Source organism: Dromiciops gliroides, chromosome 4, assembly GCF_019393635.1.
Source record: "Dromiciops gliroides isolate mDroGli1 chromosome 4, mDroGli1.pri, whole genome shotgun sequence".
Lineage (NCBI taxonomy): Eukaryota > Metazoa > Chordata > Mammalia > Microbiotheria > Microbiotheriidae > Dromiciops > Dromiciops gliroides.
This window is the reverse complement of record NC_057864.1, coordinates 454,326,950-454,399,038: the sequence shown is the minus strand read 5'-3', so window position 1 is coordinate 454,399,038 and position 72,089 is coordinate 454,326,950. Positions and strand designations below refer to the sequence as shown.

At 41.9% G+C, this 72,089-nt stretch overlaps 3 protein-coding genes and 1 pseudogene across 3 annotated transcripts; 3 read left to right on the top strand and 1 right to left on the bottom strand.

The window, feature by feature from the left end:
* Positions 1-17,462: 17,462 nt before the first annotated feature.
* On the top strand, positions 17,463-18,116 carry LOC122725976 (annotated as a pseudogene).
* Positions 18,117-29,190: 11,074 nt separating this feature from the next.
* LOC122753183 (late cornified envelope protein 3D-like) lies at positions 29,191-29,484 on the top strand. Its single transcript, XM_044000365.1, has one exon. It carries the CDS (start codon positions 29,191-29,193, stop codon positions 29,482-29,484), a length of 294 nt encoding a protein of 97 aa, XP_043856300.1.
* Positions 29,485-43,356: 13,872 nt separating this feature from the next.
* On the bottom strand, positions 43,357-43,650 carry LOC122753184 (late cornified envelope protein 3D-like). The gene has a single exon (XM_044000366.1). It carries the CDS (start codon positions 43,648-43,650, stop codon positions 43,357-43,359), a length of 294 nt encoding a protein of 97 aa, XP_043856301.1.
* A 16,463-nt stretch (positions 43,651-60,113) lies between these two features.
* LOC122753301 (late cornified envelope protein 3D-like) lies at positions 60,114-60,395 on the top strand. Its single transcript, XM_044000655.1, has one exon. The coding sequence runs from the start codon at positions 60,114-60,116 to the stop codon at positions 60,393-60,395; it is 282 nt and encodes a 93-aa protein (XP_043856590.1).
* Positions 60,396-72,089: the final 11,694 nt, after the last annotated feature.

The following is a 72,089-nucleotide window of genomic DNA, read 5'->3' as shown; positions in this document are numbered from 1 at the left end:
GCAGTGGATAAAGCACCAGCCCTGGATTAAGGAGGACCTGAGTTCAAATCTGACCTCAGACACTTGACACGTACTAGCTGTGTGACCCTGGGCAAGTTACTTAACCTCCATTGCCCCGCCCCCCCCCCCAAAAAAAAAGAAGTTCCTTATGATGTCCAGGCTTCCATGGATTTAACTATACTCAGGATTCTCTAATTTACCTATCCTGCCCTAACCGCTCTGCTGACCTCCAATCTTGCATTCCCAATTGCCTTTCAGACATCTTGAACAGAATGTCCATTAGAAATCTTAAACTCAGCTGAATTCACTATGTTTCCCTCTAAACCCTCCACTCTTCCAAACTTTTCTATTACTGTTTACAATTAGTGTAGCCCTATTACCTATTACAATTTAGAGGGCAACACCACCTTCTCAGTTTCCCAGATTTGTCACTTAAGTGCAATTCACAAATCCCCACTATTTCTCACCTGCCATTTCCAATCTCTTAGCAAGACTTGTTGACTTCATCTTTGCAATATCCCTTGAATATGTCCCTTCTCTCTTCCTCTGACACTGCTATCACCCTTTGGTGTACAAGCCTTCATCACCTCATGCTTGGACTATTGCAATAGCTGCTGGTGGGTCTGCCTGTCTCAAGTCTCTCCCCACTCCAATCTACCTCCCATTAAGTCACCAAACTGTTTTTCCTAAAACACAGGTCTGACTACATCACTCCCTATATCCATCCTACCCAATAACCTCCAAGTGGTTCCCTATTGCTTCTAGGATCAAATACCAAATTCCCTACTTTTTGTTCAAAGTTTTTCATTAACCAGTTCCCCCCTCACCTTTCCAGTCTTCTTTCACCATACTCCCCAACATACTCTACCCAGTGACTGGACTCTTTGCTGCTTCTCAAAGAAGACATCCATTTCTCAATTTGGGGTATTTCTTCTAGCTATCCCCCACACCTGTAGTACCTTCCCTCCTCTTCTCTGCCTTCTGGCTCCCCTGACTTCCTTCAAGAATCAATTAACACCACATCTACACAAATCTACAGCTCCTCTTAATTTTAGTACCTTCCCTATGTTGATTGTTTCCTATTAATCCTGCATATAGCTTATTTGTACATATCGGTTTGTATATTGCCCCCCCCCAATTAGATTGTAAGCTCCTTGAAGGCAGGGACTGTCTTTTGTTTTCTTTTCTTTTTGTATCCCCAGTGATTAGCACAGTGCCTGAAATATGATGTGCATTTAATGCTGATTGACTCACTTTTCTCATCCTGATATGGAGCCTCCAAGGTAAATGTGTTCTCCCAATGTTGTGCTTGATCTTCCCCTTCAAGATTAGCTTCCATTTACTCCATATGTATCTGGAATATGACTATTTTTTTGTATGTTCTCTCAGTAGACTGTAAGCTCCTTGAGGGCAGGGATTCTTTGTGACGTTCTTTGTACTTCAGAGCTCAGCACAGAAACTGACATATAACACAAGCTTAGTAAATATTTGCATGTTGACTGACTGATGTTGAGTTTTTCCAGTGGGTCACGTACAAAGCCAACTCTGCAACTCTCTGTTTCCTTTGCTCTACTCTCAAGTCTTGGGGCCTTTTCTCCCTTCAGGAAGGTTGGTTGTTAATAATTTACAATTTCCAGTTTAGCTTAACACACATAGACTCTTGATATCCCTTAAGTCTGAATAGACAGAACCTCCTCACCTGAGCTTCCCAGTTTAATCATCAACAATTACTGTCCAGGAAATCCCAGAAGACATTAATTGGGTAAGTTGGGGCTGTCAATGACAAGAGAAAAGCTTTTGATCACAAAGGGAGAATAAAGATTAAGAGGCAGATATAACCAAACAGAACTTTATTGCTGACGGAGACAAATAAGGCAGAGAAGGTTGGGTTCAACTTTGAAATCAGATCAAATAAAATAAGAATTCAGTACTCTGTAATTCCCAAAGGACATTTCAGTGGCTCAAGTCCACTAAAAGAGGAAAGAATCTAAGGAGAGAGGAGGAAGGGGAGCAGGGTCAGTAACTTCTTTTGACTCCTCCAATTCTGCTCCTCTTAGCTAAGGACATCAGGTCAGCAGCATCCCCCAGACTGTTGGCTGTGCCCACTGCCACTGTCACAGCAGTCAGACCTCTGGTGCTTTCACCTGCGGTATCTTCTGTGATGGGAAAAGAGGTGGCAGCCACCCCCTGAGCCAGAACTTCAGCATCCTCCAGAGCTAGAGCCACAGCAGGAAGAGACAGGAGGAGGGCAAGGAGCCTGGGGAGGGCACTCATGAGGACTAGGAGTCTGGCATTTGGCAGGAGGCTGGAACTGCTGCTAATTTTGCTGACAGGACACCTCTTGGTAAATTCAATTAATTCTGAAAGGTAATAGAGATGCTTATCATGTGTATGAGACCCAAGCTAAGAAGCTTGCTTCACTTGAAGGAATCCATACTCTGATAATGAACTATATTAATCTCCAGAAACAAAAACAACCCACAAAAACTGAAAGAAAAACTCAGGATAGTAATTGTTCCCACTAGCTGCATTTAGGTTGGAACTTTTGGAACAGAAAATGTCTTTATTAAGCCAATTAATGGGATTATCAAGACATTGTCATTATATATTAAATTGAGAAGAAATTGAGAACTAAGTAAATTACAGAGAATCTCCAGGTAAGTAGAAGGCCCAGAGGGGTCAGGCTCTCCAGACAGCTTGGGCACATGCATTCATGATATAGTTTCTAGGAATTCAACCGCTGCTGCTCCTTTGCCTTCTAAATCCTGTGCCCTTGCTCAGTTATATTCTGGGGAAACTCAGACAGGTTCTCCAGATGCTTGAAACAATTCCATAGTCCTCACTTCTGTTCTTCTCAAGTTGCTTCACTTCTCACTTAATTGTTACAGTCTTCTAGAACCTCCTTCCTTCATCCCTACTTTTGCCTCCTTCCCATTCCTCTCTCTGATTTGTGCTCTCTCCTTCCCTCCCCTCTAATGCCCTGCTCCAACCCTCCTCTGGGCTCTCACACAGATACTCCCCCTGATCACACACAAGGACAGGAACTCTCTGCTGAAGAACCAGAGTGAGTGAGGAGCCAGAAGCAGGGACACCTTTTATAGGGCATCCCAGGCTTAGCCATTGGCAGGACACCCAGCTCTCTAGAAGGAAGAATGTCATTCCCAACCCACGGCATGTGTCAGACAATTCCTGACATTCTGCAACCCTGTGTACACTGATAAGAGGAAAGATATGCATCACTGATTCGGAAGAGAACTGAAAATATAATTTATTTCAGTCTTCCTTAATAGAAAGGTGAAGAAGAAGGAGCCCAGAACAGTTAAATAATTGCCCAATGACATTCAGGTAGTTAATGGGAGAAGCAAGCTCTATAAAATCCAATACCTCAACACCTAATCCAGTGATACTTCTATAACTGTTTTCTCTGAGTTTTCTCTTCTGGGAAGGAAGATATCTAGATGCTACTTTTCAAGAGTCATGACTCTTCTGGGGGTTAGGACTTTCCCACTCACAGGGAAGCCTGAGAATCCAGCTCCCAGGCCTAGTCTTCTGTCACTGAAGTTCTAAACACTTCTAGGAATCTAAAGGTAATGTTTCATGTTCCTGTGCTGCAGAAAATGTGGTCCTGGCCTGACCTCAGTTATAGATTGCAGCTTTGCCAAGACTTAGTCCTTTGGAGTACCTATCTCTTAGCCATACCCTCCTCTACCCCCAAGACCTAGGACAAATTTACTCTCTCCAGCTCTTCCTCATTGAACAACATAGCAGTTATCCCAAGTCTACAATCCTTTCTATCTGAATTTAACGGCCTTTCAAGTTGGGAAAAACTTTCAATAAATATTTATTGTGTATTTCTTTCTTTCTTTCTTTCTTTTTTTTTTTTTTGGTGAGGCAATTGGGGTTAAGTGACTTGCCCAGGGTCACACAGCTAGTAAGTGTTAAGTGTCTGAGGCTAGATTTGAACTCAGGTCCTTCTGAATCCAGGGCCAGTGCTCTATCCACTGCACCACCTAGCTGCCCCTATTGTGTATTTCTATGCATAAAAGGAGTATAGTTAGGAATAACATTACTAGGCCATATATTTGCCCTTGAGGAGACTGTGATCTGGTTGTTGTTGTTTGATCCTTTCAGTTGTGTCCAACACTTTATGACCCCATTTGGGGTTTTCTAGACAAAGAGACTTGAGTGGTCTGCCCTTTCCTTCTCCAGCTCATGAGGAACGTGAGGCAAATAGGGTTAAGTGACTTTCCCAGGGTCACACAGCTAATAAGTGTCTGAGGTCAAATTTGAACTTAGGAACATGAGTCTTCCTGATTTCAAGCCCAGTGCTCTATCCAGTGCACCACCTAGCTGCCCTGTGATCTGGTAGCGGGGACAAATATATGAATAACTCTAATGTAACATAGGATTTAAAACGTGCTACAAGAGATATAAATAATATACTCCAGGAGGACAGAGTCATGGGAGTGGGAGGAGCAGGGACTTGTTTCTGCATGGCTGAGGGACTGTTTGAACAGTTGTAAGGAATGGACAAGATTTTTCTTTTAGGGTGGTATGTTGAACCTTATTGTTGCCATCAATGTCTCCTCCATGCTATGTCCACACAGTGTCCTCTAAAGATTCTCATTCTTTTCTCACAGTGAGACCATGAGACTTTTTTAAAAGAGTTATGAATCTTAGAGTCACCAAAGGGGACAAGTTCATGAAGTCCCCCCCCCCCGCCCCGTCTATCTTTAGCTCAGTTTTTTTTTTTTTTGGCAGTGTGCTGGACTCAATTCATTTATTTAACACTTGCTCTCTGCCAAAGTATTATGCTAGATGTTAGGAAATCAACATCAGAAATTAACATAGTGCCTATCCTCAATGACCTGACATATAATTGGAGATGGGGGAGACCTGAGACCAAGTCTATAGTTTTAATACAATCATAGGATATGAAAATTGGGAAGTATGCTTTTTAGCACCGTACATAAAACACTCTTCTTACATTAAAAGAAGATAAGGTTCTAAGATATGTGTCTTTCCTGAAGACCCACAGATCATGAATTGCAAGGACGCAGACCCTTGTCTCCTTCTTAATTCAATGCTTCCTCCAGCATACGATAGTGTATTGGTAGGCATTTCCAAGCACTTTCTAGGTTGGGATACACTTGTGACCACCCTCCCAGGACAGAAGAGAGCACCTTGGGAAAAGCATATCTTCTTCCCCACTCAGCATTCAGTCATCCTCCAAACCTGTCACTTATCCACCCACACTCCCAAACTCACTTCACTACATTATATACATAGTGTCTCTTTTGCCCACACACAAAGACATGCTTACTGTCCTCCCTCCTCTTCACACAACTGAGGAAGGAAATGAGAAGCCCAATGTGTGATGCAGCATTTCAGTGCTGAGACATAAAAACACAGCCCATTTGTCCCCACAGCAGAGGAGCTGATCCAGGCTCAGACACTTCACTGACCCTTCTTTTAGAGCTTGTGGTTGAGTCGTTTCAGTCATATCTGTCTCTTTGTGACCCCATTTGGGGTATTCTTAGCAAAAGTACTGGAATGGTTTGTCATTTCCTTCTCCAACTCACTTTACAGATGAGGAAACTGAGGCAAATAGGGTTAAGTGACTTCCCCAAAGTCACACAGCTAGTGAGTGTCTAAGGCCAGATCTGAACTCAAGAATATGATTCTTTCTGACTTCAGGCCCAGTATTCTATCCACTGTGCCACCTAGCTGCTCATTATCTAATACCATTATCTCCCAATACATGGAATTTCCCAGATTACATCATAGATAGATAGATAGATAAATAGAAAAATAGATGGATAGATAGATAGGTAGGTAGGTAGATATAGATATGTGTATGTATATATGTAAGTACATGTGTACATGTATGTGTATGCACACATATATGTACATGTATATTTATACAATGCATATACAATATGTGTGTATGTGTGTACATATACATATACACATATACAACACACATGTACACACACATACATATACACCAATCCTATTGCCTCCTCTCTTTCCCATTCCCTCCTCTCTTCATCATGGACAAAACCCCCTCCAACAAAGGGGAGTGAAGAAATCCAGGAGGCCTTATCTGTCTGTCAACGATGTCCTGGAATGAATCAAACTTTTTCTAATCTTCATAGGAAGCAGACATTAAGTGGGTTGTTTTTTTCCCCATATAAATATTTTAGTATTTTCCAGTTCCATTTAGAGAGAGTTTTCAAAATTTGTTTTTATAAGATTTCTAGTTTTAAATTTTTCTCCCTCTGTCCCCTCCCTCCCCCCTCCTCAAGACAGCAAGTAATCTTATATGGATTATATATGTACAATCACATTAAACATATTTCTGCTTTAGTCATGTTATGAGAGAAGAATCAGAGCAAAAAGGAAAAACCTCAAAAAAGAACAATAACAAGAACAGAAAACAATAGAAATAGTATGGTTTGATCTACATTTAGATTCCACAGTTCTTTTTTTTTCTGGATTTGGAGAGTATTTTCCATCATGAGTCCTTTGGAACTGTCTTGGACCATTGTCTTGCTGAGAAGAATCAACACATTATGTTGTCGATACTGTGACGAGAGTGGGTTGTTTTTTATTTTGGGGGGGGCAAGGGGGGTTAAGTGACTTGCCCAGGATCACACAGCTAGTAAGTGTCAAGTGTCTGAGGCTGCATTTGAACTTAGGTCCTCCTGAATCCAGGGCCAGTGCTTTATACATTGCACCACCTAGCTGCCCGGAGTGAGTTGGCTTTAATGAATTCTGATGATGGTCCCCTGAAAACCTCAAGACTAACTAACTTGTTATATTCCTTTATCCTGTAAGCTCTTACAAGACAATCCTAGATCAAGGTACCATGAGGATCCATATTTGGTCACAGTCATAGCTCATGACTTGCCATGGATGTGTTTGCTTTTAATAATCAGTCAGATGACAAAATTAGATAAAAAAATACATTTCATGGAATTGTGTACCAATGAAAGTAGCAAACATTTCCCCCATAAGCCTGAAGTACATTTTCCTACAAGTTCACATGCTGGGCGGCTAGGTGGCGCAGTGGATAAAGCACCGGCCCTGGATTCAGGAGTACCTGAGTTCAAATCCGGCCTCAGACATTTGACACTTGCTGGCTGTGTGACCCTGGGCAAGTCACTTAACCCCCATTGCCCCGTCAAAAAAAAAAAAAAAACAAAAAACAAGTTCACATGCTGTCAGTGGGAAGACAGGACACACAGGGGGAAGATACGAGGAGAGATATACAGGTAAGAAACAAGTGTGGAAGGGACATTCACTGATGGGCAGAGCCCCCGATGTCTCCCAGTGGTGGGCATTAGCTCTCCCAGATGAGCTGCTGGCCTGACCAACAGGATTTCTGTGGATGTAGAAGGATGGAATGCATGCAATGATTTAAGATTTATAAAGATATATAAGGGGGCATCTGGGTGACACAGTAGATAAAGCACCAGCCCTGGATTCAGAAGGACTTGAGTTCAAATGGGACCTCAAGACAATTGACACTTACTAGCTATGTGACCCTTGGCAAGTCACTTAACCCTCATTGCCCCACCAAGAAAAGAAAAAAAAATTTTAAATATATATTTTTATATATGTATAAATATACACACAGATACATACTTACATATGTATGTATGTTTATGTAGATATGTAAGTATTCTCATACATTCCCATACCTTCCCATTTATTACCTATATTCTCAACAACAACCTATATTTCCATCTATTTATTATATATTTTATTTATTATATATATTTCCACATATTTATTATAGATATATTCCCATTTGATTATTATTATTATTTTTACCAATGGCAGCAGCAGCAGCAGCAGCATTGTAAGCAGAAGTTTACTGAGCCTTATACCAAGAGAATGAATGGGTGAACAAATGGACAAAAAAATCAGTCTAAACCCATGATTAAAGAAGGACTATGTTCAAAGCCCTATGCTAAGCATGAGGAATGCAAATAGAAAAGCCAGACCATTCCTCCTTTCGGGGAGCTCACATCCTAACTAGGAGAGAGGGATCCAATGCATAGATGAGATTTTAGCTCTAAGTCAAATGGAAAGATCAATAGTCTTTAGGGGACACTGGCAAAGCAGATGGTAATGTATATTCTTTCCTATTATTTCCACTGATAAAATCATATCCATTTCTGACATCGAACCATTTGCTGGTGACAAAGACTTTAGTGGCAAGAGCTTTCTCTTTTCCTGGTCTTCAGTATCTGTGACTTCTGAGGAGGAAGGGCCTATATACAGGAACAGTTGCTAGACGTCATCCCGACAAGGGTAGATGCCCAGCATGACGGCTTCAGGGACTGAGCTGGAAGCTGTGCCAGTGGTCTGGAAGTACTGGCATTTTCAGGGGTCCCCTTGGGCTTACCTGGCCATTGAAGACAGTTGGACAGCAGCTGGTATTGGTGGTGGTGACTACCAGAGTAGCAAGACCATTCTCCACAGGAGTTGTTGCATCCCCTAGATGAAGGCTGAAGGGCTCGGGTTGTCAGCAGCTAGTGAGCACCTATTCCTAGTGCTCAGGGTCTTGGGCTGTCTCTCTTGGGTTGTTTCCATGATGACACCAGTCCATCACATGCTACTTGACATCTTTCCCCTAGGATACCTTGCTGCATCAGCTAGCACGGCCTGCCCAGAAAATCCCAGTGGATATTCAGACATATCTCACTGTATGCAAGAAGACTAATGGAGTATAAATATAGAACCAGAAGAGACTTCAAAATTCATCTAAACCAATCCTCTCATTTTACAAATGAGGAAAATAAGGTCCCAACTTGTCCATGGTCTCACAGGAGGTAAGAAGGAGAATGGGGACACAAACACAGATCTGATGATGGTTCCATTATTTTTCTCTGCATCATGAAGCATGAACACAAATCACAATTCCCCCAACAAATGCTGATTTTGTTGCAGAAGGGAAGAATTCTAATTCAGGTTAAGAAGTCTTTCAAGGGAGACCTCAAAATGGGTCATGAAGAGTTGGGTACAACTGGAAAAGACTGAACAACAACAAAAAGCATCAGATAGTGGTTCTACAGAGGGTCAAGGGGACTAAAAAGTTAAAAATTATATTCCCAGTGTACACTGATAGGGTTACAGGCACAAAACCATCTCATGGAGTGAATGATGCTTTATCCTAGGATGCCAACACTAGGGGGTGCACTTGTTCTGATAATGACTGTTGATAAAGAATGCCTTACCTCACAGTCCTCCCCTAGCTTGCACTACTATGTGACCCAACCCGCCCCAGCTGACAATGCCATGGTGGCCCTCTCTTGACCTGATTTCTCTCAATTCTCAAAGGACAAGTTTCAAACTTGCCCCACCCCCAGATGCTAATTCCACAACTGTTTCTCCACCCTTACCTCACCCCTTGATGAAATAATTTTTAAGTACAGCTCTCTATAGATATGTCATGAATTAGAAAGGATTGAGAAACATAGGTCTGCTGCACTGAAAACATTTAAGTTATTCCCACCTCCATGCCCTTTGACAACAACATATCATTTGCAGCACATCTGATGTCATTCTCAACATAATCCATATGGGGTCCTTCTCTCCTGAAAAGTCTTTGAGCCCCAATCTTGTAGCTTCAGTTTGTCAATTAAATCATTCCACTTATTATAGCATTTTATTATCACAGATCTAGTGATCACAAGGACCCCAAAGACCATTTCATCCAAACTACTTTTAAAAAAATATTTATTTTTAAATTTATGGAATAAAACAAGTATTTTTATAACATAGGACAATAAGAAAGATGATTGTACATGAAACTGCAAATCTACTATGCACAACTTGCTATTCCTTTCAAATATGCAACAGAATTATCATGTGAATTTATTTTTTTTCTTCCCTCCCCCTTCCCATCCTAGAGATGGCTACTACTAGACACAAATAGGCATATATACATATAAAATTATTCTATAAATAGTTCTATTTATCAGTCCTTTCTCTGTATGCAGACAGCATCTTTCTCCATAAGTCCTTTATAGTTAATTTAGATATTTATAATAGACAAAATATCTTATTTTCTCAAAGCCATTCTTAAAGCAAACTACTCTTTACAGTTGAAGAAACTGACCATATTCTCTAGGTCCCATAGCCAGTAAGCATCAAGAGCAGGATTGCTCTCAGTCATGTCCAGTTCAATAAACTCTAAACTGAACTCATCATTTAGCTCAAAAACATCTTTCCTTTCCAACCATCTTGTCCCTGTGAATGGCAGTAACTTGCTTCCAAACTTGAAACCAAGAAGACATTTTTGAGTAGATGTTTCTTTTCTTATCTGGGCAGCTAGGTGGCCCCATAGGAGATATTTTTGAGTAGATGTCTCTTTTCTTAACTGGGCTGCTAGGTGGTGCCATAGAGTGCTGAGCCTTGAGTCAGGAAGACTCCTTTCTGAGTTCAGATCTGTCCTCAGACACTTACTGGCTGTGTGACCTTGGGAAAATCACTTAGCCCTGTTTGCCTCCATTTCCTTATCTGTAAAATGAGTTAGAGAATGAAATGGCAAATTACTCCAACATCTTTTCCAAGAGACCACAAAATGGGATCAAGAAGAGTCTGATGTGACTGAAATGGCCTAACAACAATAATTCTTTTCTCCAGACATCCTATGCTGTCTAGGAACCACCAAGGCTGGTAGATTCACCCTTTGGAATCTGTTATGCCTGTTTCTTCTTTTCTTCTTGATTCTCACTATCAGCATGTAGTTAAGACCCTCCATCCCCAAGGATCAAGGACCTGCAGTTGTTCCAGAGAGGAACACACAATGTCCCAGGGTGTGTAGGCATTCTCTAAGTTTATTTATGAGGGGAATTTTGTGTTTTAAAGTTGAGGAATGCCTAGAATTTTCTGAAAGTTCCATCCAGCTCATCCCTTCACCTCCTTATGTGGAATATATAGGTTCCATGTTCTTCCTGGATGGGATGGACAAGGTGGCTCAGAAATGTCAAGGATCATCTTACACAAGCATGCACTGACTTGTGAAATATTCTCATCTACCTAGGAAGTTGTATCTCATTCCAGGAGCCCCACTTTGAGGAATGCCTATAAAAGGTAACCCTACCATTAGTTTATCATTCAGTCTAACTCACAGAACCAGAGACTTTCAGAATTGGAAGGAACCTCAAAGGTAAAATACAAACTTCTTCAGGAAAGGGATTATTTCATGTTTGTCTTCACTTCCTCAATCCATCAGCAAGCACTTAGCAAGTGCTTATTATGTGTTAGGCACTTTGCCAAGCACTGGGAATATAAAGGCAAAAATTCTTACTAGAACAATGTCTGGAATGCTAACAGATGCCTTAAAAATGATTATTGTTTGTTTTAGAGAGCCAGGGTGTATAGCAGAGGGATAGCAGGTCAGGAAGTCCTAGATTCAGGTCCTATACCTCTGACACATATTAGCTTTATTCTGGTTTCATTCATAGGGAAAATATAAATGTTATTACAATTAAGTTCCTCTAGTAATATACCCAGAATCTCACATGTAGAATACCAAAAGCCAAGATAACATTTATAAAGATATTGTAAAATCAGTAATTTTTAGTAACCTAGGTCCCGTTTTCTGACATTTTCCCACAAGACTGTGAAAGTAGAAGGGAGTTATAGGTAGGTGGCACAGTGGCTAAAGGGCTAGGCTTAGAGTTTGAAAGGCCCGAGTTCCAGCCAAATGGAAAGATGTTTCATACGGTCTCCAACTCCTTGGTGGAGTTTGTTTCTTTGGATACCTGAAGGCAACAGGACAGATATCTGCTTATTTCATTGATCATCATAATTATTTGAAAAAGACCAGCAGACACATTGTTCTCTTGTGCTCTAGTTCCTAGGGGCCTGTGGGTTGAGGAGACGTAATGTAAATATTGTTAGATATGGCATCATGGAATGGGGGGAGGTTCCTAATTTTAGTTCTGATCTTTATGAGATGGCTGACCAAGTAACAAGTGACTTAAATTGACAGGGTTTCAGCTTCTTCAAATACAAAATGAGCATTAAATATACCTGTAGTCCTATATAGCTATAGGTTTAAGATAATAATAAACAATAATATAGCCAGTCATTTTTTCAGTCATGTACAACTTTCTGTGATTTCATTTGGGGTTTTCTTGGTAAAGATACTGAAGTGATTTTCTATTTCCTTCTCCAGCTCATTTTACAGATGAGGAAACTAAAGTAAACAGGGGGAAGTGACTTGCCCAAGTTCATGCAGCTGGCAAGTGTCTGAGAACAGATGTGCACTCAGAAAGAGGAATCTTCCAGACTCTATCCATTGTACCACCTAGCAGCCCACTTCCAAGTCTAACACTATCTATAATGACACTTCTCTGTCTCACTGTTAGTATGATGATTATCTATAACATGTTTGCTTTCCTCTCAACTAAATTATACTTTGATGGCGCCAAACTAACCAGTCACCTCAATTAATCACGCTTTCTCTGCAATCCATTTTCAGGGCAAAAAGTAAGATAATGAGAAAACAGGTTGATTCTAAGGATTTTTATTTTGAAAAAATAATTTCAGGAGTTTGAGGAGAGTATCTGACTCTTTGCTCAGCTACAGAAACAGTTCTGGGCAATCATTATTCATGCTCAGCAGCATGAGCACCATAGCCTTCCAGACCCCAAATCATGATTGGCTCCATTTCATAGACTGTACTGTGGCAGGGAACTGAATGAATACACTGAAGAAAGGTTTACAGTCATGGATATTAAGGGCTGACCCTTTGGCTATCATATAACCACTAAATACAATGAGGCAAGAATTAGTAAAGAATAAACTATGGTTTTGGTAAAAACAAAAACAAAAATAAAAATATGTGAATTAGTGTTAAATGTACTAGATTGAGAATCATGAATCCCTAGTTAGCTCCACCATTGCCTTGTTGGGCTGCTTTGGATAATTATCTTACCTCTCTTGATCTCAATTTTCTCATTTGTCACATGAGGGGGTTGAACTAGAGATGTGTTATCAGACTCAACTGGAAATCCATAGTGACTTAGAAAAACCCATTAATAAACATTACATTGTATTATAGTTTTATTTATTTTGCTAAACATTTCTCAATTACATTTTAAGCTGGTTAGGGCCTCACTATGGAGTTTTGAGGCTCATTGTACCAATGAGTTTGACCCCTTTGGACCAGAGGACCTCAAAGCTCTCATCCATCACAGTGATCATAACAATTCACACTCATGTAAAACCCTAAAGTTTTATGTTTAAAGCCCTTCCCCTATCAAAGCTCTTGTGAAGTTGGTAGTTCGAGTATCATTGTCCACAGTTTACAGAGTGGAATAATTTAAATTGTCCCTCTTTAATAGTAGAAGGAACTTAGCTTTTTTCCCATATAAATATTTTATTATTTTCCAGTTACATTTAGAGAGAGTTTTCAACATTTATTTTTGTAAGATTTCTAGTTAAAATTTTTTCTCCCTCCCTACCCTCCATCCCCCCTCCCCAAGACAGAAAGTAATCTTATATAGGTTAAATATGTACAATCACATTAAACATATTTCTGCATTAGTCATGTTATGAGAGAAGAATCAGAGCAAAAAAAGGAAAAACCTCAAAAAAGAAAAACAACAAAAAACAATAGAAATGGTATGGTTTGATCTGAATCTAGACTCCATGGTTCTTTTTTTTTTTTCTGGATTTGGAGAGCATTTTCCATCATGAGTCTTTTGGAACTATCTTGGACCATTATATTGCTGAGAAGAATCAAGTCTATCACAATTAATCAACACATGATGTTCTTGATACTGTGTACAATGTTCTCCTGGATCTGCTCCTCTCACTCATCATCAGTTCATGTAAGTCCTTCCAGGTTTCTCTGAAATCGGCCTGCTCATCATTTCTTACAGCACAATAGTATTCCATTACATTTCTATACCACAACTTGTTCAGCCATTTCCCAATTGATGTGCAACCCCTCAATTTCCTATTCTTTGCCACCATAAAAAAAAGTAGCTGTGGGGACCAATTTTTAATTGGGGAGTGTTAGCTAAGCGGCTCGCCACAATATTGGGGCAAGGAAGGAGACCGGCAGCCTCCCTCAAAACAAAGCAGGATTTATTTAACAAGAATGAACTTAAAAAAAAAAAACCCACAAATAGGATTAGTAGGATTAAGGGAAAGGAAATAAAATGGGGAAAAGGGAAATTATACAACCTGAATAACACCACTGCCCAGGAATCAGCTGAGAATACACAACAGCGCTCTTGTCGCCTTCTAGCTTCAAGCTAGAATGGCAAATCTCCTCCCTTCTTCCTAGCAGACCCCAGACAGCCCCAGCCAATTGCGGGGCTGCTCTGACAGTCACATGACATCCTCACTAGGCTTCCAATCATTATAATTTTGCCAGACCCATATAGGCATCGGTGAGTGGTGATGACGTGAGGTGCCAGCGCCATGGCAATGGCTACAACCAGTGGGTAGAGCACTGTGCCGTTTGCAAAGCACCAGAGGCCAGTGCGCGTGTTGAGGTTTTTTAAAAAAATTCTAGCCAAAAGATGGGGTCATAAAAACCTCAAATAACAATTAATTCTTTACATAGCTATAAATATGTTGGTACATGTGGGTCCTTTTCCCTTTTTATGATCTCTATGGGAAAAAGACCTAATAGTGGTATTTCTGGGTCAAAGGATATGCACAGCTTTATAGCCCTTTGGGCATAGTTCCAAACTGCTCTCCAAAATGGTTGGATCAGTTCACAGCTCCACCAACAATGCATTAGTGTCCCAATTTTTCCACAGCTTCTCCAACATTTATTATTTTCATTTTTTGTCATATTAGCCAATCTGATAGGTGTCAGGTGTTACCTCAGAGTTGTTTTAATTTGCATTTCTCTAATTAATAGTGATTTAGAGCATTTTTTCATATGGCAATATATAGCTTTGATTTCTTCATCAGAAAACTGCCTGTTGGGTGCAGCTAAGTGGCACAGTGGATAGAGCACTGGCCCTGGAGTCGGGAGTACCTGAGTTCAAATCCGGCCTCAGACACTTAACACTTACTAGCTGTGAGACCCTGGGCAAGTCACTTAACCCCAATTGCCTCACTAAAGAAAACCAAAAGAACAAAAAACAAAAAAACCCCTGCCTGTTCATATCCTTTGACCATTTCTCCATTGGGGAATGACTTGGATTCTTATAAATTTGATTTAGTTCCCTATATATTTTAGAAATGAGGCCTTTATCATACTGGCTATAAAAATTGTTTCCCAGCTTTCTATCTCCCTTCTAATTTTGGATGTATTGCTTCTGTTTGTACAAAAACCTTTTAATTTAATGTAATCAAAATCATCCATTTTGCATTTCATACTATTCTCTATCTCTTGTTTGGTCATAAACTGTTCTCCTTTCCAAAGATCGAAGAGGTAAACTATTCCTTTCTCTCCTAATTTACCTATGGTATAACCTTTTATGTCTAAATCATGTACCCATTTTGACCTTATTTTAGTATAAGGCATAAAATATTGGTCTATGCCTAGTTTCTGCATACTATCTTCCAGTTTTCCCAGCAGTTTTTTGTCAAATACTGAGTTCCTCTCCCAGAAGCTGGAGTCTTTGGGGTTTATCAAACAGTAGATTACTAAAATCATTTACTACTGTGTCTCCTGTGCCTAACCTATTCCATTGATCCTCCCCTCTATTTCTTAGCCGGTACCAAATAGTTTTGATGACTGCTGCTTTATCGAAGGAACTTAGCTTTAAAGAAGTTTACTTGATTTGTCAGTGCTAACACAGATAGCTAGGGGTAGCTAAGTGACACAGTGGATAGAGTGCCAGGCCTGGAGTCAGGAACACTCATCTTTGTGAGTTCAAATCTGGTTTAAGATGATTACTAGCTGTGTTACCCTGGGTAAATCACTCAATCCTCTTTGCTTCAGTTTCCTCATCTGTAAAATGAGCTGGAGAAGGAAATGGTAAACCACTCCAGTATCCTTGCCAAGAAAACCCCAAATGGGATTGCAAAGAGCACACAACTGAAATGATACCATCACCACCACTACCACAACAACATAATACATCTAGTAGAAAGCAGGACTAGAAATCCCATCCAAGGATAATGTTCTTTCTACTATATACACTGGCTCACTCAATTGATCAATAAGTATCAATCAAGTGCTTATTCAATTTCAGTCACTGTCCCAGTCACTGGGGCCAATCCCTGCCTTCAAGGGGCTTACATTATATAAGTATAATAAGTATATAAGAAATAAAGAGAATAAAATATAAAGAAGTATAAAGAAGCTAAATACACATGAGTATGGAGAGCTAACTAATAATTGGAAAGATCTGGAAAAGTTTTATGTAGGAAGCCATTCTGGAGTTGTGTCTTGAAGGAAGAAAAGTGAAAGTAAGGGCCTGCATTCCAAGCATGAGCTATGGCCTGCTCAAAGGCAGGGTGGCCAGACACATCCTGAGGACCTTCAAGGGTAATTTAATTACCCCCAAAGCACAAAGCCTCAAATTCCCCTTTTGTTGTTTTTTTTTGTACATGTTGTTAAATGTTTCCTTTTGCTTTAAGTTTTTTCTAATCTTTCTTTCCTTATTTTTATGTCTTCTCTGCAGGCCTGACACATAAGTGTTGAAGTTTGTCGATAACCTCTACTTTTAGGTACATCCCCTTCCCAGGTTTCTATTCTCTGAATCAGAGGTTTTCCTCCGCTGCCCAACCCTCACCTGCTGACTGTGGTTTCCATTAATTGAATACTAATTCATTAAATTGAACAATTAAATTAAACACTAGATTGGTGTTCAGGGAGGACTAGCTCCTTTGGTGCAAGGGCTCGTCGAGTCCTTTTCTGGACTACTCAACCACTTTTGGTGTCCACCTTCACCCAACTCTCACCTGTGGCTCCAAGACACTATAGCATGAGAAGAGGCCACACCCTGGCAAACTGTCTTGTCAGACAGGCTAAACCAGGTTGCAGTTAGTCAACAGGCCTCAAACACATTGGTGAGGGAGAGGGATGTCTACTTGAAGTGTGTGAAGACTTTCTCTGACTGAATGAGGAGATAAGAACAATTTGTTTCAATAATTATGAAGGCAGCTGAAGTCGACACTGTGGAGTGCTTAGAGCTCGGTCTGACATCATAGACACCTAGGATATCCACTGCATCCTGGGCCAACACCAGTTTCTTTTTTCTTTTTTTTTTTTTTTGACATTTCAAACTTTTTAATTTTAATTTTTTTTTTTTTGGTGAGGCAATTGGGGTTAAGTGACTTGCCCAGGGTCACACAGCTAGTAAGTGTTAAGTGTCTGAGGCTAGATTTGAACTCAGGTCCTCCTGAATCCAGGGCCGGTGCTCTATCCACTGCGCCATCTAGCTGCCCCAAACATTTTTATTTTTAAAAAAAGTTTCGCCCTTTCCCTGTGGGGAGACCCAGTCCCTGCTGGTGCCAGCGCCATGGGCCCTCATCCTTCCCGCTGATATAGGTACTGTAAAAATAATCCGTACCCAAAGTCCTGTTTCTGCAGGGGAGTTCCTGAAGCCAAGATCTGAATCTTCGAGCTTGGTAGAAAGAAAGCCAAAGTGGATGAATTTCCACTGTGTGGCCATGTGGTATCAAATGAATATGAGCAGCTGTCATCAGAAGCCTTGGAGGCTGCTCAGATCTGTGCCAACAAGTACATGGTAAAGACTTGTGGCAAGGATAGGTTTCATATCCATGTGCGCCTGCATTCTTTTCATGTCATCCACATCAATAAGATGTTATCCTGTACAGGGGCCGATAGGCTCCAGACTGGCATGCAGGGCACTTTCGGGAAGCTCTAGGGCACCCTAGCCTCATGTACACATTGGCCAAGTTATCATGTCAATTCGAATAAAGGTCCAGAATAAAGAACATGTGATTGAAGTTTTGTGGGGAGCCAAGTTCGAGCGTCCTGACAGTCAGAAGATCCACATCTCCAAGAAGTGGGGTTTCATCAAGTTCAGTGCTGATGATATGATAGCTTTGAGGATATAATAGCTGAGAAGTGTCTCATTCCTGATGACTGTGGGGTTAAGTACATTCCCAGCCCGGGCCCCTTGGACAAGTGGCGGGCACTCCACTCATGAGAGGTGTGTGCTGTGGCATTGATTTTTCGCAGGCTTATGCCTAAATAAACTAGAAAACTGTTTTTTTTTAAAGTTTCAAAATAAATTTCATTTTTATTATCCTTTTCTTTGACTTTCAGTCTGAAAAATTCCCTCTTTTAAAAAATAAAAAAAAATTTAATTTAGTTTTTAGTTCCAAATTTTATCCCTTCTTCCCTCTCTCCTTCCCCCTCCCTGAGGTGGTAAGTAATCATATATGTATATGTATGTATATATATATATATATATATATATATATATATATATGTGTGTGTGTGTTATACATGTGCAATTATGTAAAGCATTGCCATATTAATCATTTTGTGTAAGACAATTTGGATAAAAGAAAAAATGAAAGAAAGTAAAAAAGAGCATGCTCAATCTATGCTCAGTCAATATCAGTTCTTTCTTTGGACGTGGATAGTATGCTTCATCATGAGTCCTTTGAGATTATCTTGGATCATTATATTGCTGAGAAGAGTTAAGTCATTCACAGTTCTTCATCAAACAATATTGTTCTCTGTGCACAACCTTCTCTTGTTCTGCTCATTTCACTATACATCAGTTCATACAAGTCTTTCCAGGACTTTCTGAAATCATCCTGCTTGTCATTTCTTATAGCACAATAATATTCCATTGCCATCATATACCACAGCTTGTTTAGCCATTCCCCAATTGATGGGCATCCCTTTGATTTTCAATTTTTAACTACCACAAAAAGAACTGCTTTAAATGTTTTTGTACAAATAGATCTTTTTCTCTTTTTGGGAATGGCTTTGGGATATAAACCTAGTAGCAGTATTTCTGGATCAAAGGGTATGCACAGTTCTATAGCCCTTTGGGCATAGTTCCAAATTGCTCTTCAGAAGGGTTGGATTTTTTCACAACTCCATTAGGTTTCCAGCTCTTCCACATCCCCTCCAACATCCAATATTTTCCTTTTTTGTTATATTTTCCACTCTGATAGGCCATCACCAGTTTCCTGACTTCTTTCTAGCCATTGGACTTCAATGACTAGAAGAGAGTAAGGTGGGTGACTTTGTGCGACTCTGCCTCATTTAAATCCAGTTCATGCACAAATCAAGATATCATGGGTGATATCATTGTGCCCCGGGGGAGAGGGAGGAATTTACAAGTGTTCTAATGATTGATTGATTGCTTGATTTAGGGAGGCTGTGGGGTTAAGTGCCTTTTCCAGAGTCTGAGGCCAAATTTGAACTCAGGTCCTCCTGACTTCAGGGCTGTTGCTCTATCCATTGTGTAACCTAACTGCCCCTCTTTAACTATATCTCTACTTATCAGAAGTATAATACTCTGTATTAGATATATTTTGGGTGTCTTTGCCAGTCCAAAGATTTCAAGAGAATTTGTCAGGGAAAGATTGCTTGTCAGAGAAAATTGAAGACAAATAAATGAATGACTCAATTCTGTTTTCATTCTAGACTTGGAACTTGGAAAACCTGGGTTCAAATTCTGCCTTTGCCATTGAAACTAAGTGACACAATTTATGTAGAGTGGTCATTGGCTAAAGGGGAGCCATTGATTATAAAGGAAGAAAAATAGAGAGCTGCAGATATATCTGTAATGACTGAGAGCTTTATTGTTGCATGAGACAAATGAAGCAAATAAAGTTGGGCCCAACTCTGAAATCAGAGGATTTTGAGATCAGATCAAATAATAGCCCTGGCCTCTCTTGCTTCCCAGAGGAAATCTCAGCAGCTCGGAGACCACAGGGGTGGGCAGGGAACGGACATGACCTGGGAGGAGGGAGGGGAAAGGGAGAAGTGGTCAGTGGCTTCTTCTGATTTCTTCATTTCTGTTCCTCTTAGCCAAGGGCACCACATTAGCAACAGCCCCCAGAGCTGCCTCCACAGTCCCCAGACTGCTGGCTGTGCCCACTGCCACTGTCACAGCAGCCAGAGCTTCTATGGGATCTCCTGCGATGATGGGAAAAGAGGTGGCAGCCGCCCTCAGAGCCAGAGCTGCCGCATCCCCCAGAGCTGGATCCACAGCCAGAGGACACAGGGAGAGAGCATGACGCCTGGGGAGGGCACTTAGGAGGGCACTTGGGGGTTTGGCATTTGGGAGGGGGCTGGCACTGCTGCTGGTTTTGCTGGCAAGACATCTCTGGGTGAGTTCAGTAAACCTGAAAGACAATAATGGAGTTGTTCAGACCCTGGAAACCTAGGGAATCTTTTTACTTTTTCCATTTTGAATCAGTCCACACTGTGAAGCTGAATCATGTCTATGACACATTAGTAGCTAGTAGCAAAAGATCTGATTTTTTCCCTAAAGACAAATACATTTCAGGTGAATATTTGGGGAGCAAGGAATGAACATCTAGCTCTAATACTGAGGGTTAGGAGAATTTTGTGAAAATATCTATGCTGTCTGAGAGGCAGCACTGTGTCCTGGTTAGGAAGCCAGCCTCAAAACCAAGAAGACTTTGGTATACTCCTTAATCTGACACAGAGTGGCTGTGTGACCCTGGACAAGTCACTGCCACTCCCTGCCCTAGCCAACTTTCTAAGACTATGGGAGTAGCAGAGAAGATGCCAACATGCACTGGTAGAAGGAGTTTCACCACCTTAGATATTCCTTATGTTGGGGGCAGCTAGGTGGCACTGTAGATAGAGCACCAGCCCTGGATTCAAAAGGATCTGAGTTCAAATCCGGATTCAGATGCTTGATACTTACTAGTTGTGTGACCCTGGGCAAGTCACTTAACCCTCATTGCCCTGACCAAAAACAAACAAACAAACAAACAAAAAGTTCCTTATGCCAAAGAAATCAGATATCCAGTCCTAATCCCGATTTAATGGGTGTCACCACTCAATAAATTCTGTTTAATCTTTCTTTAAACTCATACACACATATGTCCTAGATGAGAAGAAATGACAACCTCCCCAGAATGTCCAGGCCATCACGAGGATTCTAGGACATTTTAGAGTTTCCAGGAACTCAGATGTCTGCTGCCCCCTCCCTCTCTAAAATATAGACCCCTGGTTTTTCTTCTTGGGCTATCTGGAATGATTCCCCATCAGTCTAGAACAATAATAATCATAATGATGGTAGCATCTTTATAGCACTTTAAGGTTCTCAAAGAACCTTACAAATCTGCTCCCATGGAGCTCTCACAATGATCCTGGATTGTGGGTGCTATTATTATCCCCATTTTACAGATGAGGGTACTGAAGCAGATAGAGGTTAAGTGACCTTTCCAAGGTCACACAGCTAGTGAGTTTGTGGGGCAGGATTTACCTCAGGTCTTTCTGCCTCCAGTTTCAACACTCTATCCAATAGGCCCCAAATCCAAAGTGCAAGTTTCTATTCTTCACCCGCTGCTGTACTGCTTATTCAGCTTCCCCCTATTTTATCTGAAGGAACAGCTAGGTGGCCCAATCAGTCCCAAAAGGACCTGAGTTCAAATCTCACCTCAGACACTTATTAGCTCTGTGACTCTGGACAAGCCACTTAACCCCAGTTAACTTAAAAAACATCTGGGGTCATTTCCAGTTGTCTGGGTATATATCTTGCCACTGGAGCCAGATAACTATGGATGAGAGAGCGAGGCTGGTGACCTTGAACCGTCCTCCCTCACTTAAATCCAATTCACTGCAAGTCATGACGTCACCCTGACGTCATGGTCCTCTTCAAAAACGCAGGACAAACAATAATAACAAGTACATTTTGTCTCAGACCCTCTCTTCTTTTTCAATCAATCCATAAACATTAAGTGCCTGCTATGTGCCAAGCACTGTGCTAAGTGCCTGGTTTTCTCCTTTTTCTCCCTTCCTACTCCTCCCTCCTCCTGCTTTGTTCTCTCTCCTTCCCTCCCCTCCAACACCTGCTCCAACCCTCCCATGGGCTCTCATGCAGAAACTCACCCTGATCACAGACACAGACAGGAACTCTCTGATGAAGAACCAGAGTGGGTGAGGAGCCAGGGCCAGGGACGCCTTTTATAGGACATCCCAGGCATGACACCCAGCTCTCTAGAAGGAAGAGTGTCCTTCCCAAGCCGTGGCATGTGTCATACAATTCCTGGCATTCTCCAGCCTCTCTTACATAGACATGAGTCACTACATGGATCTCTGAGTTGGAAAGCACCTTAAATATCATCTGCTCCCACCCCCCATTATACAGATGAAGACACTGATACCTAAAGGAGTTAGATGAGTTGCTTATAGCCATGCAGGTACTATGAACAAGAGCTAGGATTTGAACCCAAGTCCTCCATTACCAAAGTCAATGTTTTTTCATTACATCAGGTCATGGTAGAATTGAGGTATCTCTTCCAAGAAGGAGGTATAAAGATGGAGTTTTCAGAAAGCTGTGTCCTTTCTGGACATTAGTGGTCCCCTCCTCATAGAGAAGTTTTTGAGGAATCCCGATAAAGTCAAAGGCTCTTCTTTCCATTCCAATTCTCTCTGCCCCTGAATCATTGAGGACTTGGGGTTTGGGAGGTAAATGGCTCTTCATTCATTCATTCACTCATTCAATAGTCAACAAAAATTTAGTGAGCCAGTATTATATACAAAGTTCCAAGCCTCAAGGCTTCTGGGAACATGAAAGGAAACAAAAGTGTCCCATGCCCCCAAAGAGCTTGTAACATTGTAGATGGCAGGCAAATACACAAATAACTACTGTGCATATAGGGGTAGGGACTCAGTTTGTGATTCCACTGACATTTGGAAGTTCCTAGAGCAAGAGGCTTAATCTCCTTTGTGTCATGGACCCCTTTGGCAATTTGCTGCCATCTTAGTAATTTTTGAGGTAATATTTAGTAATAATGTTTTTAGTTTATTTAGTATAATCTATTTATCATGTGTTAGATTCATAAAATGCATAAAGTTATTAAGAAACTATATTAAAATAATTATATATATATTTAAAAGTTCAATCAATATTTATTAGGCACCTACTGTGTTCTAGGCACAGTGGCAAGCCCAGGATGTGATACATTACATTAGGAATAAACCCCTCTCTTAGAAGGTAAATCTCCTTCTACCAGTGCTGGTCAGCAGCTTCTGTATAACTGACAAGTCTTTGAAAGTTGCCTGAGCAATGAGGGGCTAAGTGATTGGTCAGGGTCACACAACCAACCCGAGCGAGGGGCTGGATTTGCAAACTGGCCTTCCTGGTTCCAAGGTTAGCTCTCTACTCTCTCCTGTACATGGCTTCTCTACTCTGACAGATAGGATGGGGAAATAATTTCAGAAAGGCATTGACAACTTACCATGGGATGGGGTTGTTAACTTTGTGTGTGCCATGGACCCTTTTGTGGCGACCATGGTGGACCTCATGCATGGTCTGTAGGGAGGCCAACAGACCTCCTTTCAGAATAATGGCTTTAAATGCATAAAATCAAATATACATCATTACAAATCAAATAAATCATATTGAAACATAAATGCTTATTGACTGACTAACTGAAATGCAACTATTACATTTCTTAAACACAGTTCACAGATACTGTTATAGGAAGTTAGTTCAGGCTGAAATCCTATTTAGCTGAAGTGATCAGGGGCAACAGCAGAATGAGGGACTGTATGAGTGGGGTCCTTGAAGGATGAGAAAGGGTTAACTTTCTTCTTAAGCATGTTGTCCCTTATTTCCCCCTCCAAGTTTTGCTTCATATCATATAAAATATCCCCTAAATGTTTTGGCATTCTTTTCCTACAGTGATCTCATGAGATAGCTTTTTAAATGTTATAAATCCTCCAGTCACTAAAGGGGACACGGTCAAGAAGACACTCAAGGCCACTCTTTAGGTAGGAATTTCTTTAGACAATGTGCTGAGTTCAATTTTTTTCACCAAGCTTACATTTAGCACCTACTGTATGCAAAGCAAGTATGAGGTGCTGAGGGTGCAACGACAAAAAAGAAAACTATCCTTGACCTCAAACAAGGCATCCTGATGGAGGGGAAGATGTGAAACTCAGCATCCAACAGTGTTCACAGTAAGTTTGTTTATCACCTCATCCAAAACATTCCTTTTAGATGTTAGGAAATCAATGACAAATTACATGAATCTCCTGGTCTTCAAGTCCTAAATGACAGCACAGAGATATGAGGGCAGCTCCTCTACCTCCAAACTCCATGTCTCTGTAGACAAGGGTTTCCTAACAATTTCCAGGTTATGACACTGCTCTGACACAGCTGTGACTCTGCTAGGGCACCATAGAACACCTTGGGATAGACGTCTTTCTTTTTCTCCTCCCAGCATCCAGTCATAGTCCAGGTCAATCCCTTGTCCACCCACACTCCCAAGTCCATTTCTTCCTATTGCATCTATGCCCTCTCTCTTTCACACCCACAGACCTAAGTACCCAAACATAATCTGATCCAGAGCAGCCATTCTCTCTTCTCTGTAATTGTCACCTGCACAAAAGAGAGGGGGAAAAACAGGAAAACCAGGATATAAGGCATTGTATCAGTCCTGGAACACACCAACATTTCTCACCTCCCCCCACAGCAGGACGGGCCAGTCCAGATCCAAACACTTTATTAATGGCTTTTGCACTCAAATAATATTTCTGAGAAAAACAAAAGATCTGGCTGCCTACTTATGACACACTTGTAGATGTTGTTGTTGACTCATTTTCCGGTGTGTCTGACTCTCCATGACCCCATTTTCTTGGAAAATATACTGAAGTAGTTTGCCATTTCCTTCTCCAGCTCATTTTACGGATGAGGAAACTGAGGCAAACAGGGTTAAGTTACTTGCCCAGGGTCACACAGTTAGAAAGTATCTGAGGCCACATTTGAACTCAGGAAGAGGAGTCTTCCTGATTAGTGATCTGACATTCTATTCAATGCTCCTCGTTGCTGCTCATATAGACACTTATCGATCCTTCACAGGACAAAAGTGTTGCTCTTGTTGAACTGGGAAAGGGAGTGCATTTTTAGGAAACAAAATACACAGATCCTCAAAATAGCCAGAAAACAAGGGAGAACATTTGTCATTACAGTCATGCCTTGGTGATATTGCAAGCTCAGTTCCAGACTACTACAAAAAAGTGAATATTTCAATAAAGAAGTCACACAGGGGCAGCTAGGTGGTGCAGTGGATAGAGCACCGGCCTTGGAGTCAGGAGTACCTGAGTTCAAATCTGGCCTCAGACACTTAACACGTACTAGCTGTGTGACCCTGGGCAAGTCACTTTACCCCAATTGCCTCACTTAAAAAAAAAAGTCACACAAAATTTTTTTGTTTTTTTTCAGTGGATATAAAAGTTATGTTTACACTATACTATGGTGTATTTAGAGGGTGCTTTTATCATGCCTAAAAAAACCAATGTACACAGCTTAATTAAAAATACCTTGTTGCTAAAAAATGCTAACCATCACCTGAGACTTCACTCTTTTTTGCTGGTGGAGGGTCTTGCCTCGGTATTGATGGCTGCTGACGGATCAGGGAGGGGGCTACTAAAGGTTGGGGAGGCTGTGGCAATTTCTTAATCTAAAACAAAAATGAAGTTTGCCCTATCTGTTGACTCTTCCTTTTACAAAAAGATTTCTCTGTAGCAGGCAATGCTGATTGATAGTGTTTTACCCATAGTAGAACTTTCAAAATTGAAGTCAGTCCTCTCAAATCCTGCTTTATTGACTAGTTTATGTACTATTCTTCAATATTGCTGTGTCTCAGGGAATAGGGAGGACCAAGGAGAGGGAGAGAGTTGGGGGAACAGTGGGTAGGTGGAGCAGTCAGAACGCACACACATTTATTAAGTTTGTTGTCTTGTACGGACCTGGTTTGTGGTTTCTCAAAACAATTACAATATAGCATCAAAGATTACTGGTCACAGATCACCAAAACAGATATAATAATAATGAAAATATTTGAAATATTGTGAGAATTTCCAAAATGTGACACAGAAACACGATGTGAGCACATACTGTTAGGAAAATGGTTCTGATAGACTCGCTTGAGGCAAGGTTGCCCCAAATTTTCGATTTGTAAAAATAAATAAAGAAATAAATGAATTAATAAATAAATAGACAAATTTAAAAATGTAAATATCTGCACAGCCCAATGAATCAAAGTGCAAGGAAATGAGATACACCTGTATAAAACAGGCCTTTCCTTTAGAGATGAAGTCACAGCCTAAATCCTTTCAATAATTTTCCTCAAGCAGCCAAAGTAGTGTCCATTTGAAAACATTTTATTTTATACTCAATGTTGCTGGGAATGGTGGGGAAAGCAATGGATCTGCTGCCAGAGGGTATGGGTTCAAATCCTGGCTTTCTTATTTTCTGTCTCTGTTAACAACCTTTGAGAAATGACTTCAGCTCTCAAGGCTTCTGTGTCCTCACCTGTAAAATGAGGGGATCAGATTAGATGACATCTGAACATCTGTCTCTTGATCCTGTTATGCATAGTGAGATAGATGTGTAATGCTCTTGTTACAGAGCTCAGAGAATTCCAATCTACTTTGTTAATCATTATAATGGTGATAGTTTTTGTTGATGGCCTGATGGGATAAGTTCCGTAAAGTTTAAAGCACTACCTGAATGCCAGGTTAGTCTAAGTGCCTTTCCATGATGAATAAGACAGCAATGACACTGATGACAGTAGGAAAGGATCCAGTCCTACTTGTCACCTGGTCCCCACCCCACTAGTCAATTACTGTTTTAGCCACTCAATACAAAGTCTAGGAAACCTTAGGAAAATTTTAAGAATTAATCCATTCCACCCATGTGGTAGAGTAGAATAGGAGGAAAGTTCAGTAGGTAGGTCAAGTTTAATATATTCTGTGGTCTTGGAAGTTGGAAGTAAGAGAATGGTTCAGGTTTGCTTCCCTGGGTCCCTCTGATATGACTTCAGGTGTCTTCTTGAATGTGGTGAAGCCCTTAGAAAATTTCATGGGGCCACTGTGAGAAGAGATGATAACAGTTGTTGGGGGCATTGTGTCGACAACATAGAACACACAATGATGGGGACAATAAAGCACTACATGTTACTCTAAGAGAAAAGAAAAAACATATCCTAGCCTTCAAGACAGCTCCCCTCTCAAATTTGAATCCAACATAATGATGTCTTTTTGGTCCTCTTCGAACAGGAAGTACAACCACCACCACCACCAAGTAAGCCTCTCATTCATGTAGATGCTCCTAGTTATCCCAGCCAGAAAGGACTTCTCCTTCTCTGACCCCCTACAGCATGTCTGTATCTCTCTTATCCACTTTTCTCATCCCCATTGTCTATTTGTTTTTTCCCCTTACAAGTTGACATGCTCCTTGAGGACTGATCATTTTTACTTATCTTTTCTATTCCCAGAAGCCCTCACAGCACAGCGGCTTACACCTATGAGATGCTCAATAAATATTTATTGAGTGGTCAATAAAAGAATCTATACATAGCAAGTCGCTTCTAACCTACAACAAGACAAAATTGAGAAGGAAGGGGTCTTTGCCCTGCAGTAACTAGTTGTTCAGTGATTCAGTGATTCAGGGACCATGAGAATGGAAAGTAGACCTTCACAAAATCTATGCTGAGGAGTAAGACTTGGATAAATGTGGGTGATCTATAGAAATAAATCCTGGAGAAGCTACAGATCAAAGATTTGTAGTGACCAGAGTGGAAGATCTCAGGGGGGGCAGTCCTTTTGGAGGAAGGGGGAGGGACCATCTAAAGATTCTGAGAAATGGAAACATTAAGCTCAGTGACTGAAACTCGCCTGCCTTAGCCCAGTGAAATAACATGGAAATACCTGTGTGACCATGGGCCAATCGTTGAACCTATTGAGCCTCAGTTTTTGCTTCTGTAAAATGAGATGCCTAAAATAATAATAGTGACAATGACGATGATGATGAATATAGCATTTATATAGTGCTTTAGGGTTTGCGAAGCACATTGTTTCATTTTATCCTCACAACAACCCTGGGAGGTAGTTACTGTTACTATCCCCATTTTACAAATGAAGAAATTAAGACAAACAGAGGTTAAATGATTTGCCCAGGATCACACAATAAGCAGTGTAGCAAGCCAGATTTGAGTTTTTCTTTCTGACCCCAGGCCTACTATTCCATATTCTTTGCCACCTAGTTACCTCCTAGATAATGTTTAAAATCCCTCACAAATGAGATCAAATGAGACAATATTTATGCAGTGTTCAGCACAGTGCCTGGAATATAGTAGATACTGAAAAATTCTTTTTCCCTTCCCCTTCCCTTACAAGTTAGTAATCTCTTTATTGACTCATGTCCTTAGATGTGACTTTGGGGAATGTCAAGATTGTCTGATTCATGTCATGTGTTAGGAAAGACACTCTTCCTCCTGGAGACTTGGGGCTGGTGCCAACAGCTCAGCCTGGGATACCCTATAAAAGGTGTCCTTGCCACTGGATTGTCATCCACTCTAGTTCTTCAAGGACATTTGTGACTGTGATCAGGGTGAGTATTTCTAGGAATAGGGATGGGCAGGGCCTTTAACAGGGGATTGGAGAAAGAGGGAGAGCGCAATTCAGGCGAAAGAGCCATGGATAGGGAGAAAGGATAAAAAAACCAGGAAAAATGCAACAGGGTCCAACTGATTCAGAATCATGGAAGCTTGAGAAAAATACAGGTTGTGCTTTGGTTTTGTTCTAGGCTCATAAGAACCTGTCTGGATCTCCCCCGTAGCACAAGAAAGTAAGAACCTCGAATCGAGCAGAAAGGAGCTGTAATGGTCAGAATTGATAAAATTGGTGCCATGGAATGGTCCCTTAAGGATGTTCCCAGGATGTGTGGGGAGCCAGTCCTCTCCCTCCATCTTGACACCATGTTCTGCATGATTTACTTAATTCTAAATCACATATCAAATTGACATGTTGATAAACTATTAATGATCTATGAATTACCTCAAAGCCTATTGTCTGCTTGATAAATAAGAATCTACAGAGAGTTAGCCAATGGAATGAATTTCTCAAGTCTTCTCTATGGGGATGTTAATGTGTTTTTGATGTAGTTTCCAGTGTCCATTGATTCCAAGTGAAGGAAGCTTCGTAACCTGAGTTTCATGCACTTGAAGTGTCTCTCCATTATCTTTCAGGATTCCTGAGCTCCCCCAGAGATGTCCTGCCAGCAAAGCCAGCAGCAGTGCCAGCCCCCTCCCAAATGCCAGACCCCCAAGTGCCCACCCAAGTCCCCTCCCCAGGCTCCATGCTCTCTTCCTGTCTCCTCTGGCTGCGGGTCCAGCTCTGGGGGATGTGGCAGCTCTGGCTCTGAGCATGGCTGCCACCTCTTTTCCCACCATCACAGGAGATCCCATGGATGTAGGCGCCAGAGCTCTGAGTCCTGTGACAGTGGCACTGGGAACAACCAGCAGTCTGGAGGCTGCAGTGGGAGCTCTGGGGGCTGCTGCTGACCTGGTGTCCTTGGCTAGGAGCTGACCTGGAAGAATCAAGAGAGGCCACTCTCCCATCTTCCCTTTGCCCCTTGCTCCTTCTTGGTTTTGATTTCCCTCTGGGCTCTGAGCTCATGGGATATCTTGAGAGGCCTAAGAAAGTCTAGGAGGACCATTTCATCTCCTCTCAAAATCCTAGACATCGAACTTGAACCAAGAGGTTCATTCAACAATAAAGCTGTATATGATCACAATTGTCTTCTATTCTCTGTTCTTCCCTTTTTGCAGCCAACATCTCCCTTCCTGTGATGTACCCCTACACCCAAAGCCCCTGCTTTGTGTCTGCCTGAAAGGCTGCTAGGGCAGTGCCTGCCTCAGGCTCTCTTTCCATTCAGACCCAAGAGAACATGGAATGTGGGTGTATGATTTGGCAAATTGAAAATAAGTTGATTGTGAGCACCAGCCTTCTCCCAAATGGAAGAAGCTAGCAGGTCAAATCCCAAAGAGCAGAGGACAAAGAGGGTGTAAGAAGGTTCTAGGTTTGGAGGAGCACTCATTTTTTGGAGCAAAAGACCTATTGGGAAAAGTCAAAGGCTGTGAAGAATATTAGGAAAACCTGCAGATCATGGAGGTGGAGAGGCTGGAGAATTGACAAGATGAGGCCTCCCAGTCTTCTGACCTGGAGTAGCCAGTTTGGAGGAACAGGGCTTGGTTTGACTATTTGGGAAGCCTCTCTCATTGTATCTATTGAATAGAGGTAAAGAAGCTTCTTAGAATGAGTGTCATGCACCTGAAAAGTCTCTCTACCTCATAATTACTGACCTCACCCAGAAATATCCTGCCAGCAAGCCCAGCAGTAGTGCCAGCCTTTGCTATGGGGGGAATTCAATATATAGTGGATGTGGGATTTGTGAGCTTCCCCTCTTCTCTCCCTCTCTGCCCAGGTCCTTGTTTCCAAATCACCTCACTCCTGCCACAGAAGGGCACAGCCATATCCCCAGCTGCCCCCTTCTCCACTCATGCCTCTTCCTGCCCCCAGGCAATGCCTCTTTTCATCAGATGCAGACTTTTAGCCTAGAAAAATTAGCTCCCTCTTTCACCTTCCATATCTGTCTGTCCAAAGCCCTCTTCTTCCACCCTATCCCCATGTACAACATGTCTCCCTGTCCCACCATGTTTCTGGGCATTGCCCATGCTCTGGACCTCCCTCTATAGTTTAACTTTCTCCAAATTGTCTCATCAAAAAGGCCCCAGCTCTCAGTTACTTGTTAAGTAAAAAGCAATGCTATGTTTCTTAGTTAATACATGCTAAGATAATCAATGTTCTCCAAAATATGCTCTTCATGCATTTGCATTTGTTCTTAACAAGTAATACGTAAAGTTCCCTAAAGGTAGTTACCAGAATCAGAAAGCTAGGAAGCTAGAAAGTAGACAAAATAACAATACTGAAGAAACCAAACACCAACGCTGAATTCAAGATGGTTAGTTTTGTTAGATGGAGGATAGCAATAAGACCAGATGGAGGAAAGAGAAAAGGAACTATAGGGAAATATTCATAGAAAAGGGAAGAACTAGGGTTTATGAGCCATTACTTGACACATTGGACCATCCGTGTGTATGTGTGTGTGTGTGTGTGTGTGTGTGTGTGTGTGTGTTTCAGGGAGGGGGCCTCAGAGTAGAGACTATAAGGTTCACACTCATCTGTTTCTCCCAAGTCTGGTCAAAGATAGTGTGGCTGCCCAGCTCCCATGCTTTTATAGAGTACTGACCAAATATAGAACCAGGCGCTAAAGGGAAAAAATGACAGGCTGAGCCTGGCTCAGGTTCTATTTATGATGGGGTCAACCCCACTCCTTCCATCTAAGGGAGGAAATGCTGAATTTAAATGGAGAGACATTCGTAGTTATCCAGATGACAGAGTCAAACACCTTCAACAGTTTCCCAATTCCTCCCATTATTGACATTCATTGTTATCATTGATAGACATCCCTATTTCTAGCCAGGGTCTCCTTGACTATTTGAGCCCATTAGACATCATACCATCGGAGGAGAACATGAGGAACTCCACCTCTCACAACACCAAGAGACCTGAAGAAAATATCATTTCTGCTTCTCTTACTCAAGGACACCAGATCAGCAACAGCCCCCAGAGCTGCTCCCATAGTCCCCAGACTGCTGGCTGTGCCCACTGACACTGTCACAGCAGCCAGAGCTTCTATGGGATCTCCTGCTATGGTGGGAAAAGAGGTGGCAGCCGCCCTCGGAGCCAGAGCCGCCACATCCCCCAGAGCTGGACCCTCCCAAATATCTAGTAGGACATGACTTGGTGAGCAGATTTCTTTAACAGAAGCTCACTATCTTTCATGGAACTACACATAGCAAATACTCATACAAGAAATATAGATGGTAGCAGTTAGGTGGCATAGTGGATAAAGCGCCAGCCCTGGATTCAGGAGGACCTGAGTTCAAATCTGATCTCAGACACTTGACACTTACTAGCTGTGTGACCCTGAGCAAATCAGTTAACCCTCATTGCCCAACAAAACAAACAAACAAACAAATGGATGGATAGATAGATAGATTAGATAGATAGATAGATAGATAGATAGATAGATAGATAGATAGATAGATAGATAGATAGATAGATAGAGACCTTAAAATGTCCTGGAGAACTCAACCAGTAAACTGTACTAGGATTGGACCATTATACAAACAGAACTATTACCTGCAATTATTTGGAATTAACATTGATTCATAAGAAATTACAAATAATATTTGTACTAGATCCCTCTTTACCAAATATTCACAATCTCCCAGCTACGAGCAAAGGAAAATTTCAAAGCAGAGAGGACTAGCTTACGAATTCAAAAGCATGTCTTCCACGTGGTCCTCTGGGCTGTTGTACTTGCACCACACTGCAGCTATGAAACCTAGAATCCAGCCCTAGAATTCACACCTTGGAAGTCCCCTTACCCCTGTATCCTCTCCTTCTGAATAGATGGCTCCTCCCAGAACCTCCATGTAGGGAGGGCTCACAGATCAGCCATATCTTCTTCAAATTGCATTTTTTACTTCTGTCATTGTTGTTACTCCTGTCCATTTGTTGTAGAAGAGGACCATGGCATCAGGTTGATGTCATGACTCGCACTGAATTGGATTTAAGGGAGGGAGGGCTGTGCAAAGTCACCAGCCTCACTCTCTTCCAGAGCCATCTGGGCCCAGTGGCAAGATATATATCAGGATGACTGGAGATGGCCCCGGATATTTAAGGCAATTGGGGTTAATTGACTTGTCCAGGGTCAATTAGCCAGGGTCATATAGCTAAGAAGTGTCTGTAGTGAGATTTGAACTCAGGTCCTCCCAACTTCAGGGAAAGTGCTCTATTTGCTGTGCCACCTAGCTGCCCTTTGATTTCCTTTATGGTGCCCCCTAAACTGGATCCCTTTGTTCACCCCTCCACCCCATATTTTTCAGCTTCATTTATGTGTTGTCTTCCCCCATTGGAATATAAACTCTTAAAAATAAGTTAAATTAAATTTAAAAAAAAAGAATATAAACTCCTTGAAGGCAGGGACTGTCTTTCTACTTTTATTTCCAGTGTTTACCATGGTGCCTGGCCCATAACAAGTTCTTCATAAATGTTAGTTGATTGACTGATGGACTGACTGTGCTGAAGATACTTTCAGTGATCCTAAAGACTATGAACTTATTCATAAAACTTGGATTTATTCAATTGCAAAAACTATTATTTTATCCACTTTGCCGTAGTCAACAGAACATTGAATTTTAGGGATAGTGGCCGGATCATTACTTGTGATGGGACAATTTCTCTCTGAACCAACCCCATAGGGGGAAAAAAAAAACTTGAGAAGAATGAGATAAAAATGACAAAACCACAATAACAACAGTAATGATGATGATGTTATAGGTTATAAAAATTTAGCATCTGCCAAATACCTAGTAAATATGACCTGGTAGCCAAAATTATACATCAGAAACTGCCTTTCATGAACTAATGTATGACACATCTGCATATTTCCAATAATTCACAATAGCCTGGAAAACTTGTCCAACAAAACTACACTAGGGCCAGAGAATTATCAAAGAACAATCTGTTATTTACAATCATCAGGAGAGTACATCGATCCATTAATTTTTTGGGGGGCAGGGTAATGAGGGTTAAGTGACTTGCCCAGAGTCACACAGCTATTAAGTGTCAAGTGTCCAAGGCCAGATTTGAATTTAGGTCCTCCTGAATGCAGGACTGGTGCTTTATCTACTGTATCGCCTAGCTGCCCCCAGATCCATTAAAATTTAAGAATAATGCCTTCAAAAAAAAGAAGAAGAAGAATACTTTCAATAGGTGTCAAAGAGGACAAAAGATAAGAATAATCAATGTTCGAAGGGCTATGAAAAGAGCTATGTGGATGCATTGTTGGGGGGGGGGCGGTTGCAAAGTATTATAGACACTTTGGGAAGCAAATTGGAATTATACAAATAAAATAGCAAGGAAAAGGACCATCTCCTCTGAGAGAAGTGGAAAAAAGCAGAGGATGAATTAAGACAGAGAAATTGTTAGAAGTCGGGTCAGGATGTGGGGGTGGAGAGCACTCATTAGATAATCCTGATATTCTGAGTCGAATAAGAGGATTCACCATCTACTAGCTTACATGTATTTATGTGGTTAATGTGTACTTAGTAAGTATGAATCTGAGTCTCTGACCCACATACACCAAGTACAGTGCATTAATGTGGTGAGTGCCTAATAAACAAGTGAATGAGTGAATGGATGAATGAATAAATGAATGAACAAGTGAGTGATGAACAGTGTGGTGTAGTAATCCATAAGTGGGAGTCAGAGAACTGACTTCAAATTCCAACTCTCCTATTTGCTGTGTCATCCTGAACAAATCACTTCCCCATTCTGGGCCTCAATTTTCTCATTTGTAAAGTGAACCAATTAACCTTGATGATTTCTTCCAGCTGAAACATTCTGGAATTCTATGTGTCACAGGCTCAATTCTGAAGAGAGGGCAGGTGCTTCCTCCAAAGCTTTGGGTGAGGGTGAGGCTGTGGTGGAGGTGGCACCTCAGCTCATAGGAGCTAATCCCATTCCCTTCTTCCCCCTGGAACAGAGGGCTGATGGCTTCAGGTGAGTGGACATTCTGCCTCAGTGACTTTGCCAAGCTGCCCTGACAGAGATTCCAAACTTACTTCTTACCTTCATTAGTTGTGTGACCAGGGAAAATTTGCTTTATTTTACTGAAGCTTGGTTTCCTTGTCTTTAAAATAAGTGTAGCAGGTCTGGGCTGCTCCAGATATTGCCTGATTTCAGATCCTAGGAACACGTGTAGAGATATCCCCGTGCCCCCCCCCCCACCTGGTTTCAGTCCAAGAAACATTGTGGACATTTTGGAGAACTGATTTCAGGCCATGATAATTCAAGGGTTGGAACAGGATGGTAATGAAAAATCTAACAGGTCGTAGAGCCAAAAGCACCGAGCCCTCAGGAGATACTCCGTTGGACATAAATAGGAGTGCAAATAATGCAGCCTGTTATGTCTCAGTCCATTTTTCTTGGTGGCAGTATTTATATGCAGAAATGTGCTGGCACTGACTTGTACTTGCTCAGAGACCCAGCGGTGAGCATTTACACTGAGGAAATTGGCAAATGTTACAAATCGGAGCTGGATTTAGTGTTTGGTTCATTGTCTAGGCTTAAGAAAATGAGGAAGAAAAATGTGAATAGTGAAGATTAAATTTAAAAGTGTGTTATGACTATATATATTATATGTAATGTAAATATGATCTATATGATATGATATATAGTTTAATTTTCTATTTATACATGCACATGGCCAAATTATATACATAAACACACAGGCCCTCATTATCTCTCACTTAGACTATTGCAATAGCCTGCTTATGAGTCTGTCGGCCTCAAGTCTCTCCCCACTCATATCTGTCTTCCTTTCAGACACTAAGGTGATTTTCCAAAATCACAGGTCCTATTCAATAAACTCCAGTGGATTCCTATTGCCTCCAGAATCAAATAGGAGGAGGGCAGCTAGGTGGTGCAGTGGATAAAGGACCGGCCCTGCAGTCAGGAGTACCTGACTTCAAATCCAGCCTCAGACACTCGACACTTACTAGCTGTGTGACCCTGGGCAAGTCACTTAACCCCTATTGCCCCACAAAAAAAAAAAAAAGAAAGAAAGAAAAAACAAATAGGAAATGCTCTGTTAAGTATTCAAAGCCCTTCATAACCGTCCCCTCCTAACTCTCTAGTCTTTCCCACTTTACTCCCCAAAGGATAGTCTTCAATCCAGTAACCCTGGCCTCCTGGCTGTTCTGTGAACAAGACTCTGCACCTCCCAGATCTGAGCATTTCCCCTGGCTGTTCTTCATGCCTGGAATGCTCTTATGCTCTGATTTCTGACCTCTCTGGTGTGAGATTTAAAATTGGATACTAGAGCATTAACCTCTCCTTTTAACTGTTTCCCTTATTTATCTCCCAGACTAGTAAATGGAAGAAGCCTCTGGTCTCTAGTTTGAGCTTTTATTGTTTGGAAATTACAAGGTGATGTTGATTAGAGGGATAGGAAAGTAGAAATACAAAACAAATAGTCTTAAGTCTAAGCTTAGTCTATATTCCGTATAAAACTCACCAAAAGCCCAAGGCCACCTTTGTGGGGGAGAGCCACATCAAGCACGTGCTGTTACTGTGAGCTGAGCCAAGTCGAGCCTCAGTCAGCCTCTGTGTGTGCAGCGCAGCCAGTGAACAAGGAGAGCCGAAAAGAGAGATCCCACTTCCGTTCTCTCCTTGCCTTTTAAGCTCGCACCCCAGAAGTGGAGTGCTTAGCAGCTGGACTGGCGTGTGTAGCCCATGCACGGCCGTCAGTCTCCTCCCCGAAAGGGTGGTCCTTCAAAAACTGGCGTCTTTCCGTATTCACTAACCAACTGTTAAAAACTTTTTACCACACTGGGCTTCTTTTAAGTCCCAATTAAAATCCCACCTTCTACCGGAAATCTTCCCCTACCACTCTTATTCCAGGACATTCCTTCTGCCAGTTATTTTCTATTTATCTTGGATATAGCTTGCTTTGCATATATTTGTCCACATGTTGTCTCTCTTATTCAATTATAAGCCCTTTGAGGGCAGGGGATGGTTTTTGTCTCTTTTTTTGTATCCCCAGAGCTTAGCACAATGCCTGGCACGTAGTAGGCCCTTAATAAATGCTGAGAAAACCTGAATTCAAATTCTGCCTCAGACGTTTATTTACTCTGTGAACACTAACAAGTCAATCAGCCTCTTATCCTGAGTCTTCTCATCTGTAAAGTAGTAGTTGTACCTATTCCACAGGGTCGTCATGATGATCAAATAGGGTAGCATGTGAAGCATTTTACAAACTTTAAAGCACTATATAAATGCTGTTATAGAGTTATTGGGTTTAAGTCTTCATCCCAGCTAAGTGATGGCCTTGGAGCGAGGAGACCTAAGTTTGACTCTGGCCTCTAACTCTTACTTAGCTGTATGACCATAGGTAAGTCACTCTACCCCTCTCAGCTGCAGCTTCCTCATCTATAAAACATGGCTTCGTTCAGTCGTGTCCTACTCTTTTTGTGACCCCGTTTTCTTGGCAAAGATATCTGGGTGATGTGCCATCACCTTCTCCAGCTCATTGTACAGATGAGGAAACTGAGGCACACAGGGGGAAGTGACTTGCTCAGGGTCACACAGCTAGTAAATGTCTGAGGTCAGATTTGAACTCAGGAAGATGTCTTCCTGATTCTAAGCCCAGTGCTCTATCTACTATGCCACCTAGCTGCATCATAAAAAAAAAATAGATAATAATATTTCTACAATATACTTCAAAGCTTTGTTGAGAAGGTCATGGGAGTCTAGAATAGCCCAATTTGAAAGTGAAAGGACCTTAAAGGTCAAGAAGTCAACAGGCATTTAGGTCCCTTACTATGTGACAGACATTATGTTTAAGTGCTGGGAATACAAATACAAGTTGTTTTGTTTTGTCTTGCGGGGCAATGAGGGTTAAGTGACTTGTCCAGGGTCACACAGCTAGTGAGTGTCAAGTGTCTGAGGTTGGATTTGAACACAAGTCCTCCTGAATCCAGGGCCCTTGCTTTATCCACTTCACCATCTAGATGCCCTCATGTTTGTTTGTTTTGTTTTGTTTTCAAATACAAGTTGAAAGAAAGACAGTTCCTCCCCATAAGGAGCTTATGCTCTAGTGGGGGGAAGATATTCCTGGTAGCATAGTCTGTTAAAGAAAGTCTGGAGGGTGGCCTGGAAATGAATGAAGATATGGCTGGGCTGGGTGCACCCCTTGAATGGAGGTCATTGGAGGAGCTATCCAACAGGAGTAGGAGGCCAAAGAGGCAGAGGGTACATCCCGATGTATTAATAATTCTAGGCTGGCATAAGCTTCCAGGGTGAAGTGACTCATCCAAAGCCACGTGGGGTAGGAAACACTTTCCAAACCTTAAAGCTCTCTGTAGGGTCTCCCTTATTTTATAAAATAATATGAATAATTATTCACATATAAATATTATATGGATATTAATAATAATTAAAATGAAAGTAGCCTAGAAAAGCATCATTTTTCCTCTTAACATTAATTTAATTATACTATAACTTCCTAGCTAACAAGCAGGTGGGAACTACATGGGGGGTGGGGTAGGAGAAAGGCAATGCAGAAAGTGTTTGTTGTGGAGGAAGGTGGCGGGAATGGGAGGAAGGTTTCATTTATAAATTGCATTTCCATGTCAAGAGGGTAGGAGCAAATAGGAACCCAGGTTATGATAAAGGTTCATCATATGTTTGATGAGGGAGTTGAAAAAAATTCCCCTTCAAGTCCTTTTCAGCTCTACATCTATGACATAGTGACACTACTATATAAAGGAAGAGGGGTTGACCAGCAATTCACTGGAGTTATGGAGTTTAATTATATTGATGGCAGTGATGTTGCTAATAGAAATAATAATTATCAAATGAAATAACATGTAAAATGCTCTGGAAATCTTAATATTTCATATAAGCACCTTTATATGATAAAAAAATAGCAATGGCAAAAATGATGATAGCAAAAGAGCGATTCCTGCTTGTCACCTAGTTCCCAACCCCCCAGTCAACTATTATTTCTACTCAGTACAAAATCCAGGGCTTAGACCCTCAGAAAAGCTTTGAGATCTCATAAGATGATCTGGAGGAAATCAACCGGGTATCAGTGGGTTCGATTGAGATAAGTACATTCTATAGGGTAGGGGATAAGAAGATGCCTGAGGTACATTCTCCAGATCACTATGATTTTATTGAGGGATGATTTCTCTGTCTCCTTGTTGAGATATGAGAGAGAAGTTCATTTTCATTTTCTTTTTTTAAACATTTTCTAAGTTTGGAGTTCCAAATACTTCTCCTGCTTTAAGTCTTCTCCCACCCATTGAAAGAGTAAGCAAAACGATACCCATTAAGACAAGAAGTTCACAAGGTCCAGGAGGACTCGAAAGTAGGAGTTCTGTCTGCCAACACTGGATGTTAATAACCGAGAGTAAGAAAACCAGAGTCGGGGCAGCAGAGAGTTGGTGATTCTATAACCTGGATAGATAGGACCATTATCTACTTTGACTGGAATTCACCCCATGATGTGTGGGCTCTGTGAAGAAGCCATATTTAGTCTGTCCCATGTCTCTTTCTGTGAATGGTTGGGTAGGGGCTTTCTTTAAACGTGGAGGAGTTAACAAGCCAGGACATCTCTTACCAGACCTAAGCAGAGAGACAGATGAACATGAATCCACTAGTCTTGTCTCATCTAACAACTATCTCCCTCCCCTACTTTGAACTAGCTGGAGTCTCCTTTTGGTGGCTACCTCTCCGTTAAGGGGTTGGGATTTTTTACTTCTCTTCTCTTTACTGTGTCTCTATGGTCTCTACCAATTGCATTTATTCAGCTCTTGGGCTCCCCAGTTATTGTCACTTCTTCATTCTCAAGCTAGTCATTGTTCTGTTTCTGCTGAGAATCTTTTGCAGGGGATTTCTGTCTTCAGTGAAACCTGGTTGTTACTAATTTACTACAAAATATGATTAAAAAATAAAGAGCAAATATGTGTTGTCTGGGTTGATAAGTAGGCAAACAGAGCTATCAATCCCTTTGCTCCCCCTCCCTTTGTGTGGGCTGGGATACTGAAGAGCTAACTCTTGGGGTGTGACTTTCTCTGTTTCTCACAGGTTTCCTTTTAAACTGGTGGATCAGAGACTGGAGCTGGCTCACCAAGTCACATTTCAGTAATGCTACCAACTCTTTGGATGACTAGAGAAATCCCAGTGGGTATATTCTTCCTATTGCTGAAAAATGTTAAAAAATAAAGCAATTCTTTTTTATTTCTCTCATGATTATGAGCCCCCAGCCAGAAATATTTCTCTGGCAAATATAGCAGTTTTAATTTCTCCCTCCTATTTCTTTCTCAATCATTGTACCAACTTTTCCTCTTCCTAGCACTGAACACTGAAGCACCAATATATAGAGCTTAACAGTGAAACCAGAATTTCAACAAGAGAGATTAAAGTAAACTTAAACAAAAGACCCATGGGTCAGTTTTTCTTCTTCTTGTTATTTAGTCATAACCCCATTTGGGGTTTTCTTAGCAAAGATACTGGAGAGGTTTGCCATTTCCTTCTCCAGCTCATTTTACAGATGAAGAACTGAGGCAAACAGAGTTAAGTGACTCACCCAGGGTCACACAGTTAGAAAGTGTCTTGGGGTTGAATTTGAACTCAGGATAATGTCTTCCTGATTCCAGACTGAGCATTCTATCTACTTTGCCACCTAGCTGTCCCATATAGATTAATTAGCCATTGAGAAAGACAGAGCATTCTGTTATTCCAGGAATTTTATGACGTGTTTGTGGGTATAAGGTTCAGTATTGAGGACGAGAATGAGCTCACACATATGTAGACACATATTGTGTCTCTGTTCCTTATCTCTATCTCCTTCCATGTCCTGTCATCCTTCTTATCTGGAACAATTCTACTGATTGTTGCTCTCTTCTCTCTTTGACCAAAAGGTTGGAAAGAGATTGAGATTTGTTTAGGTTTCGATGGCTTAGAATGTGTGAATGGTGATTTTTTTCTGATCTAATCAGAAACTCTGAGGGTCTTTCCCTCTCAGATTAGGATTTTTATGATGGTAAATTGGGCCATCTTTTGTCTCAATTCTTACCTAGCCCTTAGTCATTGAGTGGACATCACCTCAGACAAACTGAGACCTGGGAAAGACCTTAACTTAGAAAGGCCATGGTGACCTACCACATCCCTGGATATCACAAGTTATCTTGAATAAAGTTAAGTGACTCTGGAGGAGACAGTGAGACTGATGACTTTGCACAGCTCTGACTCACTCATATCCAACTCATGTGCAGGTCAAGACATTGCCCTTGTAAACAAAACAAACAAACAAAAAGACAGGGGCAGCTAGGTGGCGCAGTGGATAAAGCACCGGCCCTGGAGTCAGGAGGACCTGAGTTCAAATCTGACCTCAGACACTTAACACTTACTAGCTGTGTGACCCTGGGCAAGTAACTTAACCCTCATTGTCTCACCAAAAAAACCCAAACCCAAACAAAACAAAACAAAAGACATTGCCCTTGTGATGTCATTGATCCTCTTCAATAATGGAAGATGAACAATAACAACAAAGAGACTCAAATTTGACCCCATCGTCCTGTATGATTTTCTGGCAACTGTCCTTGTACTGACACTTCTCTAAAACTGCCACACTACCACAAGCCCTTTCTGCACACCTTGGGGAACTTGTCCCCTTCCAAAAGCCACAGCAAGATGGAAAATGGCCACAGAATGATAGCATGTTATTAAGGGGTCCCCAACTCCTGCCAGCCTGTAAATGTCATATCACAGTAGAGCAATCCCAAAGGTTCGTTATGGAAAAGGTCACAGAAATCATGGCAAGGAAAGTCATTCATGTGGTCTGAGTGGACCCTGTGTGGATGCAGCAGACTGCCAGCTGGCTAATGGAGTTTTCCAGGTTTGAGGAATACAAGAAAGATATCCTTCCTCATCTCGCAAATGTTCTCATTGCAATGGCTTGTCACAGGGCCAGAAATCCCACCTTTTCAGGGTGAGTCCTTTGAGATAAGACTTTGTCCAGGTAACATGTTAGACTTGAGTCAAGAGACGTAGGTACAGGTATGGACTCTGACACTCACTTATTACATGAATATCCATGAGACAGTGACGTAACTTCTTTGATGTGAGAGTTCTTCATGATATCATAGGATGGTCAGAAGGAAGGAGGTTTGAAAAAAGTTAGAACTCCAGATAAACCAGAATTATCATTGTTTTCTGGTTAAGAATAAATGAAAATGGGCAGCTAGGTGGCGCAGTGGATAAAGCACCGGCCGTGGATTCAGAAGGACCTGAGTTCAAATCCAGCCTCAGACACTTGACACTAGCTGTATGACCCTGGGCAAGTCACTTGACTCTCATTGCCCCGCAAAAAAAAGAAGAAGAAATGAAAATGCATGACTAATGTTTTTTGAAAAGCAACTATCATCTTAGCATGTATTAACTTACATACATAATATTATTTTGTAGTTAACAAGTAACTGAGAGGTAAGGCCTATTTGATGAGAGGGTTTGGGGGAAGGTTAAACTATAGAGAGAAGTCCAGAGCATGGGTATTGCCCAGAAACATGATGGGACAGGGAGAAACGGTGTAAATGGGAATAGGGTGGAGGAAGAGGACTTTGGACAGACAGATGTGGAAGGTGAAAGAGGGAGCTATTTTTTCTAGGCTAAAAGTCTGCATCTGATGAAAAGAGGCATTACCTGGGGGCAGGAAGAGGCATGAGTGGAGAAGGGGGCAGCTGGGGATATGGCTGTGCCCTTCTGTGGCAGGAGTGAGGTGATTTGGAAACAAAGACCTGGGCAGAGAGGAAGAGAAGAGGGGAAGCTCACAAATCCCACATCCACTATATATTGAATTCCCCCCATAGCAAAGGCTGGCACTACTGCTGGGCTTGCTGGCAGGATATTTCTGGGTGAGATCAGTAATTATGAGGTAGAGAGACTTTTCAGGTGCATGACACTCATTCTAAGAAGCTTCTTTACCTCTATTAAATAGATACAATGAGAGAGGCTTCCTAAATAATCAAACCAAGCCCTGTTCCTCCAAACTGGCTACTCCAGGTCAGAAGACTGGGAGGCCTCATCTTGTCAATTCTCCAGCCTCTCCACCTCCATGCTCTGCAGGTTTTTCCAATATTCTTCACAGCCTTTGACTTTTTTCCAATTGGTATTTTACTCCATAAAATGGTGGTCCTCCAAACCTAGAACCTTCTTACACCCTCTTTGTCCTCTACTTTCTGGTATCTGCCCTGGGAGCTTCTTCCATTTGGGAGAAGGCTGGTGCTTACAATCAACTGATTTTCAATTTGTCAAATCACACACCCACATTCCATGTTCTCTTGGGTCTGAATGGAAAGAGAGCCTGAGGCAGGCACTGCCCCAGCAGCCTTTCAGGCAGACACAAAGCAGGGGCTTTGGGTGTAGGGGTACATCACAGGAAGGGAGATGTTGGCTGCAAAAAGGGAAGAACAGAGAATAGAAGACAATTGTGATCATATACAGCTTTATTGTTGAATGAGACAAATGAGGCAGAGATGGTTTGGTTCAAGTTCAATGTTTAGGATTTTGAGAGGATATGAAATGGTCCTCTTAGACTCTCTTAGGCCTCTCAAGATATCCCATGAGCTCAGAGCCCAGAGGGAAATCAAAACCAAGAAGGAGCAAGGGGCAAAGGGAAGATGGGAGAGTGGCCTCTCTTGATTCTTCCAGGTCAGCTCCTAGCCAAGGACACCAGGTCAGCAGCAGCCCCCAGAGCTCCCACTGCAGCCTCCAGACTGCTGGTTGTTCCCAGTGCCACTGTCACAGGACTCAGAGCTCTGGCGCCTGCATCCATGGGATCTCCTGTGATGGTGGGAAAAGAGGTGGCAGCTGTGCTCAGAGCCAGAGCTGCCACATCCCCCAGAGCTGGCTCCGCAGCCAGAGGAGACAGGAAGAGAGCATGGAGCCTGGGGAGGGGACTTGGGAGGGCACTTGGGGGTCTGGCATTTGGGAGGGGGCTGGCACTGCTGCTGGCTTTGCTGGCAGGACATCTCTGGGGGAGCTCAGGAATCCTGGAAGATAATGGAGAGACATTTCAGGTGCATGAAACCCAGGTTAAGAAGCTTCCTTCACTTGGAATTAATGGACACTGGAAACTACATCAAAAACACATTAACATCCCCATAGAGAAGACTTGAGAAATTCATTCCATTGGCTAACTCTCTGTAAATTCTTATTTATCAAGCAGGCAATGGACTTTGAGGTAATTCATAGATCATTAACACTTTGTTAGGGGGCAGATAGGTTGCACAGTAGATAAAGCACTGGCCCTGGATTCAGGAGGACCTGAGTTCAAATCTGGCCTCAGACACTTGACACTTACTAGCTGTGTGACCCTGGGCAAGTCACTTACCCCACATTGCCCCACAAAAACACCTCAGAAAACCAAGACAAACCCAAAGAAACAAACAAAAAACCCAACCCAGTTTATTAGCACATCAATTTGACATGTGATTTAGAATTAAGTAAATCATGCAGAATCTCCAAGGAAGTAGCAGAGTATGGTGCCAAGATGCAGGTAGAGAACTGGCTCCCCAAACATGCTGGGAACATCCTTAAGATGCTAGTTCATGGCACCATTTTTAGCAATTCTGACCACTGCAGATTCCTTCCTGCCAGATTCTAGTCCTTACTTTCTTGTGCTATGGGGGAGATCCAGACAGGTTCTTTATGAGTCTAGAATAAAACCAAAGCACAACCTATATTTTTTTTCAATCTTCCATGATTCTGACTCAGTTGAGCCCTGCTTCATTTTTCTTGGCTATCCTAGCTTTTTTTCCCCTTTACATGCCTCTCTCCCCTGAATTGTGCTCTCCTTCTTTCTCCAATACCCTGTTAAAGGCCCTGTCCATCCCTATTCCTAGAAATACTCACCCTGATCACAGTCACAAATGTCCTTGAAGAACCAGAGTGAATGACAACCTAGTGGCAAGGACACCTTTTATAGGGCATCCCAGGCTGAACTGTTGGCACCAGCCCCAACTCTGCAGGAGGAAGAGTGTCTTTCCTAACACATGACATGAATCAGACAATTCTTGACATTCCCCAAAGTCAAATCTAAGGACATGAGTCAATAAAGAAATTACTAACTTGTAAGGGAAGGGGAAGGGGAAAAGAATTTTTAAGTGTCTACTATATTCCAGGCACTGTGATGAACACTGTATAAATATTGTCTCATTTGTTCTCATTTGTGAGGGATTTTAAACATTATCTAGGAGGTAACTAGGTGGCAAAGAATATGGAATAGTGGGCCCAGGGTCAGAAAGAAAAACTCAAATCTGGCTTGCTACACTGCTTATTGTGTGATCCTGGGCAAATAATTTAACCTCTGTTTGTCTTGATTCTTCATTTGTAAAATGGGGATAGTAACAGTAACTACCTCCCAGGGTTGTTGTGAGGATAAAATGAAACAATGTTCTTCACAACCCCTAAAGCTGTGTATATAAATATATAAATACTGTATTCATCATCATCGTCATTGTCACTATTGTTATTTTAGGCATCTCATTTTACAGAAGCAAAAACTGAGGCTCAATAGGTTCAACAATTGGTCCATAGTCACACAGGTAATAATGGAAGAGCTTGAATATAAACCCCAGTGTCCTGACACAGGATCCTTTGCTACTTACATTACACCAGGCCATGGGCCCCCTAAGGCTTCTCCTCTGGAATTCTGGAGTCTAGAGCATCCTATCAGAAAGCTGTGGATTATCTAGGAATCAGGACCCTGCTACTCCCTCACTTACACATAAGGGATATCTATGATGTCCCTCCACTGGGCAAAGGTGAGGGGGCTTCAGTCTCTGAGGCTGGTATACCCATTCCTAAAAATCTTCAGGTGGTCCCTGCTCCTTCCTCCAGAAAGGGTGGGATTGTCCTCTGAGATCATCCACTCTGGTCTCTACAAATCTTCAATTCATAGCTTCTCCCAGACTTATTTCTATAGATCACCCACATCCAAGGTGTACCTATCCCTAGCTTACTCCTCAGCACAGGTTTTCTAAAGCTCTACTTTCCATTCTCACAGCTCCTAATCATTGATTTTGTTTTTGTTTTGTTTTTGTTTTTGTGGGGCAATGGGGGTTAAGTGACTTGCCCAGGGTCACACAGCTAGTAAGTGTCAAGTGTCTGAGGCTGGATTTGAACTCAGGTACTCCTGAATCCAGGGCCGGTGCTTTATCCACTGCACCACCTAGCTACCTCAGTCCCTAATCATTAAACAGTTACTGCATGCAGGGCAAAGACTCCCTCCTTCTCAATTTTGTGTTCTTGTAGGTTTAGAAGCAACTGGCTATATATAGATTCTTTTATTGACCACTCAGTAAATATTTACCAAGCAACTCATAAGTGTAAGCCTCTGTGCTTAGGGCTTCTGGAAAGACAAAAGATGAATAGGAATGACCATTGTCCTCAAGGTGCTTGCCAACTTATAAGGGGAAAAACAAATAGACAACAGGGGTGAGAAAATTGGCCACAAGAGAGATACAGACAAGATGCTGTAGGAGATCAGAGTAAAGAGAGGGGCCTTTCTGACTGGGACAAGTAGGGGCATCTTCATGAATGAGAGGCTTACTTGGTGGTGGTGCTGTTAGTTGTCCTTCCTTCTTGAAGAAGAACAAAAAGACATCACTACGTTGGGGTCAATGCACAACAATTTGAGGGGGGGGTGTCTTGAAGGCTAGGAAATATTTTTTTTCTTTTCTCTTAGAATGATCCGCAGTGCTTTATTGCCTCCATCAGTATGTGTTCTATGTTGTCTACATAGTGCCCCCAATACTGTCCTCATCCCTTCTCACAGTGGTCCTCTGAGTTTTTCTAGGTTCTTTGAATCACCATAGGAGTCACAAATCTATCATGTTCAAGAAGACACCAAAAGTCACATGAGAAGGACCTAGGAAATCACCTGAACCATCCACTTGCCTCCAACTTCCAAGCCCTCAGAATATATTACACTTGATTTAATCACTGAACTCTCCTCCTATTCTATTTCATCATGCTGGGGGGAAGGGAGGAGTTCTTAAAATTTTCCTAAGGTTCTAAGTCCTAGACTTTGTATCGAAGTGGCTAAAACAGCAACTGACTAGTGGGGCGGGGACCAGGTGACAAGCAGGACTGGATCCTTTCCTACTGTCATCAGCGTCATTGATGTCTTATTCATCATGGAAAGACACTTAGACTAACCTGGGATTCAGGTAGTGCTTTAAACTTTATGGAACTTATCCCATCGGGTCACCATTGTCTTTCCTATCATCACCAAAAACTATCACCATGATCATGATTAACAAAGTAGATTGGAATTCTCTGAGCTCTGTAACAAGAACATTACACATCTATCTCACTATGCGTAACAGGATCAAGAGACAGATGTTCAGATGTCATCTAATCTGATCCCCTCATTTTACAGGTGAAGAAACAGAAGCCTTGAGAGCTTAAGTCATTTTCCTCAGGTAACACAGACAATAAACAGGAAAGCCATAATTTGAACCCATACCCTCTGACACTAGACCCAATGCTTTTCTCACCATTCCCAGCACCATTGAATATAAAATAAAATGTTTTTAAATGGACACTACTTTGGCTGCTTGAGGAAAATCATTGAAAGGTTTTAGGCTGTGACTTCATGTCTAAAGGAAAGACCCGTTTTATACAGGTGTATCTCTTTTTTTTTTTTTTTTTGGACTTTGCTTCATTGCACCATGAAGATATTGCAATTTTAAAATTTGTCTATTTATTTTTTTCATTCACTTATTCAGTTATTTCTTTATTTATTTTTACAAATTGAAGGTTTGTGGCAACTCTACCTCAAGAGAGTCTATCAGAACCATTTTTACCAACAATATGTGCTCACATTGCGTCTCTAAGTCACATTTTAGAAACTCTCACAATATTCCAAATGTTTTCTGGCTATTCTGAGGATTTGGGTATCTGGTTTCCTAAAAATGCATTCCCTTTCCCAATTCAATCAAAGCAACACTTCTGCCCTATGAAGGATTAAAAGCTCAATGTGTATATATGGGCAGTGCCATAAACAGTGGATAGAGTGTCAGAACTGGAGTCAGGAAGACTCCTCTTCCTGCGTTCAAATCTGGCCTCAGATACTTTCTAACTGTGTGACCCTGGGCAAGTAACTTAACCCTGTTTGCTTCCATTCCTCATCTGAAAAATGAGCCAGGAAGGGAAATGGCAAAGCACCCTAGTATCTTTGTCAAGAAAACCACAAACGTGGTCATAAAGAATCGGAGACACTGGAAAACGAGTCAACAACAATGTTTTCCTCGGAACCATTATCTGAATGAAAAAACAAGTAATAAAGGGTTTGGAGCTGGACAGGCCTGCCCTGCTGTGGGGCTAGGTGAGACATGTTGGTGTGTTCCAGGACTGATACGATGCATTACATCCTGGGTTTCTTCTCTTTTTCCCTCTCTTTGGTGCAGGTGACAATTATAGAGAAGAGATAATGGCTGCTCTGGGTCTGATTCTGTTTTGGTGCTTAGGTCTGTGGGTGTGAAAGAGAGAGGGCATTGATGTAATAGGAAGAAACAGACTTGGGAGTGTGGGTGGACAAGGAATTGACCTGGAGTGTGATTGGATGCTGGGAGGGGAAAAAGAAAAATGTCTATCTCGAGGTGTCCTGTTGTGTCCTAGAAGGGTCACAGTTGTGTCAGAGGTATGCCATTACCTGGAAATTGTTAGGAAATGCTTGTCCATAGAATGGAAGACAGCATGATATACTGGAAGAAACATAGAGTTTAGAAGCAGAAGACCTGCCCTCACATCTCTGTTCCGTCACTTAGGACTTGAAGACCAGGTGATTCATGTAACTTTTCATTAATTTCCTAACTTGTAAGAGGAGTCTTTTGTATGAGATCATGAATAAAGTTACTGTGAAAGCTATAGGACCCTTGGTTTTACATCCTCCCCTCCTTCAGGATGCCCTCTTTGAGGTCAGGGACGATTTTCCCTTGTGATGTTGTATCCTCAATACTGCATACTTTCTTTGCATACAGTAGGTGCTAAATATAATATTGGTGAAAAGAATATAACTCAGCAGACTGTTTAAAAAAATTCCTACCTAAAGAGTGGTTTTGAGTGTCTCCTTGAACTTATCCCCTATGGTGACTAGAGAATTCTAGGAATTGGATGCTCAAAGGGGTATTGGGTTTCCCTTCACTGGAGACCTTCAAGAGAAAGCTCAATGACCACTTCCTGGTTATACTATAAAATTAAGTCAATAAGTATTTATTAATCACCTATTGAAGCTCTGTGGTAAACAATAGGGATATGAAGAATGGCAAAAACAGTGCTTGCCCTCAATGGGTTCACCATCTAATGGAGGAGATGATATGATAATAGCTCTACACACACACACACACACACACACACACACACACACACACACACACACACACACACGCAGAGTAAATGGGAGGCAGTCTCAGCGCAAAGAAGGACCAGAAAAGGCTTCTTATAGAAGGCAAGATTTTGGTTGAGACTTGATAGAGATTCTTATACCATCAAGAATTGGACTAGATACCCCTCTGAAGCCCTTTTTAGCAGTAGAATTCTCTAATTTGATGAGTGAGATGGAATGATGGCCATGTTATGTAGTTGTTCCCCCAAACTGGCTCCTAGGATGAGAGATGGCTTTCTAGGAGGAAAAAAGTCTTTCACAATCCAGGACAATCATGTCATGCAATTTCTGAAAATCCCCAGGCCACCCTTCCAGGAAGAAATTTGAAGCTCAGAGGCTCATCCTGAAAGGTGGTTGGGGGAGGTCTCTAAATGGAACCTTTGGAAAGATCCAGGCTTTCCTATTTGTTGGGGTGCACACAACCTCAAATGGTTCTGCACTGCTGTTAGACTTTTCCATTCTCTGCACTGGATCTTTCAAATTTTTTTATCTTTTTTTAAACCTCCTATGGCTCCCCTACCTATCTCTTTCTCAGCTGAGACATTTGCCTCATATTTTACAGAAAAAAATTGAGTCCATTCAATGTAAGCTTCGTTTTCTCCTCTACTTATTTCACTATAACTTGTATGTCATCTGCCATTATCTCTTCCTTCACATTGTCTCACAATCTGATGACTTTACGTAACTCTACCTCATTTAAATGCAATTCACAATAAACAATGGTGATAGACTTGGCTCTTCTCAGTAGTGCAAAGATCCAAAACAGTTTCAAAGAATTCATGATAGAAAATGTTCTCAACATCCAGAAAAAAAAAGAACTGTGGATTATGAACCATACTGTTTCTTTTTTTGTGGTTTTTCTCTTGTGCTCTGATTCTTCTTTCACAAGATGACTAATGCAGAAATATGTTTAATGTGAATGTACATATATAGCCTATATCAGACCGCTTTCTGTCTTGGGGAGGAGGGAGAGAAGGGAGGATGGGAGAAAAATTTGGAATTAAAAATCCTATGAAAACAAATGTTGAAAACTATCCTTATGTGTAACTGGAAAATAATAAAATATTTTTATTTATTAAAAATGCAATTCACAAGAAAGTCAAGGCATCACCCATTTTCCACTATTTGTTATGTCATTGGTCCTTTTTGAAAATGAAGGATGAACAACAACATGAAGTAGCTTTACTCCTTTACAAGGAGAGAAGCTTTCTAAATAATCAAACCAGGCTCTGTTTCTCCAAACTGGCTGCTCCAAACAAAGACGCTGGGAGCCTCATCTTATCAATTCTCTAGCCTCCCCACCTCCATCCTCTGTATGTTTTCCCAATATTCTTCACAGGCTTTGATTTTCTCAATGGGTTTAATGCTCCATGAGATGAGTGGTCCCCAAAACCTAGAACCCCCTTGAACTTCCTCTGTCCTCTGCTCTTTGGGATTTGACCTGCTAGCTTCTTCCATTTGGGAGAAGGCTGGTGCTCACAATCAACTGATTTTCAATTTGTCAAAGCATATACCCATGTGCCGTGTCCTCTTGGGTCTGAATGGAAAGAGAGCCTTAGGCAGATACTGCCCCAGCAACCTCTGAGGCAGACACAAAGCAGGGGCTTTGGGTGTAGGGGTACATCACAGGAAGGGAGACATTGGCTGCAAAAAGGGAAGAACAGAGAGTAGAAGACAATTGTGATCATATACAGCTTTATTGTTGAATGAACCTCTTGGTTCAAGTTCGATGTCTAGGATTTTGAGAGGATATGAAATGGTCCTCCTAGACTTTCTTAGGCCTCTCAAGATATCCCATGAGCTCAGAGCCCAGAGGGAAATCAAAACCAAGAAGGAGCAAGGGGCAAAGGGAAGATGGGAGAGTGGCCTCTCTTGATTCTTCCAGGTCAGCTCCTAGCCAAGGACACCAGGTCAGCAGCAGCCCCCAGAGCTCCCACTGCAGCCTCCAGACTGCTGGTTGTTCCCAGTGCCACTGTCACAGGACTCAGAGCTCTGGTGCCTACATCCATGGGATCTCCTGTGATGGTGGGAAAAGAGGTGGCAGCTGTGCTCAGAGCCAGAGCTGCCACATCCCCCAGAGCTGGCCCCGCAGCCAGAGGAGACAGGAAGAGAGCATGGAGCCTGGGGAGGGGACTTGGGAGGGCACTTGGGGGTCTGGCATTTGGGAGGGGGCTGGCACTGCTGCTGGCTTTGCTGGCAGGACATCTCTGGAGGAGCTCAGGAATCCTGAAAGATAATGGAGAGACATTTCAGGTGCATGAAACCCAGGTTAAGAAGTTTCCTTCACTTGGAATCAATGGACACTGGAAACTACATCAAAAACACATTAACATCCCCAAAGAGAAGACTTGAGAAATATATTCCACTGACTAACTCCCTGTAAATTCTTATTTATCAAGCAGGCAATGGACTTTGAGGTAATTCATAGATCATTAGTTTGTTAACATATCAATTTGACATGTGATTTAGAATTAATTAAGTCATGCAGAATTTCCAAGGAAGTAACAGAATATGGTGTCAAGATGGAGGGAGAGGACTGGTTCCCAAAACATCCTGGGAACATCTCTTAAGAGACCACTCCATGGCACCATTTTTAGCAGTTCTGACCATTGCAGATCCTTTCCTGCCAGATTCTAGGTCCTTACTTTCTTGTGCTATGGGGAGATCCAGACAGGTTCTCCATGAGCCTGGAACAAAACCAAAGCACAGCTTGTATTTTTATCAAGCTTCCATGATTCTGACTCAGTTGGACTATTTTTTTTCCTGGCTTCTCTCTCTTTCTTTCTTCTCCATGCCTCTCTCCCGATTTTTGCCCTCCATTTTTCCCCAATACCCTGTTAAAGGCCCTGTCCATCTCTTTTCATAGAAGTACTCACCCTGATCACAGTCACAAATGTTTCTGAAGAACCAGAGTGGATGATAATCCAGTGGCAAGGACACCTTTTATAGGGTATCTCAGGCTGAGCTGTTAGCACCAGCCCCAACTCTGCAGGAGGAAGAGTGTCTTTCCTAACACATCACATGAATCAGACAGTTCCTGACATTCCCCATTAAAATCCATGGACATGAGTCAATAAAGAGATTACTGACTTGTAAGGGAACGGAACAAGATTTTTTAAAGTCTCTACTATGGTTCGGGTATTTGGCTAAACACTTTATAAATATTATCTCATTTGGTCTCATTTATGAGATCTAGGAGGTAACTAGGTGGCAAAGTATATAAAATAGTGAGCCTGGGGGCAGAAAGAAAAACTCTAGACTCCTGATTTGCACAGGAGAAGCATCCTGTAAGAAAGCCATGGATTGTCTAGTGCTTAGGACCTTGCTACTCCCCCACTCACACATGGGGTATAGCCATGATTTCCATCTACTGGGCAAAGGTGATCGGCTCCAGTCACTGAAGTTGTTTCCCTTCCTCAGTATCTTCATGTGGTCCCTGCCCCTTCTTCCAGAAAGGGCTGGACTGTCCCCTGAAATCCTCCACTCTGGTCTCTATACATCTTTGATTTGCAGCTTCCCTGAGACTTATTTCCATAGATCACCCACATCTATCCCTTCCTTACTCCTCAGCATAGATTTTCTCAAGCTTTTCTTTCCATTTTCATGGCCCCTGAATCACTGAACAGTTACTGCAGGGTAAAGACTCCCTCTTTTTCAATTTTGTGGTCTTGCAGGTTAGAAGTAACTGGCTAATTTGGAATTATGCCCAAAGGGCGATAAAGCTGTGCATACCCTTTGACCCAGCAATCCCACTTTTAGGTCTTTTGCCCAAAGAAATCATGGAAGGGGGAAAGGGACCCACATGTACAAAAATATTTATAGCGGCTCTTTACGTGGTAGCAAGGAATTGGAAGTTGAGGGGGTGCCCATCAATTGGGGAATGGCTGGACAAGTTGTGGTATATGAATACAATGGAATACTATTGTGCTGTAAGAAATGATGAGCAGGAAGAGTTCAGAGAAACCTGGAGGGTCTTACGTGAGCTGATGATGAGTGAGATGAGCAGAACCAGAAGAACATTGTACACAGTATCATCAACATTGAGTGTTGACCTACTGTGATGGACTAAATTCTTCTCACCAATGCAATGGTACAGAAGAGTTCCAGGGAACTCATGACAGAAGAGGGTCTCCAAATCCAAGAAAAAAAAAGAAAGAAAGAACTGTGGAGTATAGATGCTGATTGAACCATATTATTTCTTTTGTTTTGGGTGCTGTTGTTTTTTTTTTCTATTTTGAGGTTTTGCATCACTGCTCTGATTCTTTCTCTTGTAACAGGATTAATGCAGAAATAGGATTAATGTTATTATGTGTATATATATGTGTGTGTATATATATATATATGTATATGTATAGATATATATAGATATAACCTATATCAGATTACCTGCTGTCTAGGGGAGGGGGGAGGGAGGGGAGGGAGGGAGGGAGAAAAATCTGAAAGTGTAAAGCATGTATAAACAAAAGTTGAGAACTATCTTTACATGTAACGGAAAAAATAAAATATCTCAAAAAAAAAAAATAAAGAACTGATATTGACTGAAAAAAAAAAAGAAGTAACTGGCTATTTATAGATTCTCTTATTGACCACTCAACAAGTATTTATCGAGCATCTCATAAGTGTAAGCCTCTGTGCTTCTGGGAATACAAAAGATGAATAGGAATGAACATTGTCCCCAAGGAGTTAGTCAGCTTGTAAGGGGAAGAACAAATATACAATGGGGATGAGAAGAGTGACATAAGAGAGATACAGACAAGATGCTGTAGGAGGTGAGAGCAAGGAGAGGTCCTTTCTGACTGGGATAAGCAGTGGCATCTGCATGAATGAGAGACTCACTGGGTGGTGGTGGTGTTAGTTGTCCTTCCTTCTCAAAGAAGACGAAAAAGACATCACTATGTTGGGGTCAAGGCACAGAGATTTGAAAGGGGTGTCTTGAAGGCTAGGAAATATTTCTTTTCTTTCCTCTTAGAGTCATATTTAGTGCTTTATTGCCCCCATCAGTTCTATGTTGTCTACACAATGCCCCCAACACCTGTCATCATCTCTTCTCATAGTGGTTTTCTGAGTTTTTCTAAGTGCTTTGAATCACCATAGGAGTTGCCACATTCAAAACCACACCTGAAATCACATCAGAGGCACCCAGAGAAACCAACTGAACCATCCTCTTTCTTCCATCTTCCAAGTCAACAGAATATATTAAACCTAACCTAACCACTGAACTTTCTTCCTATTCTACTCTATCAGGTTGGGTGGGAGAGATTAATTCTTAAATTTTTCCTAAGGTTTCCTAGACTTTGTATTCAGAGGCTAAAACAGTAACTGCCTACTGGGGCGGGGACCAGATGACAAGCAGGACTGGATCCTTTCCCACTGTCATCAGTGTCATTGCTGTCCTATTCATCATGGAAGGAAAATTAGAATAACCTGGAATTCAGGTAGTGCTTTAAACTTTATGGAACTTACCCCATTGGGTCACCACTGGCTTTCCTATCATCACCAAAACTACCACCATGGTCATGATTACCAAAGTCGATAGGAATTCACTGAGCTCTGTAACAAGAGAAATACAGGTTTGTGTCACTTTGCATAACAGGATCTCAAGACAGATGGTCAGATGTCATCTAATCTAACCCCTTCATTTTACAGCTGAGGAAACAGAAGCCTTGAGAACTGAAGTCATTTTCCCTCAGGTAACACAGACATTAAATAGGAAAGCCAGGATTTGAACCCATACCCTTTGACATCAGACCCTGTGCTTTTCCCACTGATCCCTGAAACATTTAGTACAAATTATAATGTTTTTTCATGAACTTTATGTCCAAACTATTAAAAAGTTTGGAGCTGAACTGGCCCACCCCAGTGTAGGGAGAAGTGAGACATGTTGGGAGCACCAATACAGCACTGATACAGGGTAGACCAAAGGTCAATAAGGTGTTTCAATATTTGATAACTCCTTTATTTTTAAAATTTATAATACCATAGCATCAAAAACACTATGTATAAGAAATGAATTTACATGTGAAAAATCAAATATTGTAAATGGCAAAAAAAAAGTAAAGAAAAAAGAATTTTCAAAAAGTTATTAAAGGGGGGCAGCTAGGTGGCATAGTGGATAGAGCACTGGACCTGGAGTCAGGAGGACCTGAGTTCAAATCTGGCCTCAGACAATTGACACTTACTAGCTGTGTGACCCTGGGCAAGTCACTTAACCCCAATTGCCTCACCTAAAAAAAAAAGTTATTAAAGGGGGCAGCTGGGTGGCACAGTAGATAAAGCATGGGCCCTGGTTTCAGAAGACTTGAGTTCGAATATGGCCTCAGACACGTGACACTTACTGTGTGACCCTGGGCAAGTCACTTAACCCTCATTGCCCTGCCCTACCCTCCAAAAAAATGACTAAAACATGGCGACTTTTGGTCCACCCTTTACAATGCATTCCATCCTAGGTTTCCTGTTTTTTCCCCTCTTTGGTGCAGGTGACAATTATAGAGAAGAGAGAATGGCTGCTCTGGGTCTCGTTATGTTTGGGTGCCTAGGAATGTCTACAAGTCTGTGGGTGTGAAAGAGAGAGGGCATAGATGTAACAGGAAGAAATAGACTTGGAAGTGTGGGTGGACAAATGATTGACCTGGAGTGTGACTGGGTGCCAGGAGTGGAAGAAGAAAGATGTCTATCCCAGGGTGTTCTCTGGTGTCCTAGCAGGGTCATGGCTGTGTCAGAGCAGTGTCATAACCTGGAAATTATTAGGAAACCCTTGTCTACAGAAACATGGAGTTTGTAGGTAGAGGAGCTGCCCCATATCTCTGTGCTGTCACTTAGGACTGGAAAACCAGGCAATTCATGTAATTTCTCATGGCTCTGGATTCCTAACTTGTAAAAGGAATGTTTTGGATGAGGTGATGAATAAAGTTCCTGTCCATACTGTTGGATTCTGGGTTTCACAGCCATCAGGAGATCAGGAATAGTTTTCCTTTTTGTTGTTGCATCCTCAGCACCTCATACTTGCTTTGCATACAGCAGGTGCTAAATGTAAGCTTGGTGAAAAGAACTGAACTCAGCACAGTCTAAAAAATTTCCTACCTAAAAAGTGGCTTTGAGTGTCTTCTTGACTGTGTTGCCTTTAGTGACTGCAAGATTAATAACCTTTAAAAAACTATCTGGGGGCAGCTAGGTGGCACAGTGGATAAATAACCAGCCTTGGATTCAGGAGGACCTGAGTTCAAATCTGGCCTCAGACACTTGACACATACTAGCTATGTGACCCTGGGCAAGTCACTTAACCCTCATTGCCCTGCAAAAATAACAACAAACAACCTCATGAGATCACTCTAGGAAGAAAATACCAAAACATTTAGGGGATATTTTATATGATATGAAAGAAAGTTTGGAGGGGACAATAAGGGACAACATGCTTAAGAGCAAAGTTCACCCTTTCTCATCTTTCAAGGTGCCCCTCATACAGCCCCTCATTCATGCTGATGCCCCTGGTCACTTCAGCAAAATATAATTCCAGTCTGAACTAACTTCCTAAAACAGGATCTGTGAACTATTTAAAAATATTTAATAGCTGCATTTCAGTTAGTTGGTCAATAAGCATTTGTATTTTGATATGACTTGTTTTATTTGTAATTATGTATAGTTGATTTTTTTTGCAGTTAAAGATATTATTCTGGGGCAGCTAGGTGGCACAGTGGATAGAGCACCGGCCCTGGATTCAGGAGGACCTGAGTTCAAATCCGGCCTCAGACACTTTACACACTTACTAGCTGTGTGACCCTGGGCAAGTCACTTAACCCCAATTGCCTAACCAAAAAAAAAAAAAAAAGATATTATTCTGAAAGAGTCTGTTGGCTTCCCTATGGACCTTGGAAGAGTCCATGACACACAAAAAGTTAACAACCTCTATCCCATGGCATGCTGTCTATGCCTTTATGCCTTTCTGAAAACATTTCCCCACCCTTTGTGGCACAGTAAAGAGGCTGTGTACGGGAGATCAGAGAGCTAGCCTTGGAACCAGGAAGGCCAGTTTGCAAGTCCAGCCTCTGACCCGGATTTGCTGTGTGACCTTGACCAATCACTTAGCCCTTCAGTGCTCAGGCAACTTTCGAAGACTGTCAGTTATACAGAAGCTGCTGACCAGCACTGGTAGAAGGAGATTCACCTTCTAGGGGACAGTTCAGTCCTGAGGAAATGGATCACTTCCTGGGCTTGGCACTAGGCCCAGTATACAACAGATGCATCATAAATATTGACTGATTGCTCAAACTTTAAAAGAAATTTTTGATAACTATTTCAATATCATTAGTTTCCATTGTAATCTTATGTTTATACATCTAAAAACTTAATAAATATACTATACTATACTAAATATACTAAAAACTTTACCACTAAATTTGTATTTTTTCTTTTTGTTTTATTTTGGCGGGGCAATGAGGGTTAAGTGACTTGCCCAGGGTCACACAGCTAGTAAGTGTCAAGTGTCTGAGGCCAGATTTGAACTCAGGTACTCCTGAATCCAGGGCCGGTGCTTTATCCACTGCGCCATCTAGCTGCCCCCCACCACTAAATTTGACTTCAAACATTACTAAGGGGTTCATAGATTGCATCAAATTCCCAAAAGGGTCCATGACACAAAGGAGATTAAGCCTCTTGCTCTATGGAGTTCCAAATGTCAGTGGAATTACAGGCTCAGTCCCTATCCCTATATGCACAGTAGTTATTTGTGTACTTGCCTGCCATCTACAATATTACAAGCTCTTTGGGGGGCATGGGACATTTGTTTCCTTTTATGTTCCCAGAAGCCTTGAGGCTTGGAACTTTGTATATAATACTGGCTCACTAAATTTTTATTGACTATTGAATGAGTGAATTACCTCCCAAACCCAAAGTCCTCAATGATTCAGGGACAGAGAGAATTGGAATGGAAAGAAGAGCCTTTGACTTTATGGGGATTCCTCAAAAACTTCTCTGTGAGGAAGGAACTACTAATGACCAGAAAGGACACAGCTTTCTGAAAGCTCCATCTTTATACCTCCTTCTTGGAGGAGATACCTCAAAGTCTACCATGACCTGATGTAATGAAAAAGCATTGACTTTGGTAATGGAGGACTTGGATTCAAATCCTAGATTTTCTATGTACTATCTGTGAGGCCATGGGCAGCTCTTCTAACTTCTTTGGCTCTCAGTTTCTTCGTCTGTATAATGAGGAGGGAAGTAGATGATATCTAAGGTGTTTTCCAATTCAAAGATCCATGTAGTGACTCATGTCTATGTATGAGAGTCTGGAGAATGTCAGGAATTGTGTGACGCATGCCATGGGTTGGGAAGGACACTCTTCCTTCCAGGGAGCTGGGTATCATACCAACAGCTTAGCCTGGGACACCCTATAAAAGGTGTCCCTGCCTCTGGCTCCTCATTCATTCTGGTTCTTCAGTGGAGAGTTCCTGTCTGTGTCTGTGATCAGGGTGAGTGTCTACATGAGAGCTCCAATGGAGGATTGGAGCAGGAGGTTGGAGGTATGGGAAGGAGAGAGTACAAAGCAGGGAGAGGGAGGAGTAAAAAGGGAGAAAAAGGAGAAAATAAGGCACTTAGCACAGTGCTTGGTACATGGTATGTATTTTTTTGGGGGGGGAGGGTGGCAATTGGGGTTAAGTGACTTGTTCAGAGTCACACAGTTAGTAAGTGTCAAGTGTTTGAGGCCAGATTTGAACTCAGGTCCTCCTGAATCCAGGGCCAGTGCTCTAACCATTGCGCCACCTGACTGCCCCTAGTTATATACTTTTTTTTTTTTTTTGGTGGAGCAATGAGGGTTAAGTGACTTGCCCAGGCTCACACAGCTAGTAAGTGTCAAGTGTCCGAGACCATATTTGAACTCAGGCCCTCTTAAATTCAGGGCCTGTGCTTTATCCACTGTGCCACCTAGCTGCCCCTAGTATGTACTTTTAAATGTTTATGGGTTGATTCAAAAAGGAGAGAGGGTCTGGGACAAAATAAGGGAAGCTGAATGAGAAGTAGAGCAGCTGGTGAAGAGTAGAATCTTGTACTTTGGATTTGGGGCCTATTGGATAGAGTGTTGGAACTGGAGTCAGAAAGACCTGAGGTCAAATCTTGCCCCATACACTGACAAGCTGCATGATCCTGAAAGAGCCTTCTGTCTGCCTCAGTATCCTTATCTGTAAAATGGGATAATAATAGCACCCACAATCCGGGCTTGGTGTGAGGGTAAAATGAGAGCAGATTTGTAAAGTTCTTTGAAAACCTTAAAGTGCTATAAAGATACTACCAGCATCATGATTACTATGATTCTAGACTGATGGAGGATCCTTCTGGGTCACCCCCAAAAAAAAAACAAACACTAAGGACCTAGAGTTTAGAGGGAGAGGGAGAAGCAGACATCTGTGTTCCTGGAAACTCTACAATGTCCTGGAATCCTCGTGATGGCCTGGACATTCTGGGAAGGTCATCATTTCTTCTCATCTAGATCACACATGTTTCTATGTGTGCAAAGAGAAATTCAGCAGAATTTATCGAGTGGTTACTTACCCATTAAATTAGGATGTATGATTTCCCTGATATAAGGAACTTCTTAAGTGGTGAAACTCCTACTGTCACATTCTGGCACCTTCTATGAAGCTCCTTTAATCTTAGAAAGTTGGCTAGAGCAGGGAGAGGCAGTGACTTATCCAAGGCCATGCATCTACTCTCTGTCAGATGCAGGACTCGAACCGGTCTTCCCTGGCTTAGTGGCTGGCTCCCTGACCAGGACACAGTGCTGCCTCTCAGACAGCATAGATATTTTCACAAAATGTTCCTAACCCTCAGTATTAGAGCTAGATGTTCATTCCTTGCTCCCCAAATATTCACCTGAAATGTATTTGTCTTTAGGAGAAATTTTTAGATCTTCTGCTACTAGATACTAATGTGTCATAGACATGATTCGGTTTCATGGTGTGGATTGATTCAAAATGGAAAGTAAAATTTTCTGGTTTCAAGGATCTGAACAACTCCGTTATTGTCTTTCAGGCTTACTGAACTTACCCAGAGATGTCTTGCCAGCAAAACCAGCAGCAGTGCCAGCCCCCTCCCAAATGCCAGACCCCCAAGTGCCCTCCCAAGTGCCCTCCCCAGCCTCCATGCTCTCTCCCTGTGTCCTCTGGCTGTGGATCCAGCTCTGGGGGATGCAGCAGCTCTGGCTCTGAGGGCGGCTGCCACCTCTTTTCCCACCATCGCAGGAGATCCCATAGAAGCTCTGGCTGCTGCGACAGTGGCAGTGGGCACAGACAGCAGTCTGGGGACTGTGGAGGTGGCTCAGGGGGCTGTTGCTGACCTGGTGCTCTTCCTTGTCCAAGGAGCAGAATTTGAGGAATCAAGAGAAGATACTGACCTTCATCTCACTCCAGCCCCCTTCCCTTCTTCCCCCTCCTCCCTGCCCTCTGTCTCAGAGATCTAAGATCTTGAAATGTCCTTTGGGAACTGAGAAGCCCCAGGATTATAATTTCAATCTCATTTCAAAATTCCCAAATTTCAGAGTCGAATCCAATCTTCTCTGCCTCATTTATCTCATGCAACAATAAAGTTCTATCTGACCACAGATACCTTCTACTCTCTATTCTTTTTTCTTTTTTGCAGGGCAATGAGGATTAAGTGACTTGCCCAGGGTCACACAGCTAGTAAATGTCAAGTATCTGAGGTTGGATTTGAACTCAGGTCCTCCTGAGTCCAGGGCCAGGGCTTTATCCACTGTGCCACCCAGCCACCCCATCTGTTCTTCTTTCTTAACAACCAATGGCTCCCATTTGGCCAAGATCCACCCCACATTCCCTGGTTGTATTTGCTCAGGGGCTGCTTTTGGGGTAAATGTCCAGGGATATTTCAGGATCCCCAAGTAAAGGGATGGAGAGCTTTTGTTTATGTTAAATTCAATAGAAAATCAACTGATTTTAAGAGCTAATGTTCCCTAAGGGTAAAACGGTTCCCAGACCAGAAATCAGAGAACAGAGAAGATAAGAGATGGCTCTGGGTCTGACCAACTGGGGAACATAAAAGACCTTTATCCACTTCTAGCCTGGACTTCCTAACTTCTGGGATCTACGTGCTCCTTCTATCCTTAAATAGGAGCCGGTAACTATGGGGATTCCTTCCCAATAGTTTCTAGACACACCACTCCAGTCTTCATTTTATGTCCATCCCTACAGAGACAGAAATAGATGTCTTTCTCCAGATATCCATATTGCGTTGATACCAAAGCTCCCTCTAGGTTCAGAGGGAGTGATGGAGAAGAAGATGGGGCTCACCTCATCTGTCTTTACCAGGTAGCAAGAAACCCAGTTTTAGGGGATGGAGTAAGATTGTGGGGAGGAGAAAGCACAGGAGAGGGATGACAGGATTATAGATTTGAAAGTAGAAGAGGTCTTAGCATTCATAAAGTCCAAGTCTCTCTTTTTATAAAAGCTACTAAAACTCAAAGGGATGTTGGATTTGAACACAGCACTTCTGACTCCAAATTCATTGCTTTTTCAGCTTTGTTTTTGTTGTGGTGGTGGTTGTTTTGCAGGGCAATGAGGATTAAGTGACTTGCCCAGGTCACACAGCTAGTAAATGTCAAGTTTCTGAGGCTGGATTTGAACTCAGGTCCTCCTGAATCCAGGGCTGGTGCTTTATCCATTTTGTCTCCCACCTGCCCCAAATTCATTGCTTTTTCCGTTGTATTGTGCTGGAGTTTATGGCTTGTTCACACACCTACCCTCAGCCCTCCCCCAAACCCCTGGACAGCCCAGATTTGCATTTATCCCACCCATAGCATGACAGTTCTTCTGATGTCCAACTTAGCTGCTTCCTGTATTCAGTTCTTTACTTTTGTTTTTTACATTTTATTTACAAATATTTTCTTCTAAAAATAAATGCATTTAGTTATTTATATGTATTTATAATCTATCTCTTCTGCTACCTTCAAATATTTCCTAATATGAATGTTAGAAGAAAAAATAGAATGGTCATTAAATTCTAATCACATTGCCCTAGATTCTTGATTTCTACTTTCTGCCCTAAACATTATTATAAAAGGCAGCTTTATGGCTGCCTCAATTTCCATGGTGATGCCTCAGAAAAATAATCCTGGACTCCAGGTCATATGACAGGGGTTTGAATCCTGTTTCTGTCATTTACTACCTCTATGTTTATGGGCAAGTCCTTTTATGTCCCTAAGCCTCAGTTTTCTATCTATAAAATGACTGTAAGTGTTGCCCTTCTTACCTAAGCAGGTTTTTGTGGAGAAAAAAATTGATGTGTCATATGAGTATGGGTTAATTTTATGCCAGATTTTATTTAAGCAGTCCCCTAATAGGTGACATTGGGGTTGTTTCATCTTGTAAATGGGAAACCTAGGTAGTACAGTGGTTAGAACACTGGGATTGCAATTAGGAAGACTCATCTTCCTGAGTTCAAATTCAACTTCAAACACTTACTAGCTGTGTGACCCTGGGCAAGTCCCTTAACCCTGTTTGTCTCAGTTAATCATCTGTAAAATGAGCTGGAGAAGGAAATGGCAAACCAGTCTAGTATTTCTGTGAAGAAAACCCCAAAATGGGTCATGAAGAGGGACATGACTGGAACAACTGAACAAAAAGAACATCTTGTGAAGAATGCTGATAGAAATAACTGCACTTATGTTATTTTTCCTTTGGGGATTGTTTCCTTGGAGTCTGAAAACTCCTGCTGTGTGATATTTACATTCAGCATTTCTTTTAGATGTATTATACCACTTGTACAAGTCCAGAACCCTAGGGATATGTGACTGAGGAATACTATAGCCCTAAGGAGATGTTGGAGAACTGTGGAATCAGGGAATAGTAGGGTCACAGTGGACCCTACATTGTCATTCAGGCAATAGCCTTATTTACTGGGGGACGAAACAGTCCTTAGAGAGTATTTCATCAAGGAAACACCCCACATTTCTTGAAGAAACAAAGGGGGATGCTTTTTAATAAATAAACACTTAAATACTCTTGCTAAAGCTTATAATTTATTGGCGACCACTCATTAGATTTTAGATAGTATAGCTAGAATTTTAGCCCTTTACAAGAAGAAATGATTTGCTTATAAACAGTGAGTTAGTATTAGAACTAGGCTTTGAACCAAGGTGTCTCTTGATTCTGAGCTGTTTTCACTAAGCCACACTACCTGAGTTTCCCTCTAAAACCATTTCTCTCCCTTCCTACTTCATCCCTCACAATCTGATGCTCATATCCCAAACAGGAATCCTTCCCAATTTCCCTTCTCCTGTTGATGACATGAATATTGCCCACCTGGCTAATTGAGATTTTCAATAATCCCTTTTATTCATCCCCATAACCCATTTTCCCCAAGTTCCTTTTTTCCCCCATAATACCTTTCAGGTGAATGCTTACTCTCCTTTCCACAGCCACCCAGCCCAAACCACATTTCCTCATGTCTGTGTTACAGCAATAGTATTCCAACTACTGGTTTTGCCCTTGGGAACTCTTCCATCCATACCTACTACATGCTGCTACCAGTTTTAAGACACCACTCCCTTTTTTTCTTTTTACATTATGGACATTTATAGATTACTTCCACTTGATGAAAAGTCCCTTGTAACAAAATAATCCATCTGGATATTCAGGCAGTATTTCACAAACTGCTCTTGGTACCTAATTGACCAGGACCATTATAAAACAATTCCTGGGGGCAGCTAGGTGGCACAGTGGATTAAGCACTGGCCCTGGATTCAGGAGAACCTGAGTTCAAATCCCACTTCAGACACTTGACAGTTACTAGCTGTGTGACCTTGGGCAAATCACTTAACCCTCATTGCCCTCCCCCCTACCCCCCAATTTTAAAAATAAATAGATAAATAATTGAGCAAATAAATAAATAAATGAATAAGTAATTAAGTAAGTAAATAAATAATTCCCACCCACCCTCAAAGCCCCTCATTTCCCTTTGGTTTTGGCCCTTATGCTAACACCCTGCAACTCCAAACCCTCCCACCTATTTTCTCTATTCCTGCTTTATACATTCTATTAGGCACTACTATTTGCCAGAAAATGCAGCTGGTTCTGGGCTTTCATCCATGAGTGACCACAAGCACTCTTTTCCTCTCTGGAACTGTGACCAGGGTCCCTGCTTCCCAAGGGACCCCAAGCTCTGGTGTGCTAGTATCCCTCCTCACTCTAGGACTATGACCCAGATCTAGTACAGGCAATATAACAGAGTCCTTCACCCACTGCCAACAAGGGACCCTTGTATTCTCCTTCTGACCAATTGTCTGACCCCCCCTTACAGTCTGTGCATGGAAAGCTTTGGAAGCTAATTCAGTTGTCCCCAAGGCCTGCTGCTGGCTTTATGGGTTATTGCTGGATTGTGTTCCACTCTCATTTCTGTGGGACAGACCTTTCCTGCCCACCTTCTAAGTTGTCTTGGGCTAGAAAATTGTTTCACCCTGTCCTTTGGTAGGTTTTTCCACTCTAGAATTCTTTTGAGGCTTTATTTAAAGCTGTTTGGAGGGAAATTTGAAAGAGCTCAGGAAAGTCCCTGCCTTTTTTCAAACATCTCAGCTCCTCGCCCTCCCCATCTGCAATTTAGAATGATCACTTTGACATCTTTGAGGAGGATCCATGAGAGAGAGAAAAGTGGAGGCAGGGAAGCCAATTAAGAAGTTATTGCAATATCCAAGATGAGAGGTGATGAGGGCATGACCTTTTCTGCTTCCTGTGTCAGTTTTGAAGAGAGGATGAACATGAAAGATATAGAAAGCCAGGAAGCTATTACAATTGGGTCCAGACTTTTTAATCTTAGCTGAAGCATCACAGTTGTATAGTGACCCTTTAATTTGTGTCTTGCTTACTACAGATACTAAAAATGGCTACTTCAAAGTCTTCTCCATCCCTTTAAGATTCCAACTCTTTCCTCACTCCAAAAGAGATGATTAATTGTACTTTACAGAGAACATCAGGACCAGCTCATAGGAGTTCCCTCCATTTCCATCCTCCACAGATTACAATCTGTGTGTGTGTGTGTGTGTGTGTGTGTGTGTGTCCACCTTATCCTTTCTAGTGCCCTCAGAGAAAGAGGTGGACCTGTGTTTTGTTTAAAATCTAACTGTTATGACTAAAATCTAATGTGTGGCCACCTTAAATTAGAAGCTTATAGCAGCAGTCTTTGGGCATTAAGCATTTATTAAAGTATATTAGAAGTTAGCAAAAAAGAAAGGAAGAACACGTGGAGCTCAGAAAGAAAAAGCCTCACTACCCTGGCCCTGCTGCTGCTACCGAGACTTCCAACTGAAAGAAGGATCCCCCATTCTCCTAGAGTGGAAGCTCCCTGTGGGACCTCAAGAGGGGTGGTCCCCACACACAGCTCCAAGCTAATTAGCTGGTAGCATTGATTGACATGACTTACAAGCGGTTCTATGAATAGATGTAACTCCTGGATGCTACTCATATCCATTCTCCTCAGGGTGGCGCTGCCCTGGTTCTCACAATGTCTTTTTCAGCAGGGGTGTGGCACCCTGGTTCTCACACCTGTTCCTTACCAAGCCCTACCCTTCACTATGTCTTATATCCCCAGGAACTCAGCCCAGTGGGTGCAATGTCTTCAAATCCACTTACTTCACCTATGTCCAGAAGTGTACTCACATAGGTCTCCTCTAAAAAAGACCTCTCCCAGACACTTCTGCTTCCTCAAACTATCGCTCCACTCCTCTCCATTGAACTTCTAGAAGAACTAATATCCTACCCTCTGTCTCTCCTCCTGCATAATCACCATCCCTCAGCCTCTTGCAATTTGGCTTCTTTCTCCATCTCTCTGCCAAAATTACTTTTTTTCAAAGTTATCAATGATATACCATAGAATAACAGATAAGGGTTGAGACTAGCACTAAGTTTTGGTTATTAGCAACAAGGCTAACTGCCAAAGACCTGAAGGTTTCCATGTGTGATGAAATAATGAGATTTAGCAGATATTCAAAGACCCACCTGGAGATTAATCTAGACTGATTGAATCAAGTGAGAGTGATTAACTGCTGATTAGCCTACTTCAAGTTAACTGGATTGTAATCACACCTTGAGAACACCTTCAGAACCAATGGATTTGGATGACACCAACCAATCAGCTTGAAGCAGTGTGTAAGGACCGCCTCTGTTCCAGACCTATAAAAAGCTTCCACAATCAGTTTGCTAGAGAGAGTTCCTGATTAAAGCAGGCTCGTGGAGGAGGACTTCAGGAAGAACCCAACCAGGCTGGAACTCTATGCGAGATAGGCCTTTTCTTAACTTTCTGAACTCCTTGTGAATACCTGCATGCTTTAATAAATGTTTAATGCCCAAAGACTGGTGCTGAAGCTTCTAATTTAAGGCAAACACAATTTAGATTTTAAACATCACACATGGATTACAAGCTCAATATGAGTGCACAGTGGTGAGAGGCAGTCAACAGACAGTATTTAGTTGAAATTCAAGAAAGTGAGAGAACACTTAGATGCCCTTAATGCATTACAATTATCAAGCTCACATGTGTTATATCTTCAGGTAATGAAAGTACTGGCAGAGTACTGAGAAATTGTCATTGTTGTTGTTATATGCAAGTCCTTGTGACCCCATTTTGAAGTTTTCTTCATAGAGATACTAGATTGTTTGCCATTTCCTTCTCTAGCTCATTTTACAGAGGAGGAAATGGATGCAAACAGGGTTAAGTGACTTGCTCAGGGTCACACAACTAGTAAGTGTCTGAGGCCACATTTGAAGTCAGGAAGATGAGTCTTTCTGACTCAAGGCTGAGTGCTCTATGCATTATCATGCCATTTAGCTGCCCAATTGCCAGTGATCTCTGAATGATCATGGAGAATGGACACTTGGCTGGTATACTGTAGAGGGGATTCAAATTTAAGTTTGGATTTGAGTAGATGGCAATTGAAGTAGGAGGGGCAGCTAGATGGCACCATAATGCACAGAGCATAAGGCCAGGAGTCAGGAGGACCCGAGTTCAAATCCAGCCTCTGACACTTACTGGCTGTGTGACCCTGGGCAAGTCACCTCAACCCCATTTACCTCACTTTCCTCATCTATAAAATGGCTTGTAAAAGAAAATGGCAAACTACTCCAGTATCCTTGCCAAGAAGACCTCAAATGGGGTCATGAAGAGTCAGACACAACAGAATGACAACTACAATGAAGAATCTACCTTCCAACTTTGAGTCTCTCCGATCCACTGACCAGCTTTCTGTAAAATCCAATGGCTTTTTCTCAGTTTTTATCTCTTTGATCTTTTCGACATTTGATACTGCTGATCACCCTCTGCTTCTTTTCATGACATTCTCCTTCTTTGGGTTTCATGGCCTTGGGATCCCTGTTTTTTTAAGCTATTTCTCTTATCCTTTCTTTGCTCCCTACACATGGACTGAGCTCACTAGACAAGAAGATGCAGATCTATAGAAGGAAGGAGGATTTTATAGGGTAAATGGAAGAGGTGAAAGTGAGGGTTTTCCTGAGATGAGGCTCATTGGAAATAATCCCTGCTGGCTGTGAGTAGTAATCATGGTTACCAAGAGGCAGCTGTGCAGGGGCAGCTAGGTGGTGCAGTGGATAGAGCACTGGCCCTGGATTCAGGAGGACCTGAGTTCAAATCTGGCCTCAGACACTTGACACTTACTAGCTGTGTGACCCTGGGCAAGTCACTTAACCCCAATTGCCTCACCAAAAAAAAAAAAAAAGAGGTAGCTGTGCTCTCAAAATTTCCTACCAAGAGGTAAATGAAGGAGAGAAAAATGGGATGATGGTTGAAAACTTTAGTTTTGAAATGAAACAATGTTCTTTCTGGGAAACAATGTGAGTTCCAATGGAATATCTGAGGAACTCTGGACCCAGGGGAAGAGGAAAGAGGAAGAAGAGGGTAGAAGTGGGAGGAGCTACCAGGGACCAAGTAGGAGAGGCCTGGGCTCTGGCTGAGGATTTGCATTGGAGAAGAAGTACCCAGAGGGCAACATAGCTTCACTAAAATCTTCCCATGGATACATGCGTGTCCCATCTCCATCTAATCCTCGACTTGTACATGGTCTGGTGGATAAAATGCTGGACTTGGGGTGGGGGCAAAACTGTCTTGGATCCCTGCCTCTGACCTCCACTAACTGTGTGAGCCTGGGCCAGTCACCTAACCCAGTTTTCCTCAGTTTCCTTATCTTTAAAATAGGAATGATAGCCCCTGTAAATACCTGGCTGTGATATTCAAATGAGATTGTGTGTGTTTGTATGTGTGTGTGTGTGTGTGTGTGTGTGTGTGTGTGTGTGTGTGTAAAGCACTCAGCCAACCACAAAGCTGTAAGCAAATGTTATTTATTATTAGATTAGAGACTTTATTTTTAATTTTTTTTTTAGATCATAGACTTTAAAATTGGAAGGGACCTTAATGGTCTTTTAACCCAAAGTTCCCATTTTACAGATTGGGAAATTGATCGTTGCCTCCAATTACTCCAATGTGATCTGAAACCCAAAGCCTGTTTCTGCATTTGAGAAGGTTCTGGGAAGCCAAAGATAGAAAATTTGCACCCAGAATAGAGCACCAGAGTCCCAGAACACCTGCCCTACCCGGCCATTACCACTGCTTTAGAGAGGACTCCGAGTTACAGTGTAACAGAGTTTTGGATGGATAGGGTTGATGTGTAACCTGGGATATAAATGAAGCTGCAGTGCCCTCTGGTGTCCTTTCTGTGTTCCACCACCCTGCCTGGCAAACTCACAAAAATGGTCCTCTAATAACCCAGCTGCCAGTCTACTCACCAGGATCTCACTGTGTGTGTTTACACTTCAGAACCGCGTTTGGGCTGTTGTTGTTTTTAAGGTGCTCATCTCTTCTAGAGCTGGAAGGGATGTCTTAGAGCTCATCTAAGCCAACCTCATCCTTTATTCAGATGAAGAAACTGAGGGCCAGAGAAGGAGAAGATACTTGTCCAAAGTCACACAGCTAGATTGTGGCAGTTCTAGGATTTGAACTCAGGGTCTCTAACTCTGTCTTCTTTCCCGCATCTGTACTACTCATTGGGTCACAAAAGCATATAAACACACAGCTGGTATAGGGCAGACAGAATTTGAATTCTAGTCTTCTTGGATCTCAAGTTAGATTTCTTCCTTTCCATGCATAATGCGCTCCAATTGAGCAAAAATCTGACTCATTGCAACACACACACACACACACACACACACACACACACACACACACACGAGTTCTTTCTCTCCTTTTGAAAAAAAGGAAGCCAGGGAAAACTAGCTTTTCCTTAATTCTCTCAGTCTCAGGGGCTTTGGGAGGAGCGGGGAATGTCCTTCACAGACACCTCCTTTCCTTGAACCTACAAAGATGGTTTTGGCTGCTGGTGTTGGTTGGAATTCAAGGCTGCTTCTGCCTCTCCAACAGTAGTCACAACAAAGCACCTTAAGGAAGGAGTTAGGGATGGGGACCAGTTTCCTACAGCTCATTGCTTGAGGGCAGCTCACCAAGTCTCGGCTCCTTCTAGACTTCCTTTGAACTTTACTGAGGCTCTGCTCCACAGATTTCTGGAACGATTTGGGTTAGGTTGGTCTGGAGGAGCCAAGACAGAGATTTGGGTCAGAATGATACTTTTAAAAAAATCTGTGATTTCATCAATGTGTATACTTTCCTCTAACCAATATAGATCTCATCCTCTCTCTCCTCTCCTGTTCACATACCTTAATAGTCTTCCTGAATTACTATAATAAAAAATGTAATAGATAGCAAGCCTTCCTTGTAGACCTCTGAAATAAGGGATGGGTTTTAAGTAATGATTTAGATTCCACACCTGCTAAATTTACACAGCCATGTAAATATTGTGTTAATTATCACAGGCTTTAAGTGGTTGGAATGGACAGTAGAGGTCATCCAGTCCAACCTGACTAGGAGTTCCCTCCATGTCATTTAGGACAAGCTGTTATAGACCTCAAGGGAGGGAGAGGCAGCCTTGAGATACTAGAACAGTCCCTAGACCTGGAGCCAGAAAATGTGAATTCCAATCACATATTTTTTGTGTGACCTTGGGCAAGTAATAACCTGTCTGTCTAGGTCTCAGTTTCCTCATCTATGAAATAGGCATAAGGCTACTTTCGCCACAGATTGAGAAGATCCAGTGAAATGATGGAAGCATCATGAAGTGCCCCATGCATGTCAGCTATTCCTCCCAACTTACAGGGAAGGCCATTACACTTAGTCAGAGCTACTGCCATTCCCTCATGTGGCAGTGTGGTGCAGTGAAAAGTGACTGGCCTTAGCGTCAGAAGACCTGGGTTCGACTCCTGGCCCAGCCATTTATCAGCTATGTGATTTTCAGCTGGTTATTTCTTTTCTATGGGCCTTTATTTCTTCATTGGTAAAATGAAGTGTTGGACTCAATGGCTTCTCAGGTTGCTTTTAGTTGACTTCCTATGAATCTATTCAGTCAACAGTCAACAGTCAACAAGCATTTATTAAGCACTACCTGTGAGCTAGGTACTGTGCTAAGCTAGGGGATGGAAATGGAAGCAAAAGGATAGCCCCCACTCTCAAGAAGGTTATGTTCTAATGAGGAAGACAATACATAAAAGGGGAGCTGAAAGGTGGGATGAAGGGCATCCAACATGGGGGCATGAGGGGAGGTGGGTGAGAAATGAAGAGATGGTTGGCCCCGGTACCTTCCTTAATTGGAGCTTCTGGGAGGAGCCATCCAATCAGAGGGAGGGGCTTTGGGTAGAAGGTACTCCTGTGGTGTGAATTCTGGGGCTAAAGAGGTCTCTGGGGCATAGTAGAGGAGTCTGGAGGAGGTTAGAGAGAAATGAAGAGCCTACGGTGATTGTACTTTAGGACAATAAGGCTCTTGGGGAAGTTGCTCCTAGTATAAGGGAGTATTCTAGTGTTTTTTGCTTAAGTAAGTTATGGGCATCCACATGGGTTTATCTAGATGTAGCTGGCAGGGAGGCACGAAGAAATATGTCTAGAGTCTCTGCTCCCCACCTTTCTTCAAGGGAGACTGATTCCTGCGTGGAGGGGTAGAAAGAGCTTGAGGCCAGAGGCTAGCTACTTTGTTCTCTTCAGAGGAAGGGGATACCAGAATATAATTATATCTATCCATCTCCCTAAATATTGTAAGGCTAGGGATATCATTTTTAGGCTCAAGCTAAGCTCCTGATCATTTTCTTTTCTATTTCAATCATAAAACTATTTTATTATTTTCCAGTTACATGTAAAGTTTTCAGCATTTGTTTCCATAAGATTTTTAGTTCCAAAATTTTCTCCCTCCCTTCCCTTTCCTCCCCACTCTCCAAGACAGAAAGCAATCTTATATAGGTATATATGTATGTATGTATGTATATATATATATATACATATACATATATATATACACATATACATATACACATACATATACATATAATCACATCAAACATATTTCTGCATTAGTCATGTTGTAAAAGAAGAATCAGAACAAAAGGGAGAAACCTCAAAAAAGAAAAAACAAAAACAAAGGTAGAAACAGCATAGTTCAATCTGCATTCAGAATCCACAGTTCTTTTCCATCATGAGTTTGTTTTTTAATTGAATAAACCCATTTATCCAAACTGATAGCAAACTATCAGAAAAAGAATACTTAAGAGAATAAACACCAGACAATACACAGAATGAATGAGTTTTCCCATGGGAACAAGCTTATCTTTGCTCAGCCAAGAGAGAGTACCAATTCTCACCCAAAAGGAAATTCTCCTAAAGTCTCTAGATCAGTAAACAGGAAATAAGGATATGATTGAGGCATTGGCTCCTCCATATGCTGGCTTCTTCCTAGAATCTCTCTCTATTTCTTTAAGGATCTAAAAAGAGTCTAGAACTTTGTGTTCTCTCTTGAAGCTAGAAGGCCAGTATCTCTCTTTACTCTCAAATTCTTGACAACTCTGCCTCTTACTCAGTCAAAGAACATTGAACAATCATTCTTCACCAATGAAGAAAGTCCCAGAAAATGGACTTTGATGCACA

Excerpts from the sequence above, each read along its gene's own strand:
- LOC122753301 (XM_044000655.1), top strand. The coding sequence starts at position 60,114 with ATGTCTTGCCAGCAAAACCAGCAGCAGTGCCAGCCCCCTCCCAAATGC.
- LOC122753183 (XM_044000365.1), top strand. The coding sequence starts at position 29,191 with ATGTCCTGCCAGCAAAGCCAGCAGCAGTGCCAGCCCCCTCCCAAATGC.
- LOC122753184 (XM_044000366.1), bottom strand. The coding sequence starts at position 43,650 with ATGTCCTGCCAGCAAAGCCAGCAGCAGTGCCAGCCCCCTCCCAAATGC.